Below are 72,089 nucleotides of genomic sequence, written 5' to 3'. Positions count from 1 at the left end.
CTGTATTACTTTGGAAACATTAAAATAAAATAGAAAGAACACAATATCCGGCGGGGAGACTACAATTCGAGATACGGAAATTATTTTATAATACGTTTTGAATTTACTAAGGTGTTCTGCAGAAAAATTTATCAATGCAACTACATAAATATCAACATAGTTCAAACCTAGCTCACCATCATGGTACTTATATATTATTTCGTCGACTGTGATAGTTGGATACGATCGAACCATGAAAGCTGGCGGAGATTTCGCCAGAGTTGCGTCAGTCGTTCCTGCGGAGTTCTAAAGAACTGATCTCTTTATTTATAAACGTCAGAATTCGACCATCTTCGTTTTGGGGCTCCATAAAGAAGCTGTCGTTAATTTCTATTGTTTTATTAAGTAACGATTAAACCAAAAAAAAAAAAAACTGTTTATTAAGAATCAGTCTGGGTTACATCAAACGAAAGCACAGATGATTTGAATGTGCTGTTACGTTACGATTATCCATAACTGGCGCTAAATCACTCTACTTGGCATGAGTTTCGCGGCCGACGAAATAATACATAAGTACCTAAATCATTTAGGTAATTCATCGGATGCAAAATGGATGTTTTGTTTCTTCTAATGCAGGTTACAATTACACATATTTGCAGTGCCGTTCAATAGTATTTGATGTAGTACATCATTAAGCCAACATGTAGTTAACATATTTTTCTTTTCTGTTATTCCCCAAAGCTCTTACCTGTTCTAAAAGTAGATTTATCATCGCAGAAAGTTTAAAAAAAAAAAAAAAAAAAAAAAAGTAATTATTTGCTTTTGCTTTTCGCTTAGATGATTAACTCTTGGCTAAGAGTTTTTGAAAATAATTCAAATTGTTATACACATGTAATGTAAATTTAAAAACGATGCTTTACTGATTCTCCTAAAAAATACCGGTTTTTCTCTCAAATCATGATCATTTCTCAAAAATAAAACTGCTGTTTGTTTCAATGATAGTCGCATTTTAAGGATCAAAGAACTGCAGTTTGGTCATACAAGTCATTTAACAAAATATAGAAACCTAAAAAGTTCCGGAACCCCTTTCCCCCATAAACTGTTTCGTGACTTACTGCGGGGTCTCGAGCCTGTAGTTCTCACACTGCTGGGTCATGACCAATTACTTTGTTAAATAATGACGACACCATCTTGTTTCTTGCTTTGTGTCTTGAGTGAACCTTGTCCGAAGACCTAGATTCCAAAGAATAACTTAACATTCTAGCTTTAACCTTGCTGTGTGTGGTTTAAAGAACTAAAGAAATTTTCTTTTCTTTTTTGTAGGTAAGCTTGTACTTCTAAGAAACATTTGAGAGCGTAACGATTTTCAGCTTACTTAGATTCTTGACGGAAGAGTATTTAGTTGTATTGTAAATCCTTCTACTTTATGCCATTCTTTTATTTTATTTTATTTATTTTTTTTTAAATGTAAGATCAATATTTTTTGCAACATTTAGGCTCAGTTTTCTTGAATAGGAAACCCTAAACAAGGAGTAAAACAAATAAAAGATTGGTATTGTTAAAAAGGACGGACCGCATAGACTTAGTTATCAGAATATCATGGGGCTATAATTAAAGCGCAAGTTTTCGATTAATTCAATAAAAAACTGGATTAGAAATATGATTTTCATCGAAGTCTAGCACACACTGCGATACATCCTCTTTTACCCACTAACAAAACCAAGAAATTTCGTCGTGAAGAGTAGCTTTTATGTTGATATGTTTCTGAAGATGTCAATAAATTCTTAAAGATTTCGTGCAAGCCGGATTGATTGGTATAGTGGCTAACGATTCTGGCTGCCGTATCGCTGGGCCCAGGTTCGAATACTGGAGAAGGTTTGGATGTTTCTAAGGAATACTGAAAGCTGTGTGTCTTTGCGGCATGGACGGCACTTAAAATACATGATGAGCCGAATGTCCTCTCGAATGGTTTATTGGTAAAGTTGTGGTTTGGTAGGAGAAGAGGGGTGAGAGACCCTTGGATTCGTCCCATCGGGGATTTTCCTTCAAAATTAGGATGAGACTGGGCAAAGTCGTACTATCACCTATAAGTTTTCCCAGGTCTATTTGAAAAACAGAAGCAATGCTGCGTTCCTCACCACGCTAAAATTTGTTGACTTGATCCGATCTTACTATTTGCCAAGTGAGAAAAGATGCAACAATAACAATAGATTTCATGCAGAGAGAATCCACCCACGGATCTTTGTATGCGCGAAATCTTTCAGTGTATGTTTATAATTTAATACAGTAAAAATTATTGAGTTTTTAAATACACAAGGTGAATCATTGACAAACTAATGGGATATAGAGTCAGAAATGTGATTTTGATTGAATTGTGACAATTCATCATGGCTAAATACACGCTTCAAGAAAGTTAATTTAAAATAAAAAATTATGTCTCAGATGAAGCTCATTTTTGCTTGATTGGATATGCTAACAAACAAAATTGCCGTGTTTAGTGTGAAAAACAATCCGCGAGAAATGCAAAAAAGGCTCTTGCACTTGGAAAAGGCCACGTATATTGTGGGTTATGGCATAATGGTATCAATGAACCATCCTCCCTCCCCCCCCCAACAAAAAAGGAACGAGGAGATGCATTCGAGGTGGACACTTAAATAATGTTTTATTGAAAATATAATTTCATAAATTGTACTTCAAAATAATTATGAAAAGTGTTGCTGCATCTCAAACTATTTTTTATTTTATTTCATTTTAAAATCATATCATTCGTACTGGAAAACACTTTATTTTTTGCTTGTCTTATAAATATATGAAAGAGAGGTTTTTACTTACGTGGAGCAGAAATAAAGTACAAAAAATGAGTAAATGCTTTTATTGAGATGTGTGAGCTGAGCTTTCATAACCTATATTAGTATTTGAAAACCAAGTTTCCGTTAAGAAAAATCACTTTCTCATTGACGTACCTTTTGTATTCTTTTATAAAAAGAATTTCATATCTGTTTGCTACCCTTTATATTTGTTAAGTTTGTGACCGAATGGAATACTAAAGCATATGCTATGTGCCACTGCATCAAAATGTGACTCACAGAAGCACTTCCATTTATGCAATTAAAAAAAATGACTAAATGTTGCGCGAAGGTTGATGACTATCTTAGTTAATTTGATATTCATTAACCTTTGCCACGAAGTCGTCTCTATATTTGGCTCACAGATAAAGTGCGACGTTACTAATGAAATATTTATTAATTTGAACAATGTGAGTAATTATGCTGTGTGAGACACGCGTCTGTTAAAGTTATCCGTTTATTCTTTTCTGACACATTGTAATAATATAGAGTGGTGGTATATAAAAACATTAGTATGCATTACTATGTTATTTGACTTTCACGGATGCTTAATCTCTTAATCTTTTCTTTAAAAAAAAAAAAGAGAGGAAAAAAGAAAGAAAGAAAAGAAAAACTTTCTGATGATTTATTTAAATCTGAAGAAAGGCTTTAATGGTTGTTTAGATAGGCTTTAACGGTTGTTTACTGTACTTAGCCAATAAAATAATAAAAGGCTTCTCATTACCACAAGTTGTTTTCTAAAACAGAAAAAAATTGCATCCGCCGCTCAGTTCGCAAATGAGTATTGGAAATAAACAGAGGAAGTTCTAACAAGCATATAAATTTGGCAAATTCTAAAATACTTAGCACGAACGGATCAGTAAAGAAAGGAAAAAATTCCTATAAACAACTTTACGATTGAACTTCGCCGCTATTTGCTTCATTTGTATATTTTACTATCTGCAGATGGCCAAAGTTCTGCCAAACACCAAGAGATAACAACACGCTTTTGTAAAAGAAGCGCAACGGATCAGAATCACTAGGGAAATTGGGCTAGAAATAGTTATCCTTGGCTGAGATATTATGAACATCTGTTGGCAAAACATAAAAGAACATTAAATTATGTGACTTAAACATATTTTAAAAATTATAATAGTTTACCCTTTACTATGATATTTTAAACATTTATTGACAAAACATAAAAGGATTGCCAATTATGTAAAATAGCATATTTAAAATTCTGATAGTTAAAAAAAATTATATTTACGAAAAATAATTAATTAAACCATAGTTGTAAAAATAATAAATTAATTTAATTAAATAACAAAAACCAATTAAAAGATAATTAAGTTATTAATTAACCTATGAACCAAAGAAAACTTGATTATAAAATATTCTAGTTATTCCATTGGAAAGAACAAAAAAATCAAAGCGTAATACTCTGAATGCAAATTCTGTAAGTTAAAGGTACATTAATGGAATGAAGGCTAGAAAAAGTATCCCAGAGGGGGAAAAAATTCTCAGGTATTCCCATTTTTATACTGTACAGAGAAATATAATTGAATGTTATGATTATCAAAATACAGCGAACCCTGTCCTAACGTTAAAGTGTAATCACTTTCAACGGATTTGTACTTAGTAGGAAAATTTCTTACAGATCGTGGAGATCGGAAATCTTTTGTCTTAAGGCTTTTATTGCCCCCCTTTTTTTAAGAATATTCACTCTTCTTGAGCAACACATGATATTATACAAGAGGTAAGTAAGTACAGAGTTACAGAGGTAAGTAAGTAAGTAAAATAAATAAACAATGAAATAAAATAAAGTTATAAATTCCTAGATTCACAGACGAAATGTAAGAAATAAATATGTAGAAAGAAGAAAATGCCATTTTATTTTGAACAAACACATGGACCAAGGACCAAGGTGTTTGGTTACGAAGTACCTTTGCAAATTAATTGCAATTACCTCCACATTATAATTAAGAAAAACGAGTTTTAAATAAGAGTCAGCATTAGCTAAATAGTAAAGAAAGAGACCCGTTACGCGTTTAATAGAGTAGCTGAATAAGAGGTCCCTATGGGACAAGAATAAAATATCATCTGCGGTTACCTCAACTGGGGGGAGGCAGGAGAGGAAACACATGGAGAGGGGGTAGGAAAAATAATGTTTAAAGAATTTAACTGGTTCTTTTCTTCCTTATGTAAGCTCTGAACAATAGAACAAGAAATGTTCGATATTTTGCTCTGCCCCAAAGCTACAGAAACACCAATTCCATATGAGATAGTGTGTCTTGACAATTATTTTATGACTTCCTTCTTCCATTCGACCTGCTAATGGGTATATGACTATGAGTATTATGATGGTTTTTGTGAACTTGTTCTCTCTATCTCTTCCTAAGTAAAATTTCATACAGATAAAGGAATAATGTGTCAGTTCCTTCAGATGTACTTGTTTCTAAGTTGTAGTTTTTATTCTAGTTATATTTGATTGGAAGCCAGAATTGAGTTTCGCTGCCAAAAATGGGAGAATAATCCCAGGGCCTTCCTAGCGGGGTTGCAGCGCGTAAAAGTACGCGGGCGTCGAAAATCAGGGGCTGCCGAACTCTTGAGATACCACGTCTAAATATTTTTAATTCATAAAACTCATTGTAAGTATTTGTTATATGTAAGTAATTTTGATGCAATTTGTCATATGTAAGTACTAAGTGAGTATGAAATAAAAATTTTATTAATCACTGAGCATTTTTTTTTTTTTTTTTAATTTGGGGGCAGCAATCTTAGGAAAGTACACGGACAGCCAATGGCCTAAGAACGGCCCTGAATAATCCTCGTTAAGACCGAAAGTTCCCATTCTTCCCCTTTTTTTAACCGTTACTCAGAGAGCTGTCTCAAACGAACCCCAACCCAATCCAACAATTTCTTGAGAAAAGTAAAAAGATTCCAGAAAAAAGGCATTCCGAACGATAGGATTACACCGAAGGTGATTCCACTTCTATTTCCACATGTAACTCTTAGTCTCGTTTCTTTATGAGGAGAAAATCAAGGAAATTTCCTGCTTTACTGCTGCTAAAAATGTAATTCGAAACAAGTGAACTTGCGGCGAGTTGATTATGTAGGTTGTTGCGCGGAAAATAAGTCAAACGGAAAATACGGAAATAAGGGCACCGGAAAATAATAAAAGGAAAGAAGAGCATTAGAAAATAAAAAACTATAGAATTTCGCCAGATAATATCGCCAAACGGAATAAGGGGAAAACAGCCAAATTCTCAGGGTGATGTTAAAAGGATTAAGACGTTGAGCTAGCTGCAGCTGTAGCTGCTACCAATGTTATTTCGAAAGGAGTGTTTCCCAAGATGCCTCTGGGAAAATCGTATATTCTCCTCCACTTGTTTTCAAATAGATTCGTTTCGCCCCATGTTACAATACTGCTTTTATACTAACGCTCAGATGAACTATTATTCAATTATGTTACCGTCAATGTATTACTTACCCGCAGCTTCTGGCTTTACTACATGGGGTGAAAAGGTAGTTACTGATCACCATGCAATGACTCGCTGGACACCTCTGTATTTTTACTGTCGGCCAGGCCAGCAGCTCGCTTATCTTCTTGCCCTCATCGTCAGAAGTTTCCGCTATTCTGAAGTTATGATTGTCATAATGAAACTTTTTCCTCCCAGCTTGGCGACATTTCTAACATGACTTAGTTTTCCCATTGCAAAATAATGGTGACTTATTTTCCGTTTCCTTTTTTTTTTCCCGGAGCCCTTCTTTCCGCTTCGTTTTTCCGGGTGACCTTTTTACTACAGCCATATACATGCCTCAAAAGTGAAACTGCAACACCAAGAAAGAATGCTCATAGCGTCATGCATATTGCAGGATCAAGAGTTGTGAGATGGATATGCAAATGATTAAAAAAACAGACACATAAAATCATTATAAACCAATTTATTGAGTATCTAATGTACCCACCTCGGTCAGCGATACAGGCCGCAATCCGACGAGGCATGCTATCAATGAGTTCATTGATGGTTGCCTGAGGTAGCCTTTGCCAAGCCATATCCACTGCTGGACGCAAATCATCCAGGGTTTGCGGCCGTGGTCCTCAATTAATGTCATGTTCAATGACATCCCACAGGCGTTCGATGTGATTCAGATCTAGAGAGGTTGCCGGCCAGGGCAGGATGTCAAATCCGGTCAGGCTGTTAAGAGTACGCCGTGCGACATGCAGCTTGGCATTGTCTTGCTGGAATACCGTGTTGGCTGCGCCCTTCAATCAGGGCAGAAGAATAGGCTCCAGGAACTTGCGTGATGCAGCAGTCCGCTGTCAAACTGCCGTTCATGTGTACCAAGGGTTTCTTGTTATCAAACTTTATGCCACCCCAAACCATAATGCCCGGTGCAGGACTGGTGGGACGCTCGGCGAAATGAGCTGTTTTATAGCATTCTACGGATCACCGCCGTCATTCCTCCATAGACAGAAACGAAAATCATCCGTGAGCAAAACCCGATGTCATTCGATGGTCCACGCACTATGCCGCTGACATCACACCGGGCGTCTAGTCTTGTATTCAGCAGTCAATGGTACCCCTTTGACTGTTACCTGTGAATGTAAGTGTACTTCATGCAGTTTGTTGCGTATAGTTTGGGTGGACACAGATCCACCTGCTCCTGGAGGCAACCGGCTTCGGATGTCACGTGACGTGGAGAAAGGGTCTACAATAGTTGACCGCCGAACACGTCGGTCTGTGCGCTCTGACGTGCACCTGTGCGCACCACTTCCTCTTTGATAACTCTTCTTCCTCTTACACCTTCCTGAATCCATCGTGTGACACAACGTTGGCTAGTACTCACGTTGTGCCCAACACGAGTGGCTATTGTGCGCAGCGACAAATCAAGTTCATGGAGTTCGATAATACGGCCACGTTCCCCTGTCGTTAACTGATGGTATTGAGCTCGCCAACATCTCAGAGGCAATTTCTATGCTTCTTTCTAAAGTCTCGAATGCCCCGTAAACCCTCAGATTCTGTTTATGAGAAGGAAAAGTGGCTGACCTTCATAGCCCGCATATGCTTACCACGTGATCCTATGCGTGCGAAACTTTTATCATTTGCATATCCACCTCACAACTCTTGCTCCTGAAATTTGCATGACTCTACGCACATTCTTTCTTGGTGTTGCAATTTCACTTTTGAGGAATGTATATATATATATATATATATATATATATATATATATATATATAATATATATATTGTTACGAAAAACCCAGCCGCGGTTAGATAGCTTTCCCGCAAGGCTGGTTTAGGTTTGTGAGAAAATAGCAAGGGAAGGCAGAACCACCAGATTTGTCGCGAAACCGCCCATTTGGCGACAAAATTGGCGATATACCATAGATGAATGGAGAACATTCTAGAACGAATTCTTCCGATTTGGCCTAGAATGTTCTCGAAAGCAGCCTAAAAGCTATATAAACCCTGCTTGTACGCGAAGTAGCAGTATATCGCGTTGTCGAGCGTGTTGAGCTCCGAGAGCGATCTACCGAGTCGGGAGCTGAACTCTAGAGTGCTTTGCTGTGAAGTTGTCTTCACCGTTATAGCCAGATAGCCTGAAAGCTGTGTTGCTGATTGTTTCAGCGTGCTTGTCGTAGTTTTTCGAAGACTGCAAACGTGTTTTAGGTGCTGTCCTGAATAATACTTCCTAATAAATTGTGTTTTTGTAATACATGTTAGCATATTCCTACCGATATCCTCTGTAACAATCCAACAGCCAAACTAGTGATATGCTTTCGTATTCACCTTGCAGGCAGCCGCAGAAAAAGCAGTTAGAAACAGCAGGAAGCTGCGCTTAAGTGGTATTTTTTGAAGATTTATCTAAAGAAGCGTATGGTGCCTCATTATTCCACGGGATATTTATGTTTGAACTGCAGACAATTGCTGCGTCGTTCAAGTTTAAATAAAATGCTTGATAATTACAGTTCACGTGCTTAGTCACTTTTTAGTGACAGCACTGTATACAATATAAATAATTTCCTTTTACATCCTGTTTCCTAAATTAAGAGCAGCCTTATGTTTTGCGGTCAGTGGATGCGTTGTAAATGTTCTGCCATTATCGTGTCTAATTTAGCCATAGTTTCCACTAATTTTAAAAAAATAAATTAGTTAGTGTTATCATTGGCAAATGTTATCTTTAAAGTTACTGTTATCTTTAAAGATTATATTATGAATCTTTGTAGATTCTCAAACATTTATAAACTGTCATTTGGCAAATATGGAATTATGTAACTATTTTGTAACAGATGACAATATTTAATTTTTTTTTAATTCTTTGCTGCGTTGAATCTATAGCACTCAAGAATATTTTTAAGTTTCTTATATTTTAAATCTTAAGTGCATGGAATTTTTCTTCTTACGCATATTGAGCGGGCCATAACCCATGGCATTATCCGCATTAACCCTTTGCGGCACAGTGTTTCCGATCTGGACACACCTAAAAATTTCCTTCTGTACGCACAGAGAAATTGAATGAAAAAGGATTTATAGGTTACTATAGGTTACTCTGAACCTTCTTTATTTATAGTAGATGGCAGCTTAACACAAACCAGTCCATATGTTTTAGCCATGTTTAGTTTTTTAAGACTCTCATTTTTCAAAGAAATCTTCCAGATTTTTTTAGGGTACAAAAGGAATTGTTTGAAAACAAATTTCTATGTTATATTTTTGGTTGTATGCTTATAAGGTATTTCTCCCACTTCCCTAGCGTTCCTTCGTGGTGTAGTGGTTCTGCACACTGAGCCGGTAGTTCAGAGGTCCGTGGTTCAATTCCCGGCGAAGGCGGTTGCATATTTTTCATCTTTGCTGCTTCCAATTAACCTAATGACTCTACAAGTGGCGCCCGAACTGAAAGGGTTGTGGATAGAACTAAAAGGGTTGTGGATAGAAAGAGGGACTTCTATAAAAATTACATTGTCAAGCTAGCAGTTTCATGTTTCATTCTGAGTAGATAACATTCTACACTAGTTAGGAGGATTGATGGTTCCGTGGTTAAGAACAGCCTGAGACGTGCTTATAGGCTCAACCCTCAACTAGAGCAAAGGTCTTTGCAGTACATAATGTTAAGTTACCCTTAAGAACATGAGCTAAGATCTCTGATTAAGCTTTGTTTGCTTTGATGCAATTTGTACTTCCTTGTACGAAGTGAAGAAAGAACTGCAATTGCGAAAAATTTCGAGTATCATATTTCAACGGAAATATCCGTTTGACTGTTCCCGAATCCATTTTGACTTTTTTTTTTTTTTTTTTTTTTTTTTTTTTTTTTTTCATGACGTTTGTAAGCACGGATAGAATGAAGGACTCTAATTTCCAAAATGGATTAAAAAAAATTTTTCCAAATGGTTTTAAAATGGATTTTTCCATGACATCTTTACGTATGTATGTATTTCGCATAACTCAAAAACGATTAACCGTAGAAAGTTGAAATTTTGTATATGGGACTGCTATAACGTGTAGTTGTTCACCTCCCTTTTACATTACAGTCGGCAGTAACAAAAGTGTATATAAAAAACTTTTATACTCTTTATGAAATATAAAACGATAAGAAGTTTGACTCCCATGCGACAAAAATCGACCTGGGTATTTCATTTAAAAATTTTTTTTTTTTATGTCATTTATAACTGGCCTTGTGGTTCACTTAATTAAGTTAGAATAATTCGAGGAAATAAGTTCCAATCAAGCTCAGCAAGAAATGTGTATAATTTAACAGGCCGTACAAGAAAGACCTATGGTGTTCACATTAGATTTTCAGATATAAGTTACCATTATTCCTTTGTTGCAAATTTGAGCTCTGAGCTGCCGCTCCATGACATTCCAAATATGCTGTATCGGGTTAAGATCCGATAAGTTAGGTGTCCAGAACATTAATTGGAATTCATCCTTATGCTCCTCGAACTAGTCCAACACAGTGCGAGCCTTTTGACATGGAGCGCTATTTTGCTCCAAGATTCCATTTCCAACTGGGAAGACAGACAGCATGTAATGGTGCAACTGGACCGCAATTATGTTCAGATAGTCCGGAGCTTTAATGGTCTGTTCTACTACAATTAAGGGTCCCAGAGCCGACCATGAGAACGTCCCCCAAAGCATAATACGCCACCACCAGCCTGTGTATGACCTGCTGTATGGGGGCGGCTATTGTTCGCCTGGAAGGCAACGCACTTTAACACGACCATCGACGTTTTGAATGAGAAATCGTGATTCATCCATGGAGGTAGGAAGTTATTCTTATCTCCATGGATTCATCCGACCAGGCAACTGTCTTTCACTTATTCATGGTCCAGTCTCGATGTTCCTAAGCCCACTGTAAGCGTAGTTAACAATGACTCTTGGTCAACAGAGGCACACGAATGGGACATCTGCTACGTAGTCTTATGTCCAACAGCCTCTGTTGAACTGTGTATTCCGAAACACTTGCACTTGGACCTGCATTGTATTATCTGCCAGCTGAACCACTGCCTAGCGCTGATTTTGCTGTATCAGGCGGGACGGTCTCCGAAGCTCTTTTTCTTTGATGACATTAGTACTTCCAACATCTTGGAGTCTATTGCTGGTTTCATCGTCATTTATCCAATGAATACTAACAAAGACAGATCATAAAAAAACCTATCACTAGTGTAGTTTCGGAGATACTCGTTCCGAGTCTTTTGGCCATTACAATCTGCCCTCTATCAAATTCGCTTAGGTCAGCAGCTTTTCCCATCCCTCGCAAAAGTAAGAGCAAGAATGATTCCTTACCGTATTCATATCCGTATACTTTTCCTAGTGACTGGTTTTCAGTCCTTAAAAGGACTTTTATCAGTACCAGTTACGTACCCTAATTAGGGATCCTTATTGAAAAAATACTCCAGAAGCTAATTGCTTCTTTTGGAGAAAATGCACATCCTGAGTGCTGAGAAAATGTTATCCTGGTAACGTTGAGGTATAATCATAGTAAAGTAGATATCAATTAAGGCAATTATTTGAAGGCATCGCAGGTTGAGATGGAATGAGATGAGAATAGCATAATTTGGATTATCGTGAGGTGCTTGATAAGCAGAAACAGTAAATGGCATAAATTGAAGTTGCTGTAATAGTATTATCATGACAATGATTGGCAAAACTGATTTTAGCATGGTAGTAAGCAAGACAATAATGGCATATGTAATTGGCATAGTAAAATAATGATAAGCTTGTAAGATAAGCAGTGAGATGAAAATGGCGAAAGTGCGTGAGACGAGCGGCGAAAATGAGAAAAGCTAACTTTGTTTTACAGTGTAACGAGCGCGGCTCGAACTCGCAAACTTTTCCTTTGCAATCCAGTATGCTGATCACTCACCTATCTGTAATAGCGATTCCTTACCTTCTCCAGCAACAGTTAAGTACCATTTCCCCTTAATCACGAGCGTTCCACGTCATCCAGATGAGTTCATTGAAAAATGTGGGGATGGTCATAATGTTTTGGTTCGTCAGTCTATATATATACATTTATACTATATCATGCACAGTAGTTTTTCTAAAAGTGTTCGTTGTGACAAAAAGTTAACGAAAAATGGAAAAATAAGGAAAAGGTGTCTAAGGCTGCTATCACACGTCGGTTTGTTTCGAAAGAACAACTGTTTGGAACAATTTTTCTGCTTTGTCACAACAGCCAACCACCACAGATCGCTTTGGGGTTAATACAGGGCAAACTGGTTCTCCATTACAAACAAGCCAACAGCATTCGACACTGATAGCCGATTGGTTGAAAACGAACAACTTGCAACTTTTTACGAAAGGAAGGAAAAAGTCGCACGTCTATCTTTCAATAGTAAACCAGGCAGAAAAATTGTCCGAAACAGTTGTTTATGTGAAACAAACGCCGTGTGATACGGGCTTAAAGGAAAATTTTATAGAACGTCGAATTCTGTAATCGGGTTGTTGAATCATTTATTATATAAAAAAGAGCATGGTATATGTTAATTACTTGATTTATCACGTGGTACTATAAGTATGTATAAAATACCGATTTTGGTGATAATGTGGATTAATTATAACTGGGATAATTGCAAAATGGAAGCCTGCGGCTATTCTGGTACAAGGTATTCTCTCCCTCCTTCCAGCATGCCTTCGTGGTGTAACGGTAGCACACTCGGCGCGTATTCGAGAGATCCAGGTTGGAGTCCAGGCGAGAGCATTGCACATTTTTCACATCTCCTGCTTGAAAACAACCTAATGACTCTGCATTGTAATAAAAATTACCGATGTAAAATTTTTCCTCCTTTTTATACATTCTAGCATCACTTTTGAACCTCTTTCATAATGTGGTGATTTTCGTATTATATACAAATCAAGGAAAAGAACACGTTCACACTTACGCCCCACCAGTGGTCAAGTTCTTAAAACTGCTAAATACTGGTAGTTCGCCGTGGCTTGGATTTGATCCCAGGCGAATTGGCTGATTTCACGAAATAGTTGGTTTTCGTGGTTTTCTCCATGTATAACGTGAATACGAGCCAGTTTCATTTAGAAAGTCGCCCACGAAGGCTTCCCTCCTCTTACGCAGGTAGCCCTCATGGCTTTGTGATATTCAAATAACCTAACAGTTCACACTTACCTTTGTCGTATGCCATTTATTAACCAGTTATAATAGTTTAAATAATGAGAGTGGGTCACTTTATGATCCTCAAAAGTCATAAGATGATACAGTTTTGTAATGTCGTTTTCATGATTTTCAGTACAAATATTTTATTTCAGACTGAGATATGTCACCATTTTGACTTCAGCTTGACACACAGCGGTCATTTCAATATGAATGTTATATTTCAAAATGAAGCTAGGATAACTATTGGACTTGTCTGAGACATTCATTTCAGTATACATATTTCTCAGGCTGAAGCCAGACTGGGAAGAGATAACAGAAACAAATCGTTTTATAATAGATTTTTGTCTGCGCCTTTTAACATTATTTTGATATTAGAAGTGCCTAATTGAAGTGGAATCTTTCTCAAATCTGAGAACATTACATCATGTTATGGTACCAAGCAAGTATCATCCAGGCAAGTACTATCATTGTACCAGACGTGTTAACTTTAAATCTTCTTTCATGCGGACTCACAGATAGCTGTTTCGCAGTTCAGTGAGAGCTTTAATTTTTCAAATTATAACTGTAACTGCTTAACAAACTGCGAGATTTTAAAGCAATAAACCTCTTTCTTGATAGTTTATATTTTATATTTTCATAATGTATCTAACTTTATTTATAATACATTTGCAGTTTATTCAACTGATAATGCTTATGAATATTTATATGATTATCCTAATTAATAATAGATGCTTCTAATAATAGGTTCTTCTAATTCGTTACAGAAATTCTTTTTTAATTTCGAGCATTTGCTCTTTCTTAGGCGAGCGTTCATCTCTTTGCATAAATATGAATAGAAAAATATCAAAATATTTATTCAAAAACATTTTTTATTGCGCTTCCTCTTACCAATATAATTATAATGCGATACTATCGTCTCAGTATCAAAATATCGGAATTGAAGTGCCCCGCTATCCTTCCATAAGCAAAAGGTCTATCATTTGTAGCATCCGTATATTTTCGTAGTTTTTTTTTTTTTTTTTTTTTTCACTTGGTGAAATATGTTTAAGAGAGATTTTTACTGACAGATTTGCCTCGGGTAATACGCAATCTGTGCTCGGATAATAACTGATCTATTGTACTTAATTTTGTTAATGATGAAATAAAAATTAAATTGACCGCAAAACGGTTTAAAAAGAACAGCATTGTGTCGGGATTAAAAAAAATACGCAATCTGTGCTCGGATAATAACTGATCTATTGTACTTAATTTTGTTAATGATGAAATAAAAATTAAATTGACCGCAAAACGGTTTAAAAAGAACAGCATTGTGTCGGGATTAAAAAAAACAAACCTAGATTAAATCCTAGAAGTATCTTTCACTGTATGTAAGTAGTAAAATGTTTTATGGGCAGATTTTCTTTGGCAGTATTTTTCGCTTATTACCCCGCTGTGTCTTGCTGTGAAAAAAGTGCTTTAGAGTGTGAATCACTGTGTTGAGTGGCCATCTAATCTGGACAGCGGTGCAATCGGTTTTCTGATCTTAATAATTTGTATTTCTTTTCGTCTTGCCTGAGACTTGATAAAGACTTCACCGCGCCGTTTTCGTGGCTCATGATTCATCGAGACTGGCGTCTCCAGCTCCATCGCATATTTCACGGTGGCTTTAATTAAGCACTCTTACACTTGACTAGAGTTTTTCCGTTTCATAAATAGATACGGTTCTGGTAGTCTCGATAAACGAAATCGAAGCCGGAAATCAAAGTATTTAATATTATTCATTATCGCCGGCAGCAAGGAGAGACTGTTTTTTCCCCTTAAATTTCTGAGTCGAGAACACAAGAGCGACTTTTTTCTTATCGTTATTAAATCGTGAATTATCGCCTTTCTCAAACACTAAGAGAATTTTTTATTGCTTCATTTCCGGCGAAAAAGGGTTTCTTTTCTTGTTGTGCGTCTTTCGGGGGTATGAAGATGAATTATAAAAATCTGGGACTGTCCGGCAACTTTTTTTTTTCCCCTTAAGACGAATGAACAAAAAAGCACTGTTTTCCAATTGCTTTTTAATAGAGGGCGTTGGCTAAATTTTTTTTTAAACATAGAAATTATTCCAGTTACTGGTTAAATTTTTCATTCAAGAATGAAATAGTATTATTTTCAGTTACTAGTTAGTATTTATTAATTTAGTACAGAATATAACAGACACATCGGCTGTTACATGATTATTCAATGTTACAGTTTATGGGATGGTAAATAAAAAGGCAATCGCTTCGTAGCAAAAGGTAAAGCAGCATCGCTATATTAAGTTTGGAAAGTCTCATGGGTAACAACAGAATGTTTTGATATATTTAGCTGAAATTTCATAACTGAAAGTATTCTATTCATAATAGAGGGATGGAATCCCTCCCCTCCAGCAGATAGGTTTAGTGTGCTTACGTGCAGAACACCCATTAGAAGAATCTACCTACTGAATACCTTTGGGAAGGATTTTTTAAGGCTTGTTTCACCGTACACATAGGAAAATCCATACAATCATCCTTGTAGCCAGCTTATTCGACCAGGACTTGAACCCAGGTCGAATTATCAGTGTTCATTGCTCTTATGGTTTCCATCTTTAATGGACTGTAATTGCATGAGAAAGGAAGAGTTGAGTATGTGATGCGTCTATTTAAATTGCATCTTTATCTGTTTTAATTGTACTGTGAACACCTAAAATTCGAATATGTGTAATGCATGTGCTAGCTGTTAAACCTGGTGGTGTGTAGAAGCCGATAATTTATTTCCAGATGCGAAACGAAGAACTAATAGAAAAACTTGAAGAACTTTTAACAAAGCGATTTATATTATTTACACTATTAATGCAATGCATGTAACACACAACGCATGTAAGTAAATGTCATGCATATACTACGACGCAATAAGAAAATCCTTTATAGACCAACTACATTGCTCAACACTCCTTTTCCTAAAAGTGAAAATTAATAAGCCCACATGAAGATTATATAATCTTGTCAGGAGAATTATAAGTCTATCGCAGGATGTAAAATAAAGGATGCTGTCTAAGAAATGTATACGTACTGTCAGAATCAAGTATTTATTTATTTGTTCTCACAAGTTTGAACTCTTCGTTGTGAAAAAAGCAAGGTCTTAAAATATTCCTAGAGCTCTTTCTGACCCTTATATCTATTTATTTGACCTTCCTTCGAGTTTTCGCAGGATCTTGATCGGCATCTTTATTCAGTTGCGTTCCCACTTAATTTTGATAAGTGTGAGAGTAACAGTACCTTTTTTTTCTCTTTTTGGTTTATGTGCGTCCATTTTTTAAATTTATTTTAATGAAATATATAACGTCACTAAAAGGCTTAGGTGGATAGTCGCTATGTAACCTTGCCTGTTTAGAACATACAAATGTTGCCTGGTAAACTGACTTTTTCGTACTAGTCCTTACGATATTTTTACCGAATTTCCCGTATTTGTTCTGAAAACATTGAGCAATTTTATTCTTTTTAAGAAAACAAAAGTATGTTTTTATTTATGCTCCAGAATTGCCTGTCTCTCTGAAATTATTTGGATCGTATTGTTTAACCTCATCCAAAGTATAAGGGTCTTACAGACCACAACGTTTTCCCACGACCCGATTCAAATAGGCATTCTGTACGCCGCCCTAGGCCCAGAGTCCTTTTAGGGGCCCCTTAGAGCACCTTTTCTTTGTTTTTTAAGAAGGAAAATCTGTATTGCGAGTAATTATGTCATGATTTGGAGTCTTCTTAAAATCCAAGGTCCTACTCTTGGGGCTTGTACGTCTAGGTAATAATCATGGTCTACGTTTTCTTCCTCGTTAAAAGCTTCATATTTGCAAAGAATTGTACAGCATCATGGAGCATTTCAGGCAGGGAAGCATTCGAAGGAGGTGCGAAAAACGAAGTCGGAGTACTTGCTATGAGCTCTGTTTCCGTCCTCACTCTCATAAATAAAATGCATATAAGCGACCTCCTCTTTCGTGTAGTGGTACACAACGTTTGTAATCCGCAAGGAAAGTGACAATTTACGTCAGCAGAGAACTTAGAGAGAATTAATAGTAAAAGTGAATGAATAATACTGAATTTGACCCCTAAAATTTCCTATAGTTTCACAATGAAGGTGAATTAAAACGGCAGAAGAAGCCGCCCAGACGGAAAGGTGGTTAGTGCTTCCAACTGCCGTAGCGGAGAGCCGGGGTTCAAATTCCTGAAAGGGCATGGTTATAAATTGCTTGTTCCCTCATAGGACGCAACGGTGGTTGTCTGTTAGGTGCCTCCATAATAAAATAACCACCGCTTCTGGCCTTAGCACAAAGCCTAAAATGACTAGTGCCTGCCATTAAAAAAAAAAAAAAAAAAAAAAAAAAGCCAGGAGAAATTCTGTATTTTGCATTGTAATTTCAGCGACTTATACCGTGAAAGGAAATTTTAAACTGATTTTTAACATTGAAGGTGTCATTGCGACAATACTGAAATTAGATTCCTATAACGAGAGAAAAAACAGAAAACTTCTGTTATTTCTTTTAGCTCGTTACATATTATATATATTGATTCATGCATTTAAAATAAAAAGTAATTCTATAAAAGATTTGTTCTCTTCCATCAGCGAAAGGCAGTAGAAGATTTGCAATTATTTTTATAAAACATATCGTCTTGATAATTTGCTGTCATTTTCAAACTTCGTTCTCGCTTTTGGAAATATTACTACAATTTTTCTTCGGTTTAGAATCGCAAATAAAAGCGGAATTCAGAGAACTTCAGTCGTTGCTCACTCACTACAGTACTCATTACTCATCTATGAAAGTTACGAAACAATAGTCGACCGCTACACTTTGGTTTCGAGCGGACGATGATTTTACCTGAGTCATAATCAAAATGCATTAAAATGGAGAAGGACAGTTCCCTCTTCCCCTCCTCCCAACAGATTTTTCTTTCATGACGTTTCATTGCTACTGACTTCAAACCGGCTTCTTCCTTTCAGGGTCAAAACGTTGCATGCAGCAAGTATCAACGCTATTTGGCGTGAGTCACTAGAGCTACGTAAATCATACGTGGAATTTCAGCTGCACTATTATTTCACTCAGATATTTTCCTCGCGCAATAAATTCAGGTATCAGACTATTGAGATTAACTGTAAGCTTAAATAAATCATTCACTTATCTCGTTTCGAAGATATTCTTTTGTTGTAAATATGTAATTTAAAGAAAAGTAGCTTTTTTTTTTTTAAAGTTTGAAACTTTGTGTAATTTTTGTTTAAATTTCACTCAGTTTTAGAAGTAATTTTAAAGTAAAAGTTTTTGCATACAAATGAAATGAGAAACTAAGTCATAAATTTAATTCCTAATTTACTTTAATAAGGTAATCATTTTTCAACTCTTTAAAAATATTAATTAAAAAATTTCTCTCTCTTTGTTTATACATATATGCAATACACTAAGTGCCGCAGACATAAATCCGGCACTTTTAACTTCTGGCTGTAGACATGGCTAGGTGGATAAGGCAGGAATGAGACGCTGACAAAACTAATTTCGGCGAATCACAATCTTTACTTTTAGGCACATCAAAAATTATTTCTTTGACAGAAATTACTTTTCGATTATAGTTGAATACAAATAACTTTTACGTATAAAAAGCTATGACGTCATTTCAGGCAGGGAAGCATGAGCGGCGCGGAGTTGTTTGCATGGCAGAAGTCAGGAAAAAAGGGAAGCGTGTCAATGCCAATGATTATAAGTTACGGAGTGCCTATGGTTCAAAAAAGGGAACCGTAGTGTTCGTGACTCAGTATTTATACTTCGTTAGCTGCAGAGAGTATTCTAAGCTATGACTGGTCAATATTAGTTTTTGTTACCTTTTCAAGCGGAGTTATTTAATTTGGAATGATCTCGAATTTGGAAGAACAGATAAATTTAGGGGGGAGAGCATTCCAAATCTGGAATGTTAATTTTGAGGTCGCCAATTATTTTTTAAAGCAGCCATCGTATTTTGTTATATATTACATATATATATATATATATATATATATATATATATATATGACTCTTTTTGACGTATTCTTTGTTGGCTTTGCAGCCCACAATTTGTGGTTTAGAGTGAATTCCTATTCTAAAATTTTATTTTGATATTAACATTGTTTTCATTCTAAAACAGTTAATTTAGCTGAGTAATGCCCCGTATAAATATTTGTATAAAATATTCGACAGTCTCCTATTAGGTTGTACAGAATTCTCATTCAACATAATCATTATATTTTTTCTCAGCTTGAAAAGTCTTTTAAAACCTGTATTGTCTGCATTATTTACTGATTTATTCTTGTTCTTTTTAGTGGCAAATATTGTCCAGGGATTGTACTGCCCGGAACGTGCAGTCCAGCCATATTTACAACTAAGGCAAATCAATGCAATACTTAAACAATTATTGTAATTAATGACATAAAACAAATAAAATGCTAAACCAACAAATAAATGCATAAATTTACAAATTTTTATACAAATACAATTCACATTATGGTGACAAGCCAAATTTAGAGTACTTGAGAGTGCTTGGATGTCGTGCATTTGCTCACATTCCAAAACATAAACGTAAAACTTGGGATACAAAAGTAAAGTACACTGTAGGACTACGTGCTATGGGCATAATAAGGGGTCAGCCTGACGTAATGAACGACTTAAAGCTTAGAATTTGATGACTTACGGATCCGAGCTACGACGTCAATCCGCCTGTTTAGGACTCTATAGGGAACGTCCCAAGGTGATTGTAGTTTAGGAGAGAGTCCTTTCGGTCGAATCAGATTCCATAATCACATCTTGCCACCTTCGTTGAATCGTTGTCCTGTAGCTCTTGTGTTCTATCGGGCCTTCATCTTCTCCGCCGCGAAGTTCACGCGCTCTCGTGCAAAACTGTGCAGCACTTCAAACTGTACCTGGAAATCTTGGATGTACTCCTCTGGCTATGAAGGCTCATCCGCAGAGCGGCTAAGCAAGAAATCACAAGGCAGACGAAGGTCACGACCGAACAGAATCTGGGATGGGAAATAGCCGGCAGTCTCGCAGACAGCACTGCGTTAGGCCAGTAAAAGGGATATCAGGGTCTCCGAAGACACGGAGATTAACGGACTGTTGAGTCATTTAACACAGGTCCCTGGGATACGCTGCAATCACTTTACCTTTCCTAATGATTGTCGCTTTACCAGTTAGGTTGGCAACTCTCACCGAGATAACGGTCCCCTATAGGTCAACGGGTGCCAAGGCTACTAGTATTCGTTGGGGAGGTGTTACTGTTCTTGGGGGATATTACATTACACCGTTACGGAAGCTTCGGTTTTTGGCTATGGATCCAGTAAGTAAAAATTCTGTTCTTGCTGGTACTGTGATATCGTCTTGAGCTATGATTTGGTGGACAGATTTAACTCTTTATTAATTACGATTCTTTATTAATTACGAATTGGGTTAAGTCCTCGCAGTTCTTTATTTTTGAAGTCCAAGGAAAAATTATATTTCCGTAGAAAGTCTAATCCGAGTATGTAAATGTCTGTAATATTAGCTACATATGCCACGTGATGGTAGGTGGCACTTCCAAACGTGATGTTAACGTTTAATTTCCCGCCGATGTCGATCTTCTACCCGGACGCAATCTGGAGAGTAATTCAGAGAGGCGTCCAGATGAATTTACCTTCCAATTGTGGGGCCAAATCTTTTCGAATGATAGTAACATTGGCTCTTGTATCTATGGTCATATTGCAAGGAAGTCAGATTAGTGACATCACATCGCGATGGGTGTTGCATGGAAGCAAGCGAGCTCTTCAGTTTACGCTTTTATATTGTATTTCGAAGTTCATTTGAATTGTGACTGTGTGTTTAGTATAATTTAAGTGATATTTCGTCTGATGTGCGTCTTATGTATTTTTGATTTTGTGTGAAACTAGAAGAATAATTAACGTGTTAGCGCTGCATAATGCTGAACCTAATTAGGCTTAGCGTGTGCTACGCAGCATTTCCGAGCTTGTAGCTTGTACATTTTTGGTGCATCGTGGTCCCAATTTTTAGATCCCGTTGGGTAAAGAATCTCCGCCTGCGTCTGAGCGCATCATTTTCTAGAAGCTTTCTGCCCGCTGGGCAATTTGTGGATTTCGTGCGTTTGAACTTCCTTTCAGTATAATTTTCAAGACATAATCATAAGATCATGCTCTCTCCCTCTTGTTATTAGTGTGCTCTGTTAACAAGAGCTTATGAATACAATTTCAGGTAGGCTTTAGCACCAATTTAACAAACTTATTATTCTATTTATAATATTCAATGTTACGATGTCAGCGACACAGGTCTGTGTGTCACCAGCTAAGCCTGTAGTTTCAACAGCCGCAGCGACTTCCCCGGACATTTTAAATTGCTTTGATGTTAATAATCAAGCTTCTCCACTTCATTTTTCGTCATCATTAAACGAAATTTGTGCAAATTCCTGACTTTGTTAATTGAAAACAGTGCCAAAAGCAAACTGACTAACAAAGAGACAGGAAAGTTTAAAACTTTTGTGAGTGATATAAGAAGTATATTATTGGCAGAAAACTTTACGTAGCCAATCTACCAGGACAATTGCAACACTTGAGGAATGTAACGCAATATTAGAAAAAGGTAACGCAGCATCAAAAGAACGTTGTGCTGCACTCGTGCAACGTAACACCGCATTCGAGGAAGGTCGTGCTGCACTGGAAAGACAAATATCTACCCTAACGGAAGCAACTGACACTGACGCACCTCTTTTTTCAGACGTTCTCAAAGGGAGGAAAAGGAGTAAAGAACAAATAGCAGTCTCGTCTGAAAAGAGCTCTTATCTTAATCAACCTCTTGCTTTCCCACGTAGTGAGGACTGGTAGTTCGGTTCGAGGTTCGAATCCCGCGAACGGGCTGGCTGCATGGATGTTTTCGTGGTTTTCCTCATGAGTAACGCGTATACGAGCCAGTTTCCCTTAGAAAGTCCTCTACGAAGACACCCCTCCCCTTAGGCAGATAGCCCTCGAGGCTTTGCCGTAATTAAATAACCTATCCTAACCTAGCCCACTTAGTGAGCACGTCATCCTTCTGAAGGCAAAGGATCTAGAGTGAACTACTTCACAATTACAGGCACAACTCAAGAGCTACTTAACACCAGCCAAATTAGGCATAATATTCAAGGTACTCGTTTCATGCGCTCTAAGAAATATTAATTAGCTGTGAAAAAAGGGAATCCAACTAAATGTGTGCTTGAAAATACTTGAAAAATGTGAGTTGTCAGTGACTTAGTGGACATAAGAGTTCCAGGTCAAAAGAAACAACGTTATACAATTTTTAGTGTTCTATCATCTGCGAATGCAGAGGACATCAGATTTTCGGTCAATAAGTCCTTTAGTATCTATCCCTTCTCTCAACTTGAATCCAAGAATCCACTCAAGCGTTCGGATACAGCTAATAACTGGACAGTGGATATCTGTCCTTCTCAACAGCTGCTAACTTCCTCTGGGAAACTTTACGTAGGTTTTAATGATTCAATGCAAATTCTGTTTTAAATTTTAGGTTTCTTTTAATTCACATTTTGGTGCAATACATATACTTGATAAACAAATGTATAGCAACTCAATTATACGTATTCAACTCAACTATATTATTCATAAAAATATTTATTTAAGCAGTTTGATACTTAAACCTTATTTTCCATTCAAACTTCTTTATTCGAAACATTACAGTTATTCAGCATAATAAATAGTAACTAGTCCTAAAAATAACTAGTCCTAGTTATGTAATTAATGAAGTTTTGAGCTTTAAGTATTAACTTTAAAAACAATTGCATAATTAGGTTAAACAAGAATTTTATCTAATCATATATTACAAAAATTTCCACAAAATTACTTTCAAAATTTTAAAGTGTTTCAGAATCATCTACAATCTGTACTGCTAACACTTGATGTTCTTACGCTTCTAAAAATTTATACGCATATATAAATAATAAAGAGCAATGTTCTCCCACTGGCGATACGGAAACTGTTTCGGGATGCAATGCCACCAAAGCAGTTTTATGCGATTTGCGAATACATTTCGGTTATATATTTTAAGAGATATAGTACCTATAGTTTTTAGTAAATAAAGATATGAATTGAGCCTGTGTGCTATTGAAGGAAACAGGTAGAGTGGATAGGCTGGGATTTTATTGCTTGTACCCTGGGCCATGCGATTAGGATAAGGTGGAATAATCCCTCCCCCTCCTTGGTACAATCAGTTAATTTAGTTTGCCAACCGACAGCTGGTGCACTTCAGTATTCCCAGATTTCAGGTTAAGGTTAAAAGTACAGTAAGACCCCGCTTAACGCTGTTTCGTTTAGCGCTGTTTCGGTTTAGCGCTCTTTTATTTCAACCCGGGGATTCTCCGAAATTGTGCGCAGCGCTAGGTTTCCAAATAACATATCCGAAACAGTGTAGTTGTGTTTCTTGCTTGGTGGACGCATTTTTATCATTTCAAACATTTGTTGACATTATTGTAAGTTTAAATTTGTATAATACTATAACGATTAATACAGTGACAAATATTATGATCTTTAGTTTTTATCATGGGTGATAATAAAAAACAAGAAATGAAAGCAACCAGAAAAAGCATTTCACTGGAAACTCAAATGCAAGTGATTAGAAGATTAGATTCTGGTGAACGTCAATCTCAAATTAGTGCTGCATTGATTTTGGCAACTTCAACAATAAGGACAATTCTTAAGAATAAAGAAAAAATACTGTCATCGGCAACTGCAACTACGTCAAACTCTGCAACTAGAATTACCCGTTCTAGAAATAACATTATAGAGGAAATGGAAAAACGACTGTCTATATGGATTGACGACGAAATTGAACGCAATATGCCATTAAGCCAATCTATCATAATGCCTTCTTAACAAAAAGGCAGAAAATTGGAAACCCAGAATAGACTGAATGATCTGACTGAGAATTTTATTTATTTTTAAAAGTATATGCGTTTATATTGTTTTTATTTTTGTAAGAAATAAATGTTTGATTTTATTTTTATTAAAAAAAACATTATTAAATTTAATGCCTAACCATTTTTTATCCGTCTTCCCCTAACCCCATTATTTACATGTTAAGATAGCCTCGCTTAGCGCTGTTTCGCATTACGCTCTTCTTCGATGGAACGTATCCCCCGCGTTAAGCGGGGTCTTACTGTATGTTATTTAGTGTTTAATTCAACATATTGGAATTACCTGAAATTAATGCCATTCTGAAAATTAAATATTTAGCTATCAATAAATTTGAAGTACGAAATATAACCAGCAGAAATTTCTCGCGGGTTCCAACTTTTAGACTTCAGAGAGAAAATATATGTAAATGTGAATTGTTTTCTTTGTATTATTATTACTGTTTACTTATGTTTGAATAAATATTCAGGAAGTGAAATTTTAAAATTTAGTTACAATTTTTGTTATTGTTTTGTTTTGTTAAACGTGTTTTTAAATTTTGTTAAAACAAAGTCTTCTGATCCATCAGCTGGTTTCAGATCGTTCATTCGGCCGCTATGCGATTTAAGATGACTGGAACATACTACTGACTTCAAAGACGGGTATTAAAAAGTATTAAAAGAATGATTGCTTTGGATATGTGTTTTGATGATGTATCAGATTCAATATTTTTTTTAAAAATAAATTTTATTATATTGTTAGATTTTAATGTGTAATTGTATTACATTAATAAATTCCCACAATTTCGTGTTTCTCTATTTGAAATAAATAAAACGAATAATTAAAAAGTTCCTTTTTCGATTGCATTAAATAGCATCACCAATTCACTCAGTTTTGCTCTGAACAGAATTGCATCGTCTGAGATTATCTAAATGTAAAGCCTGGAAAATTTGTGAATTTTGATATATTTTAGCCCTTTTGATTTTTATTATCCTTCCTTTTCACAGATGGCTCCACCAGCTACACTGTGAAGTTCAAGGGTTGCAAATTAAATTTTCTCCTTAAGGTATTGGCGCATAAATATTAACTTAATTGTAACTAAATGGATGTACCAGTTGAATATGTCAAATTTGAATCTTGTATGTCAGTGGCCTGATGATAGCACAAGAATTTAAAAAAAAAATGATGAAAATATTGAAGAAGTAGTAAAATAATTATTTGTTCACAACTGATAGCTTTAACAGTGTGTAATAATTTTTTTTTTTAAACAATTTTGTTAATTTTCGGAATTTATTTTCTGTTTTAGTATTTTCTAAATTTGATATGTAACTGTATCATTGACGATATTTATGTGGATGTTTTTAACGAGAAAATTGTAGGAAGCTTTTTTCTCTGGTAGGGAGGCGATGTAATTTCAAACGATGGCCGCGGTATTTTCGCAGAGCTTCTGAAATTTTTAAATGCGTATTCAGAATTTCTCATCGCCTAAATAAGTTTTTTGCTTTTTTCCCCCACTGCAAGCTCTCGCCCGCTCAGCTGAGGGGATTACAGTCTCTGAAAACGTAATCTGCACTTCATCCCTCTTCATCGTGTATGGCATCTACGAAACCGAAACTCAGGACATAACAGCCAGGTAAATATCCATCCCTTCTCTAAACTAAACTAAATCTCTGACTCATTAGTGCTTCCTTAACGCATTTACACAGGGTTATTAGGAAAGAATCATCCTATTTCAAAATTTAGTATTTTCCTTAAAACAAAAAATTATAATTAATATGCCATTAAAGGAAATATATTAAATTTTCAGTTTGTAACATGGTCTTTTCGCGATAGGTGGCAGCACTATTATCATAAGCTGTTTTTGAAATTTGAAGAGAAGTAGAAATGGCGTTTAAGCAGGAGAAGGCTCTTTGTGTGCTTTCCTTTGCAAGCAGTCAGTCAGTAATCACTGTTCAGTGAGAATTTAGGAGAAAGTATCATGAAAATAAAGCATCGATATCTCAGAGTATTAGAAGGTGTTCCAGGAAACTGGAACAGAGTATTAGAAGGTGTTCCAGGAACAACCAGTTCCAGGAAACTGGATGCCTGTGTGAAAGTCAGGGCAGCTAAGTGCTTCAGCAAAGAATGTTGAAAGAGTGGGACAGACGTTTCGAAATTCGAAGACATGGACATTTTTACTAGTTGTGAACTTGGGATACTTCAGTCTACCGTTTGGACTGTGGTGAGAAAAAAATACCATTTTAAGCCTTAAAAATTGCAAAGAAGGCAAGCACTGACTAGTGACAAGTTGCAAAGTCTAAACTACTGCTTTTTCATGGATTAAGCCATGCAAGACGAACATATTTGCAATCAACTGCCATTTATTGCGAAAAGACAATGTTACAAACTGAAAATTAAACATTTTCCTTTATAATGACATATTAATTATAATTTTCTGATTGTCATTATGAGAAATTAATTTTTCAAATCGGATGATTTTTTCCTGATATCTTAGCATATTATTTTCATTAGCTTCTAGCATAAAATAAGAGTTAGCAATTGCTGATAATTATGTATTCCCTCTCTCACAGCTATTCTTAACACACGCTTTTTTCCTTATCATTTGTCGTCAATCAGCTGTTACCCTTCTAAGCCCTATTACGTGCAGTGAGCAATTTCTTGAGAGGGAAAATTTGGATCTTTGGCATTGACAGTTGCATTAGGTTGTGCCATTTGCGCCATCCTTCTCCTTACATTTTTCAATTCGGTTAAAAATTTTTTGTCTTTAAAAATTAAATCTTATTGTAATATTTTTTAACCTTAGCTTTCTCACATGCTGTACTTCGTTTTCGTTATTTGTTTAATATCCAAATGAGAGTTAAGGATTATTCAATATTTCCCTAAAAAAATTTGGTAGAATAATATGTAAGTACAGTGTACCCTAGTTTGCTTAAGTAGTACTAATAAAGTATGTTATTTAAATTAATCAAAAATTCCTATACTCCCTAATACCGTGTTAATATAAGAACATAATTGTCTATCGGTAGTGAGTGGGGATATCCTGAAATATTAAATCCCGTCTCTTATCTACTTTTAATGTGAGGATGTGGCACGAAGAAAATTTCGTTTTCGTTTATTTACTTTGTACAACTTAATTCATAGCCCTATCTCCCTTCTGACCTATCACCCATATTTAACTTTCTAACTTTTATGCTTACCTTTCTCTACAATTACTTTACCCAATTATTTATTTAATAAATCATTTAATTAAAAAAAAAGTATTTTTTATCACGTACAGCCATCGCTCCGCTCCCTTTCCTGCTGCCAAATCTTGCTATTAACTTCCAGCTTTATGCATTCCAGCTCAACATTGTAGACTGTGTTCCATTTTATTCCTATCCACCTGAATTTCATCTCTACGCGTTTCCCCTCTCACCTTTACCTATGAAGGCTGCATTTTGATTGTATTACTTGTCATGTGCTTTTATCTGCATTAATCTGTTTTAATATTTACTTCAGCCGAGCTTGCAGCTTTCCACACTCTTCCTGTAAAATCCGTCCCACCTCCTTATCTATCCTCCTACAAACTCCGCCCCATTTTAAATTCCGCCTACGCTTTCTACATTAACTGTGCGACCCTTTTGTTCTTCTGTGTTTGCATTTTCCTCTTCTGTTTGCTACTATTCTCCAATAACTGTATTATTTTTACCGTAATACCGAAATATTTCTTGTGAATCGTGAATCCTTTGTGGTGTTTAAATATACAACTTCAGTGAGCTTTGACCTATCATTGGGTTTGCTCCTTAGGGGATGTCAAAGCGCCCTGTAAAAAAATTATGCGAAAACAAAATTCGTATCAAAACACAAGATGAAAATTGCACGAAAACAAGCCGTCGAGCTGGCGATGGAAACCACGGGTAGAAACGTAGGAAGTGCAGTGGTGCTCCTGGCGCCGTCTTGGTAAGCAGGTGATGAATAGTAATATAGAGGAAATATACGAAGTTTTCAAGTACAAAAAGCAATTATATGGCAAATAAAGGTCTAAAGAGGAGGAATATGTAAAAGTTCAGTTTCGCGCTTCGAACTCGCAATCTTTTTACCGCTCAGCTATGCTTGCGTGTTCCGAAGCTTTCTAAAATAGTAGACTTTAATGAAGCGAAGCGTTGAAACTTTCCAAATGAAATTGAGTTCTAAAATAAATCATAAATTTTAATATGCTGCATTGTGATGAATCGTGCGAGGTCTCTTGTATGGTTAAGTAATCATTCATCATAATTTGCAATCTGAGCAATATGAGGGTAGCTTCAATTTAAAATAGAAGTAAAGAAATTAACTTCTACGTACAAAGCTACTTCAAACACGCGGCATAAATTTCGAACTAACTCTCCTGCTACAGGTCTTAAAACCGCCGCTTAAATACTATTTTCCACTCATTTAGATTTGCATACACGTCATTCATGAAAACTTAATTCTGGCAGGAAACTGAAATCAGAAGGGAAAGGATAGCTTCTGAAACTAAAAATAATTGGTTAGCATAAAATAAGGTTTTTACACTACCTTCTAAAGATTTCTGTTCGAGGTGTTCCGAGGGCTAGATTTCTGTTTCCTTTACCTGGGTGATGTTTTAATTGCTTCATTATTTGAAGACGAGCATAAAACATATCTGTACTTAGTCTTTTACAGTCTTAATAAATATAACTTGTGCATAAATGTATCAAGTGTGTTTGATGTTAAAACAATGAATTTTTGGGTATATTAGTGTGCCATCTGGTTTACAACTCCTGCCTGACAAAATCAAAACTATTCTTGATTATGAACTACCATCTACTCTTTATGGACTCAGAACGTTTTTAGGCATGGTAAATTTTTATAGGAAGTACCTGAAGGATACTGCTCAAACCCAGGCCATTCGACATAAAATACTTAAGGACGCAAAGGAAAAAAACGCAAAACTAAAATACATTGGACCAAAGAAAGCATAAAAAGTATGAGAAATGCAATACTGTCCTCTTAAGTTATCCGAAGCCTGAATATCCACTATCTCTGTGCACAGAATATATCTGTGTCAGACGCATTATTTTCCCTAATAATGATTAAGACATTACTTTCCTCAGAACTTATGAAACCGCAATAACACTTAGTTATATAAATACAACCACTGTATTCATTTTTTCCCATTACTTATTTACTATAATGAAAGAGAATTATTCTTCTACATAAAAACTGAGCCATTATGATTTGTGGATGATTCATTTTCCTCCAGACTCCTCTGAATGAAAAATGACTATTTGCGGTTGACGTTAACTGACATTTTATACAGCTTCGTAAAATAAACTTTACTTTTTGTTTTCTTGATAACCGATTTCACCATTTCCTTTAAATCAAAAACTGCTGCAGAATTTCACCGCATATCCAAATGCGCTACGTTTACTTCGGATAAATATAGTGGGTCTTCTTATGGCTTATCTCCTGAATACGACCACCTTTCAAAGTGACCAGCCTTTTAAGAACATAAAGAAACATCAATATTGATCATAACCTCCCTAAGGTGAGCATTTCTACGGAAGATTAAAATAATCTAGAACGTGGGAACCCTCTTAGAAAGGATCGACTGCATTTATAAATTTCCGAAGTTTTTGTCTTAGAAAAACAATGCATAATATACAAATTAATAAATGAGTCATTTCGATAGAATGTTATAATCATGAAGTCATTTCGATAGAATGTTATAATATATGAACATTACTTAGCCTTAAATTGGTAATTCGAGTCAAGGGCGCAGCTAGACCTTTTCCCGCTTCTCAAAATATACAAACAAATAACATAATAATAATAATAATAATAATAATAATAATAATAATAATAATGTAATATAGGAAATAAATTAAAACTATATGTTTATTTTTGAAAAAGTTTTTAAACTCCAAACATTTTAAAATTATGCTATTACTTTTTTATATTTTATCAAATTTATTTTTTGAATTTATTATTTTTTACTTAAATTTTTTTCTATCCCCAAACCATGGATGGCATCGTAGGTATCTACTTGATTTCTCCAGTTGCTGTTAAGTAGACAGTAAAGAAAGATTTCTTAAATGCAAAATAAACATTTATAGTTCTAGTAAAATACTTTCTACATGATTTTTATTTCTACATGATTATTATTGAATTATTGCTTTCTAATTCGAATTGCATTATGCTTTTAGATCAGAAATTTGACTGTAGTTTGCATTCTAGTAACATATATTTAGAAAGTTTACATAAATCTAGTAAATATTGTTATTTAGAAGACAAAGAATAAAAAAATATTAATTTTGGTACTTTTAAAACCAATATGTCATGTATTGATTAACGATAATGTTTTACACAGAAATTAAATTATTGAATGAATTTGAACTCTTATAAAAATATTACGATTAAACCATTAATTAAACCTGCTAGGTTAATAAAATTATGTAAAGAAATGTTTATTACAAGATTAACATAGCGATAAAATAATAGAGACAAAAAAGTATCAAAATCTTGGTTGCAAGCTTTTCGGCTGATGGAAATAATGCGCTAAATAAATTGGTTAAGGAAAATCTTAGGCATGTTATGCAAGCAATTATTCTTATCAAGAATTAAAAAAAAAAAAAAAAAAAAAAAATTGTTTCCAGTACATGATTTCAGATGTATGAATGCCTTTCCTCAGATTATATTATGCTTTTCGGTATATATATATATATATATATATATAAGCTTGTGAAAATTTTAAGAAACTTTAATGACAAAAATAAATTTCATAATACCGCAATAGAACAGTAGGTAAGAGAATAAAACATAGTTGTGCAACGCTTTTATGTTTATAAGAAATATTCTATGGCAATCATTAAACACGTTCAGATATTAATATTGTAGAGCCGTTAAGATTTTTGAAGTAAGAGACTTGAAAAATGTGCGATGCCCTTGTCGGGACTCGAACCTGGACCTCTCGAATACGCGCCGAGTTTGCTACCGTTACACCCCGAAGGCATGCAGGAAGAAGGGAGAAAATACTCTCCCTTTTAAAGAGCGACTGGGGACCTTTTAAAGACCGAATTGCCAATGCTGGTGGTGAAGAATGATCATCCACCACCTTTTTAGTTCGGGCGTCACTGTAGACTCATGAAGTTGTCATACTGTTGAAGCAGGAGACATAAAAAATATGCGATGCCTTCACCGGAACTCGAACCTAGAGCTCTCGAATACGCGCTGAGTGTGCTATCGTTACACCACGAAGGCATGCAGGAAGGAGGGAGAAAATACCTTATAATATGCAGTCTGAATTCTACGATATTCATGTGATATAGGTTTTTGCCCATAATATGGGATTGCTGGCTGAGTGGGAGTTCATTACTCTCCTACTTCAAGGGTTCAGGGATTCAGTTCGTATTCGCTAAAGTGGACAATGTCAAAAGGAGATTCGACTGTAAATTTGTTCAATAATACTGCAAACGTTTTTACAATTAAAGAAAGAAATTTTCTCTTATTATTTCTGGAAAAAAGAAAAAAAAGACCAGTAGTTGTTAAAATTTTGTAAATAGAGATGAATCTTTTTTCTAAAATGTCTACAGTGGTAGATTTAATTTTTTGTGCGTAAATCAGTAAAAATGTTAAATTTCATTAAAATTTAAACATGACAGTACAAGAAGCATTGGAACAGTCATAACTCAGACCTCTTCTCTGTCTACAATGCAGTGTTTAACAAAACAAGCTAAATAAATTTTAGAAAATGAAGAATGGTTTACAGCAATTTATAAGCAGTGCATTTGCTTTTACGGCGCTATTATTTACCCAGCGCATTGTTTTATTTTTATTAGTCATGCTGAATGCGAAAGGGAAATAATTATTGTTGAATCTTGAATAAAGAATCTATTGTAAACTGAAATATGTTGAATGATACTTACGTTTTTATCTGAATTTTAAATTTTAGTAAGATAATTATATGTTTGAAGCAAACACTGCATCACTGCATTTTATTTGTATATGCCTATAGAGAAGCACTGCTGTTACAACTAGCAGAACTGATGTAGTGCATATGCAAAATCGCCAGAAGGAATCGTGAAAGTTAAACAGCACTTATAGCTGACGTAATTTACTGCAATCGGAAATACCTTGAATATCTAATACATATAGCATTACGGAAGCTCAGAAGTTCTTGGGGAGTTTCTGTTCTCTTTTCTTTTTTTCTCTGGGAAGAGGCTGTACTATTTGTATGGTGCTAGTGTTTTCCAGCGGTTGAATGTGAAACATATTCGTCACTCCTGCTGACCGTGCAATAGTGATCGGAAAACTTTTAGCTTTAAAATTCGTAAAATGTCTGCTTTGTCTGTATTGGCATCATCCTCTTCGAAAAGAAGGGAATCACTTGTTTACATATTCATTTATTACATAAAATATAGTCTTGTGTGGTACTATATATTAAATATTGAAATATCAAATAATTATAGAAATGAATTACGAATAGGACAAACTCAGATACAAGTAAAAATATTTACAGTAAAATATATTCATTATTAAGAGAGTTTCTTTAAAATTACTTTTCGTATAACACAGAAGAAAAAGAACAAAAATATAGTTAAACAGAAGGAAAAGTATAGTTATGCACAAATTAAAAATGCGAAAGGAAAAAATTTAATTAAAATATGTGGTATATGATAAAGGATATGACTTTTATATTATATTGTGAACTAAAAATTATATGCAACAATAAACTGAATTGGAAAGGGAATATCGAAATACATTATCTTTGATTTGATTAATAACACAGATTTTTTTCTCTTTTTTGCGTGTTGAAATTCATTGGATGCGTTTGAAACTGAAGGCTATGGGCACTTGAAACCCGAACAAAAGTAACATTAATTTAACCTTCAATACGTTCTTACTATACATTTTAATGCCATTTAAAGCTGACAATCAGGTATCACATAAAGACTCATAGGGAAAAAATTAAGAAGAGACATCTAGAATGTTAAAGGTGATAAAATCTGTTGAAATAACGCATAATAATAATAATAATAATAATAAAATAATGTACTGATTTAATTCCAATGAGATTTTTGAAGGATGCCCGAAAGTCCAAAGTATCCCGAAAGTTATGATGCCATCATTGACTTACAAAATGCAAAATTGTAAGATTTCGGCGTTAAGATGGAAAATAACCGCAAATATTTATTTTTATTTCAAAAGTTAACAATTTTTTTTTTTTTTTTTTTTGAGGGGAGAAAAAACAAACTAAAGTAATTTTGTAAGAAATAGTTTAAATTATGTACACTAGATGGTACCACATGCAATAAAATATTTTTCTCCAGAGGAAGAATCTGCTGCTGGAGAAAGAAGCAATGCAATAAAAACGAGTAAATTTTTGAAAAAAGGAAAATTGCTCGTGCCGCCATCTAGGAACGGACATCTAGGACTGAACTAATCAATATGCTTTTAAAATCGTCTAGATATCATCAAAGAAATCACAGGTGTTAATCTCGCCTTTAGGAATTTCTTTAGGATTGCCTTTTATTTTCGTATCATTAACTTGATTTTGTTCTGTGATATAACATTTAGCTTCAAAATTATAAAAAGAGAAATTTTTCAAATGTACTTTTACGTGCAATGTCATTCGTGTCATCATCAGCCATGAAAAAGTTCGCATTTCCGAAAGCCCTTTCTTCCTTGAAAGAAAGTAATTTATGATATTGGAGAATTTTGGGCTAAATCGATGAATTAAATGCTCTTTTTGCAATGCATTTTAGGCTATTGACAATTAACACTTTTCAGTTTATCCTGTTTCACAAGCAGAGACATGCCTAGAAATTAATTTTGGGGAATGACCTTTTAATGATTGAATTTAATTTTTGTGACCGTCTAAATGCCAAAATTACGGTTGCGAAATTTTTCTTATTTATAATTTTGCCATTCAAAAGTTGAATTTCATCTAAAAATCATATATCTTCAATTATAACAGGTTATTTAAGTACAGTACATGTATTCACTCAATTTGATTTGTATTATTACGTCATTAATGGTAAGTTAAATAAAATAAAAATCAGTTGTACAAAATCACTAACATTATTATTATTATTTTTTTTACTTTACAAAAAATTATACATTAAAATGTTCGTTCTGCGTTCCCCCCTGCCCCCCTTTTTTTTAGAATTTTTTTTCTTTACGGGTACACTTTTATATACGTAACAAAGGTAATCCATTTAAACGCGTTTCATAAATTATGTAAACAATTTTTTAAAATCTTTTTAACCTAAAAAAACTATTTTTCCGTAGTACGCGTGGTAACTGGTAATGTTATTAAGATTTTCAAAAGTTTGTAAATATTAAGAGAAACATCTCCTTATGATAGGCCTCCAAATTTTGTTATTAAAATATTAAAAGAATTTCAATATCTCTTTACTTTTAATAACACATTTTTTAAACAGCAAGATCACATCCTACAAGAAATACTAGTTAAATATTGATGTTCAGAAAGAGGATTCATTTAAAACATATTAAAACTATATGTTTGCTCTTTTGCTTGCCAATTGTGGAAGAGAAATTTTAACTTCTGCATTTATTTACTTCGGAATTATGGCTGACTTTGAATAAACTGCATTGAAAATTTTCTCTCGATTTTCAAGAATTTCGTGCTTTCTTAAAATATAATCACGTAATTCAACTGCTGCAGTGAGATCGACTAAAAAGTAATACTTAACGGCAAAGTATATGACAATATTTTTTGCAACTGAAAATAATGCAGTCACAAAAACAGAACATTTCAATGAATTCAAGAGCATATAAACTTCGGAAAAATGTTGCTTATCATGGTAGTTCTCCATTATTTCTAGTGCATGAACGAAATTTTATATTCAAATGGTATTTTAATAGAAAAGCTTAGATTTTAATTAATTTACCTGATATGAAGTAAATACATCTAAAAACTTTTGTAAATATTCAGTAATAAGGTCAAGAGAAAATGTAAAAGACAATAAAATACTTTAAAAATCAAATTTCATAAATAATGTAGTGCAGTTTGGAAATGAATCAGAAATACAGCAAAGCAAAAGTATAGATTTTCTTCAATATAAGTTTCCTTTGTTCCTTTTGAAGTTTCCTTTGTTCCGAATGTTTCCTTTTGAATAGTCGTATATGCTTAGTTTTAGAGCTTATATTAAGGATCTTCAAATCTTGTTTATATAGCTTCAAATCCTGTTTATGGAGACATTAATTTTTTTTCTTCCGAGCAGGAACGCAAAAGACAGCTAAGACCTCCCATGGATCTTCCAGTTTCCAGCTGTATGGGTTACCACTTACATCCCGAGAACACGTAAGGAGAAATGCCTTAATTCCTCCTATTCTTACCACTTAAAGAGTGTGTGGGGAGAGGCACCGGATCCAGTTGGCAAAATTTAGTTTGTGATGAAGCATTGCCGAAACATTCTATTTACGACTCCAAAGTAGAAACATTATGTTTTTCTCGTAGACGAAAACAGGAAAATTCAGGTTATTTTTAATTGCATCTTTCTTGATATGTAATCAATCTTGTTGCTTAAATGGCGTTTCCTAATTTTTATCTAAAATTATTTGTGATAAGATGAAAAAAAAAAAAAAAAAAAAAAAAACTATTCAAAACATCCTTCTATCTTTTCCAAAAAATAAAATAAATTATACAATTATTCTAAGCTTCCCCCTCGCGCCTATACACACGTGGAGGGAAAGCAATTTAAAATTTTTGTTACGTTTGACTTTGTCATTTACTACTAACTTCAAAGAGGGTCATGCGCATGCGTTAAAGCCAATAAACATCTTTGCATTCAATAATTTTTGCTTAAGCATATTAACCCCATTGAGGTAACTGCAGTTATATAAATCGTCTAAATTTATGCCAAAAGTTCTACAACTAATCTCTCATTTAAGATGAGTTCTTATTATTTATAAATTACAACAGCCTAACATTGGAATTTTTAGATTATTAAATAATAAATCGAAAAACCATGCCTAACACCTGCCTAAGCCCACAAGATCCACTCCCTACGTCTTAGGAGGATACAAATCTTCTTGTAATTCGGCATGACTCAGCTTTTGTCTGATAAAAAATGCGTGGAACGTGATCTGTTTCGGCCTTAGAAAAATCTTGTGCCAAGGTTTCTATGCTAATAAAGGGCCTGATTGACAATAATTGACATTTGTTCTGAATGACATTAAATAATGCCTAAGATGTCTTGCGCATTACTCTGACGCTGGTTACAATGAGATACAAAACCTTACCTCCAAAAATCTTTTAATATCCATCTTTCTTATATTTATAGCGCCAAAAAGCTATTATGTATATACGCTAAACTATTATGAATCAGAAAAGCTGATCTTAGATCGAATGATTAAAGTTTGAAAAACAAAAGCAAAGAGCACCAACTTCAACTAAATTTTCTGTGCACAGAAAGTGATAGAATATGCAAGGGTGAAAAACGTGAGTACAAATATAGGAAGGGAATGAATGATTTGCATGGCACATATGATCCTCTTTTTTTTAAAAAAAAATCTTCAATTCCGTTTTTTGAACAGATTAAATGAATTACTCTATTTTACAAGGTTTGTTTTTTAAAGTTTTTAAGACTATGCACTTTTCCTAACTTAAAACACCATAAGGACTTGAATTAGGAATCAGGCCGCAACATTTTTCTTTCCCTTGTGATCTGAGATTTTTAACCCTTTGCACTCGTGGCGTTTTTCGCGCGGCCCACGAGCAGCCTGAGACGTTTCGTAGCCTTTTTGACGCATTTCTTACTAGTAACTTAAAATCATCTGACATCCACACCTTCCTTTTTTATGAACTATTCGGCAATGTCAAATTTTGGCATTGCTTTCAATTAATCCGTATTCAAACTTAGAGATTACTGCAATCATTTTCAAATACAACACAGGGCTCATGGATAGAGATAATTGAGTTGTCTTTCTGTCTTTTCCTTGTAAGCCAAATATCTATTTAATGCGCGAAACGTGATAGAATGTCCATTTTTTTTTTCGTCTAACAATTTTATTTCAAGTAAAAATTATACAGTTAAAAATAAATGTTTTTATTGTTGTACAAAATATACAAAACATCTTTTTTTTAATAAAATTAAACTTGAAAATTGTTTTTTATTTGCTCAACGATTTTTATTCACGTAATGTAAAGCAAAGAAACAAACTCCTTTTCCAAGTAGGCTTTAAAACTGAATATATAATGTTATTTATATTTTTACTGTGTTAATCCCATCAAATTTAGCTGTTACTGTACTTTATTTAAAACTGTATTCTGTTTGTCGTGGAGCCAGTTTGAATTGATTTCTTGATAAATGATTGGTTGCGTACAGTTTGTTATTACTTGGGCTGTTGCCTAACATTTAAATTACCTTTAACGCAATGAACTCTAGGAAATTAATTCAATGAACTTTTTAAACGAATAGTGTAAATAATAAAAAATAGCTGTAAAACTCAATAAAGGTTTAAAAGCTTGAAATTTATTTTAACAAAATATTTTAAATATTATTTTACAAATTCTTTATAAAATCAACCTACAAGAGTACAATGCTTATTTTGAGTATCATTTGTAAACCAGCTTTTTAATTAATTTTTTTTTATATACAATTCAATGATAAAAATTGCTTATGTGTTTAATAATGTTCTTAAGATTTCTGCATGAAATGATGGAATTTCTAAATGATCTAAGGGCATTAAAAACAGTAAACGTTGTTTTCTTTTTTAAAACTTTATATTTAGTCGAGCGATAAACAGCACGAATTTCATTCTGTTTTCTTAAGTTAAATCTTAAAAGCTAAGAAATTAAGCTCTTCTTAAACGCTATTAAGAAATGCTGTCTACGAGCTTCAGGACAACTTGGGCAGCTGGTACTTATTCAACAGATCTGCTACTGCTTTTGCAACTCCATCTTCCATCGCATTTATGATCTTAGATCTGGATTTCTTCGCTACACCGTTGGCTATAAGTTTCAGCAACCAATTCAGGACAACGCTCATTCCTGTAATTTTCTTAATCTTATAGTTACCAAGATGAACTACTCTGAATGATTCCAACTTTCCTCGTCCGTCTTTGCCAGTTATGATCATTTTCACTGCTAAGTCATCTACAGCTACTGTAGCATGCCCTGAAATATTAAAATTAGCCTTAGGTATAAGTTAATTTAAAACGAATTAAAGGAACGATTAATTCTCACATAGTTTCATACATAGGTAGAGATATGTAGGAGGATTTCATGCATAGGATATTATATATATATATATATATATATATATTTTATATCTTTCATATTATATTTATATATTCTTTCATATTTTATATCTAGTGTATATATATATATATATACACTAGATATAAAATATGAAAGAAAGCTGTTAACTTTAATTTAGCAATAGTCCTTTTAATTCCTCATTTTAATTTGGCTACGTCCCCTTCCTGGAATCTACGCTATTTGAAAAGTAATCCGCATTAGGCCGTCTTATTAATCTTGCAATGCGGTAAGCTCTGGTCCAGTCGCAGTCCAAAATGCTGAATGTCCCTCTTGCTGAAATGCATATTAACGTTTGATTTAGGCTTAATTACGACAATTTTGGTGTTGTGTAAGCTAGTGATAACTAGATTCTTGTTATTTGAATTTCAGTAATGAACTCGTATTTGTATGACGTATATTTATCAGCTCTGATACTTTATCCTCAATTAAGTGGTTTTTGTGAAATTTACTAAAATTTATCGTGCCTGCTTTCGATATGATGCTGCAATGCGCAGAATTTCACATTGCCAGGATTGAGGAGCTCTGTCGCAAGGAGGAATCTTAGACGAGAAAGATAACCTGAAAGATGAAGAATTGAAAGGCAAGAAGGGCCCCGCTCCACTTTGGTAGATTTTGTGCTCATGGGTCTTTTTTGATAAAAAAAAAGCCATTCTTTGCATTGGAGTAAAAATCCATTGAGTAGCCGCAAAAAACCATTTCTACTAGCACTTTTAATGCGGACAAACGTTTAGAACATAAGGTAAAAAATGAATTTTTGAAATTTTTCTTTTAATTTTCCGAAAATTTAAAAATGTGGATCTGGGCCCTTCAAATCTTAACCGTGAGAGAGTTCTTCCAGCTGAAAAAGACCTAAAAAATCAAGCTACCGCTCGACAAGATGTTCCCGACAAATCTGAATCCATTCATCAGCTTGATATGGAATGGAACACTGTGCGGAAAAAGAGACCTTTCAGCCCACTTTCTATTAAGTCTACAGCTCTTGGACTTTCAGCAAATGCATTTGCTTCCCTGGATGAAGACTTCGATGATCGAGAAAAACCAATGATGAAAGAAGGCCAAGTTCCGAAAATGGTTCAGTCAGCTCTCCTGCTAAATTGGAGGAAAAACCCCATCGGATGTTCCTGCCATGACGCCACGTGTCCCAAACCTCACAGCCGTTGAAACCACGGCGGGTCAAATGTCGTTCAATCCGATTGCTTCAACCAGCGCCATCCACAAAGTTTCTCAGGGCTTGAATTCGAACGATTTTCAGTATCCAAAACGAAGATCTAAGCTTCCTTCTACAATGATTAAAAATGCATCGATCACTTGGAAGCAATTTACTGATATATTAGAGGATTTTAAATTTACAAACCAAGATCAAAGCGGATCGGAAATTTGTGGTGAAAGCTATCGTGCCAGCCATCCATCGCAAAATCACAGCTTTCCTTGACAGTAAGGAGACACCTTATCCCTCGCACATGCTTCCCGAAGACAGACATATTAAAATTGTAATGAAAAGAAACCTTCCATTATCTACAAAGATTGACGACATTGCTGACAAACTAGTTGAACTAGGATACCCCGTGATAAAAATATATTGACTGACCAGAAGAAGAGGGCCGGATATCACCAAACTCAGTCTTTTCCTGATTACTCTGCAGAAGACTGAGCAAGCAAGGACAATTTATAATTTACAGTACCTAACGGATTTGAGGATTTGGAACGGATCCTCAAATCCGTTAGGTACTGTAAATTATAAATAAATCTCCGGCCTCTGTAGGATTAGGCCGGAGATAAACCATTTAGTGTTTTCGCTGTCAATCTTTTCACGCCTAGTTTGCCTGTTGATACCCACCACGTTGCGGGAAATATGGGCAGGAACACGAAACGCCCCTACTTTTGGCAATTTTCAAGGCCCTAAAACTGCCAATTACCGTGGGAGTAAATTCTTCCCTAAGTATTTAGGGCGCACCCACCCAACTGCCCGGACTTACGCTAACAATGTCATCACCAGCAAAACATGGATCCGTACCACCGGCAGGACGTGCTATGTGATCAAAATCTTTGAGGTAAAGGAACTTTCAAGAGCTTTGATTTTCCTCCTTTCTATGCTCAAAGATTTGGACATTCGGAGTCTAGCCCAAAACCTAGAACAAAATTATGAAAAATCTAATGCATCAGCCAGCCTAAACCAACATCATGAATAAAACTCCACATGCAAATCTATCATCCACGATCATGCTAAGGAATGCATATAACCTGTATACAAAATTAGTAAAGTGCTATAATTTTATGGTCCATAAGGCACATAGATATCGCAATCATCTCTGAAACCCATGTTAAGAAATCCATCTCTGAAATCCATGTTTCTAAAACTCATAACCATAACAACATAAGCACAACCTGTGGCTTGAAAATTACTGTACATACAGATGTGATAGACTAAGGCATCGTGGAGGAGGAATTGTTACATATAATTATATATATATATATATAAAATAGTAGGTAGAAACATTGCAGCGATCTTGCTAAAGAGTTACCAGGAGCTGTAGCTCTACGAAATAGTTCAACGCTGTATTACTAAAATATGAACCAAGAAGAATTTTTTAAAAAAAACTTATCTGGAAAAACTGGAAAAAAACTGTAAACACGCGAAAAAAACCGTTAAAATTAATGTTGGAAGACATGCGAATGCACGAAAAAATATCTGACCGTTGTGATATGTTAAAAGTTAATACACATAAAAAATAGATTGACGGAAAAAATATATGAAACGTTAATACACATAAAATATAGATTGATGGAAAAAAATATACTAAAACATAAAATGCAAAAATTATAATGAAAACACAAATTGCTAAAATACAAAAATACAATAATTACAAAGCGGAAAATGGTAAATTAACCCACTCGTACCCTCTGCCAGGCTTTTCAAGCGAAAAATGACTGATTGTACGAACTAGGCTAAATACCATTACACGTTTCGCCGAAACAGACCATTGAAGCTCTTGTTTGATGCGCAAAAAATTTTTTTATAAAACATGAATAGTCCCGAATAAATCTTTTTTGGAGCTTCACTGCTCTGTTCCTTTTTCCCGACGCGTCCGCTGAAAAACACATTAGGGTGTTAAGAATGTAATTGCAACTCCGAGCAATGTAAAATTAAAATCAAAATAAAATAAATAGCGGTCTGCTATTAGTCAAAAAATTACAACAACGTATATATATATATATATATATATATATATATATGTAAATGTTATACTGCCAAACGTTCTTTTAACTCGTGCTTACTCAGTACAGATAATACGAAAGTGCACGAAATAGTGAAAGTGTGTGTGTGAATCCTCCAAAGTATGAATAATTTTTATGGACTTTATAAACTGTCGAATAATGTGTGATAATGTGTTATCCGACGCCATTCTCAGCTCCGCTAGTACCCCCACTTACCTCTGTACCACATGTACCCACTTACGTCGGCGGGGACTTTAACGGAAAACACGTGAATTGGGGTCCAAAACACGAACAAAAATAGCGGTATTATTCACATCTTCACTCTAAATAATCCTATTTTTCTCAACGTTTCAAACACAACTTATGGGCCAAATATCGTCTACTGTAGCCATAACAGCCTGGATATTAAGTATCGTCAACATTCCAATGGCCATAGACGTGACAGATCATCCGATCATGCACCAGTCCAGTAATCACTCAGTTGGGTACCACCTAGCCGAAAAATTAAAAAAGGTCACTGATTAGGATCTATTCTGGAATTTAGCCTACACCACTCTATTAAAAATTAACAGCCTGAGAACAACGAGTGACATCGATAGTGAAATCAACAGCTTAACTAACAATGTTCAAGATTTCCTGAAGCACTCCACGGGAATTATCAAGATTAATAATAGTCATGGAAAAATTCCCGCTCGCATAAGAAATCTTATCCAGCAAGGAAATACTTTAATTGGATTTGGGATCTTGACACGATGTCTAAAATAACAGACTCAACAGAAAAATTAAAACCCTCATTAGCCAGAATAAATAAAAAAATCTAGCAACATAAAATGGATAACCTCAGTCTTGAAGACGATTTTTTCTGGAACTACATTAACAAACTAAAACGAACAGATAGTATAGACAGCGAATCAGAGAAGTCAATAACATGGCCTGTGCTAACCAGGAGGGAACTAATGTTTTCGCCGAATACCTTAAAATGTAGCTGCCTAACGAATTCTCGAGAAACAAGGAAGCTAAGAGCTTCGACCCGGTGGATAAAATGCCTCATCACTCTTCTTACGTTTATGGAACTACTCTTGAGAGTGGAAATAAGGACTCATCACTTTCGTCACTCCCCGCTCTAGGACTATATGAGGTTACAGAAAAGAGCTACCTAAGCTAACTGATGTCTGTACAATAACTGAATATCCGGATATGCGTTTAACCTGACCATACTCTGAGTTCACTTGAATATTGAAACTTTTCGGTGTTGAGACTTGGGAAAAAAAGACCTCACGTGTTACTCAAGGCTGTGATACGGCATGTTTCATTGCAACATTTTTAATAACTAAAACACTCTCTTAAAAACAAATTTACCTTTAATCCAAAAAAAGAGAGCCTTTGCTCGGTATTTCACATCAACTGTTACATCTCTGACAGCAACTTGAACTGTAACTGTGACAATTTCATCATCATAAGCTAGCGTACAGTCTCCATGTCTGTATAAACTGCCGAGACCTCTTACTTTTCCATTTGAAATCTCAAAATTTTTATCTTTAACTTCTGGTATATCAAGAGGGTCTAACTTAGATTTAATCCATGGTTCTTCTCTCAGATTTTTCAGGACTTCATCGATGTAATCATTGGCATTGCCTACTGAGTCGTCTAAAAGAGAGAAATCACATAATAATTAGGAGAAAAATACAGATACTCACACACAAGTGTGTTACTAAAAGTGTGTTGCTTTTGATATACTACTGTAAACTCCAAATCTTAGCATTCAATTTTGGTTAGGGTTAATATTGTGATAAATAAGTATTTTGGGTAATTGCTTATATTCAGTAGTGTTTATAAAGGAGTATTTTTTTATTAACGTTCTTTGCTTAAAATCGTAACGCACCAGCTGCAGGAAATATAAATAAAGGGGGTCTTATTAATGTGCAAACTGCACGAGAGCAATGAACAATAACCATATTTTCCATTTCCCCACCTTAATAAGCGGAGATTAAAACCAACAAAGAAATTGTTAAAAATCCCTTGCACTTCACGACTTTGTTTTAGCTTCCCTTCTTTTCTAAGAACTTAAATTCCAAGCAGAATATGTTTTCTACAAAAATCCATTCAAATTTACCAGGTTTACCATGTAAATAGTTCTTATTTAATTTTTAAATATCAGTTTATTAAATTTAAAATTTTGGTTTGTTAAACAGTTCGGAATTAACAATTGCAATAAATGTCTTATTAAGCTATATTTGCCTTTCCAGTTTTTAATTATTGAAGCTATTTTAAATTTATTTAACTTTCTTACAGAGTTTGTAATTTGATATTAGGAACGTTTAAATGTTTATTTGTTTTTACAATTACTTCCCTTATAAATTATTTTCTTCCTTTTCTCAGCGTTCTTTCGTGGTGTAACTGAAGCACATCCGACACGTAATCGAGAGGTCCAGTGTTTGAATCCCGGCGAGGGCACTGAAGATTTCTTGTTTCCTGGCATTGAAAAATTCTAAAAGATAGTAAAATGGCTCTCGAATTAAAAGGTGATGGACGGTAATTCGTCGCCATCAGGATTTGACGACTAAGTCACCTTATCCCCAGTCGCTTTTTAAAAGAGAAAGTATATTTATTGGTATTTTCTTCTTCCTTTCCGTATGCCTTCGTGTTGTAACTGAATAGCCTGTCCGACGCGCAGAGGGCATTGCAATTTTTTCACGTCTCTTGCACGATATGCGTCTTATGCGATATGCGTCTTATGCGTCCTACCAGATAATTTGAAACACATTTCGAGATATTTAATTTACTGGTCATCCATTTCTTTATAAACTCAAACCATACATTTGATTTATTGCATATATTAGAATTTATTTCGCTTTTGTTAGAATTTGTATGTTGTTGTATTGTATTCGTGCAATTTATTTTTCAATGATAATTTTTAGAAAATTTTGCATCAAAACTCTAGTGAGCAGAAGATGATTTTTATGTTTAGGCACTGGTTAATCTTTAGTACGCAGCTTGTCTTCTGGTCTTTCAGGCTTCAATTAAATTATTTGTATAGAGAGATGACCGCTAAATCATCTGATAATATTGCTAACTGTTATAATAAAAATTCACGTGATTTAGATTATACCTCAATTTTAATTTTTATAAAAATTTTCAACAATATCAGTATTAATAGAATATACTCCTAATGCTATTTAGATTAAAACTGTTTGACTTATATTTCCTTTTTCATTGATATATTAATGTTATAATTATAATGTTTCATAACAGTATACAGGTTTAACTGATTTGTCAAATTTGAAACTGATTTGTCAGTTTAACTGATTTGTAATATGCAAATCTTATTATTCAGCATACTTTTGTGTTTACTAATACCATATGATCTATTTTCTTTAATATATTGCTCAACATATGGCATTACATTTCATTAATTTAAAGACTTCCGTCCATCTCTGACCAAGTGACATTGGCAGTTCGAGCCATCTCAAATCCCGATAAACGGGCTGGCTTCATGAGAGTTTTCGAGGTTTTCTTCATGCGAATATTAGCCAATTTCCCTTAGAAATTCCTCCACGAAGGCAACATCTTTGGTGTGCTTTGCCATACCATTAGCATTTTGCCCTACTATCGTAGAATGTTATATATGCAGTATACGAGGTGTGTTCAAAAGAAACCGAACTTTTTCCATAACATTTTTATTGCTTATTACACAACATTTAAAATACTCTCCCCATCAAAGTAGTCCACTCTAATGGCAATACACGGTTCCCATCGTTTCTTACATATCTAGAAAGCCTCCTGAAATGCACTTTCTTGGATAGCTCTCAGGTCTCTTGTTGCATTGTCCTAATCTCCTCTATAGTTTGGAAACAACATCTTCTCATCGTGGTTTCCAGTTTTGGGAAACAGGAAAAAGTCTGCTGAGGTTAGGTCAGGAGAAAACGGTAGATGGGGCACAACTGGAGTGTGATGTTTTGCTAGATTGGCTGTGGGCAAAGAGCGACGCGTGAGCCAGCGCATTGTCATGCATCAACATCTAAATCTCGTTTTATCCTAATTCAGGCCTCTTCCTGCGCACAGCATCCCTTAGACGCGCTAGAATTTCCTGGTACCTTTCCTTTTAGTTCCCGAGGGGCTCATGCAATCCTCCCCATATGCTTGGCTAAGCAAATGGAATGACTTTGCAAAAGTTTTGCGAAGTTTGTTGCAAAATTTCACACATACACACCATTGTTCTGCAAGCTCTTGTCACTTAAGTCCTAATCATATTATGTTTCGGCTACGGGGGACTGGACGTCGAAAGGGACGATTCTCAGAACCCGCACATTTCCAGGAAACCTACGTAGCTAGGTTACCATTTTCACTTACTACAAATACTTGAACGCCAAACAGTAATCGATTATCGCTCAGATTGGGATCCCGTGATCCTTCAGAAGCAGAACTTCCGTCTGATTGGTTTATCTCTACACGGGATAGATGTTCAGCCGAGACATTTTTGGTGAGGTTTGAAAAAATCTCGCGTAGCCGCAACATTGTTTCCGTAGCTAGGCGGAACTTCGCTTCCAGCGGGGCTCCATTTTCTAGGAATCCTCCCGTTTAAACCAGTGATACCAGAATCTCGTTTCTCAGAAAAGTACCGTTTAGCAGGGAATGTTGTTAGAAGTGATAACCTCTTTAGGCACAAATCCGACGAACATCTTGTGCATGTGCTCACTTCAACAGCTGTAGCTCGGCATCTGAAGGTCGGAGGGAAATGCGCCAAATGGCGATTTGTTGTTTAAATCTGCCGCCACGTGCGTTTAATAGCGTCAGCACATTTTCTTTTTCATTTGGCATTCTATTTCAAAAGTTCGATTTTGTTTAATACACCTTCTATAATATGTTACTAATGCTATTTACTATTTTTTTTTCTTCGCTAGTTTCTCGGTTTAGCACTGATATTCCAATTATTAGTCTGATCATTTATTGCGTCACTTCTACTTTCTTTACTTATTCTTATGTTTGATAATTTTGTTTCTCCTTTTTCTCTTTTCCTATATTACGCCCTTAGGCTCTTATTTAGCTTTGAAAAGTAGAATTTAGTAGCAACCGCTTAACTTTATGAAAAGGGGAAGCTTAGATTTCTTTTCCAAATGGTGTGAAGATAACTGTGGTGTTTGAGGGGAAGGGAGGAAAACCTTTTTTGAGCAGTTTGCTTTAAGAGGTCATAAAGTTCATCGTGGAGATGAATCATTTTTTACCCCTGTCTCGGGTAGTCGGGTTATACCGCTTAAAATATAAATGAATTGTTAGTTCCTTATCTAAAATTACGGCGTTTTCAGATGACATGGGAAAATGTTTCCTCTTTAAATGTCTTCTTTTAAAAAAAGGCTCCATAGGGTAATTTAGCTGTCCTAGCATTCTGATTTCTTTTGTGCGTGAAACTAATTGGAAAAAATATTAATTATTCTTAATTCTTAGTTAAAATAAACTATTTATTGGTTATTACAAAAGGCTCGTGAACAACAGCGACAGGAAACCTTAAATATTGGTAATTTTAGACTGGTAGTCGGTTCTTGAAGGAAATGAATGATTTCATTCAAGATTTTGTGATTTCCATCATAACGCGTTACCAGTCTGTCGTAAAAAATTAAAGTGCCATAATTATTTCCTTGGAAGTAACATAACGTATTCTCAGTTCCTCGAAAAAAATTGTCTTGTGTAGATGGTAGTCTGGAGTTCTTTCTTACAATTATTAATTATTAATACTACATGAAGAGAAGCAGCAACAAGGACAAACATGAGATCCATTGTTAAACAACTGACTTAATTCTCTTGCTCAATGTTACAGTGGATCATATATAACTGAACGCAAGAAACTAAATTTCCATGTGTTACCAGAACCCTCTCTAAGTAAACCCTGAGGATAGGAGTGCCGATTTTGCAACAGAAGAATGGCTGCATTGCGGCTCTCTGGCATTCTTATCTTTTCCAGTACTCGTTTATTCTCTCATCTCTCGTTTATTTCATATGACCCTTTGAATACTGCCTATTTGCGTTCTCCCGCTTTTCCTCCCCCCCTCAGATGGTATCAAATTCAGTATTAAGAGGGATTTGAAGGCTTAGCATCGTTTCGTCTTTCCCGATTCCTCCTCAGTTCAAAATAGTGCCCATTTGTACTTTACCCCATCGATTCTCACTTCATTCAGTTTCATCCGCTCCTCAAAAAGTCACTTTCTGATACCATAAACACTTGCTTTCATTGATTAAAACAGTTTAGACAAGGTGGCCCATACTGCTTTGACTTGGCTTAATTTTCGACTCTAGCATTTATTAAATATTTCCTTAACAATTTTCCTATTACGCAACTTATTCTAAGCAGGATAATGAATTTCAACCATGTTCAAAATACGTACATCTGAATCTATCTGATTTTGTCATATAATGCCCATTTGTTTAGTTTCATGTACATTTAAACCAATAGAATTACAATTACTGTACTTTCTCATAGAACATATATACACTGACGGAAAAATAAATACAGGTGCCGGATGTCAGTCTGTGGGATGGAATTCCATGCCTGTTGCACTTGGTCGGTCAATACAGGGACGGTTAAGTCTGGTTGTGGATGATGTTGGAATTGTCGTCCAATGATGTCCGATACGGGCTCCACTGGAGAACGATCTGGGGATCTAGCAGGCCAAGGGAAAATATTGACACTTTATGGAGCATGTTGGAATACAAGAGAGGTAAGAGGTCTAGCGTATCCTGTTGAAAAACGCCCCTTTGAATGCTGTTCATGAATGGCAGCAGAACAGGTTGAATCACCAGATTGATGTACAAATTTTCAGTCAGGGTGTGTGGAGTAACCACGAGAGTGCTCCTGCTGTCATAGGAATTTACTTTTCGATGAACAATATGTCTTCTGTGCAAAGTTTCAGCTGCTGGCTCATTTATGCATCCATATGTTTCGTATTACAGCGTGTAACTTAAAATTACATTTCATTGGCTTCTAAAACTTATGAAGACGAGCAGTAAAGTACAAAGATTCCTTTTGAAGTTATCTTATTATTAATCGGGGATTTCTCTAACACTTTCCTTTATTTGTAAAGAAGTCAGTTAAGAAAAATTATAGTAAAATCGTAAGTGCGCAGTATAAAAAATAAAAAGGAAAATGTGAAAGTCACTATGCTCAATGATGTTTTGCATTCGTAATGCAAAAGATTTTAGTGATGTCGAGTCTGAGAAATGAAGAAGCTAAGAAGAATTCTGCTAAATGCTTGCAAAAGCTAAGCATTAAATTGGAGGGGGGGGCAAATCCAGGATTTGATCCTATGGCGATGTGTAAGCTATCATTGCGTTCTCTAAGTCCTAATATCTACTTGAATGTTCATTGACAGATTAATCTCGCACAATTAAGCGGTACGAAAACATAAAATGTAAATATTACAACTTTATGGATTAAACGATATGACTAAATTTAAAAAGGGAAAAGATTTTCAAGCATTTGGGGGTTGTAACTCTAAACAATGTACAAAATAAAACAAAAAGATTAAAGTCACAAGGTAATTCAACAAACTCTTAGTCAATGTGATATAAGAATATCAATAAAACAGTATTGTTCATATCACTTTCAACATATTTAACAGATTAATTTTTATATACTTTTACTTTATGCTTACCATCAGCATAAGCAGGTTTGCAAAACAGGCTGATAATTACTAGAAGAAGGTATCTAGTTGCAATTCGCTTACGCCTTAAGTCTGAGGGGAAGGTTTCTCGTTTATAATGCATGCTACTCTGAAATGATAAAAGTAAATTGAATGAATCTTCTGTACTTACCTCTTAAATAGTTAAGTAAAAATGAAATCAGATGTAATCAAAATGAGATCTGCAATATTAATGGGAATGGGAATACTATAATTTGTACAGAAACGTAAGTATTTATCTACCTAATCATAAGAAACAAGAAATGAAAATTTAAACAATATTTATATTAAATGTAAAATAACAGTTAATGATAAGTCTTTTGAAGAATTAGGATACTTATTCGTCGAGATGTGAATACCATTCACTCTGAAGTTACTATACTCTTGCTATGGAGACTTACATTTTACTCTGAATATCTGAAGATACAAAAAGGAAAATTTGTCTAAATTTTAGTATCGTAAATTAACATATGAAAAATTACAGCAGTTAAAATGATTATTATTATTAATTTTCAATATTCGTATTTAATGAAATTATCTCTGATTGGCACTGGTTGAAGAAGATTTTAACGATGCTTTTAGTAAACAAATTGGCAGCATTTATGCGTCGAGAGAAATTTTGATGTTATATGGTGATAGTCTGGTATTTTGAAACAACCAGATGACGGCTACGAATTTTATTATAGCTATGAAACAAGGATTACACTTATCATTGGCTTATGTCTTGGTCACTTAATATGTCACAACACGAATTTACTGAGCTCTGACAAAGAATTTACAGAGAATCGAATCCGAAGATTTCGTACCCCTACCACGTTCTCTCGAGAACTTTCGACTCGTCAATGTTCTATGTGCCCCGTACTGTAAAGCCATTATGCATTTACATTCGTTCCTTCCCCAGAATTCAAGCTCGAGACCATAGTTATGGCAGCCCTCTTCCCTATCAATACGCGGTGGCGTAAATAAGGGTATGCAAGGAATGCCGTCGCATAGGGACCGGAAGGCTTAGGGGCCCTTGAATGTCCTGCTGAACTACATTTATATGTTTAAAAGAAAACGGATGCACTAAATAATAGAATCCGTTTTCTTTTAAGTTTTTAAGAGTCCCATACCTGCCTCATATATATAAGAATTCGTATTCTACATAAAAGGATTTATTGAAATTTATTAATTATGAATTTAAATTTTTGGTCTTTGTGAAAAAAATTAGTTCTAAATTTCTATCTTTATATATATATAAAGATATAAGATAAACGTGATACTTGGTCTTTGCGAAAAAAATTAGTTTAAATTTCTATCTTTATATATATATAAAGATATAAGATAAACGTGATACTTAATAAATAAACTTAACACATAAAAATGAAAAAAATAATGTAAAAAAAAGAAAAAAAAGAAAACAAAAAATCGTTAGCCGTCTTACTGAGAAACCTAAATATTGATATAGTGAACTGGGGAAAACTGAAAAAAATATATAAATGCATACCAAAGCTAAACACTGCATCGGGAGGTTCTAAACATATACTGTTATTCAGATTTGAAAAATTTTGTGTTTTTGGTGTTTAGCTGTATTTGGCGTAATTGCGAAGAAATCGATGCTGAATAATAAAGCTAAAGAGGTAAAAAATATGCGGCTGACAAGAGTGAATGCAACAACAGACTGGTAGACTGCGTGTTCAGAGAGAGCGTAAGAAACCTTAGCAAATCCTTTTGGGTGGCCGTTAAAATCTAAAAAAAACCTTTCAGATCTTTTCTTTCCCTCCTTTTTTTTTTAGTACTGTAAATTTTTGGGAACTTTTGGCATAGGGGCCCAAACGTTCTAGTAGCGTCATTGTCAATTTGCCATTACGACGGCGAAATAATTCAAGTAATTAACTGGCCTGAAGTAAAATCAGATTAATTCTAAAATATTGAAACTAATTATTTTTTAGTCTCGTTAAAGTATTGAAAAAAAAACTGGGTTCAGAATTTTAGAATTAGTCTGATTATTTCTAATATAATAATGAATTGAAAAACACTTGATTAAGTATTTAAATTTAATAGAAGGTATCGGAAGAAAATTTTCGGAAAGAGGAACAAATTTCAAACTGTTTGTAATTAAGGAACAGAGGAATCAGCAAACAAACTAATTCAGATGGAAGTTATATGTTTTTCTCAATTTTAATACTATGTGATTAACATAAAATTTTCCATATGTGAGAGTAAATATATAAGTCGGATATGTCATTTCCTAAAATATCATTATCAGTGCAAAAAAACAAAGGTTTTTTAATATCAGTTGCAGTTGCGATGAAGTATTGTATTGATTATGTGGGTGACTGAGTAATGTTAATACTGATTCGCACTTATATAAGAAGATATGTTAATACTCAATAGTACAGAAAAAAAAAAAAAAAAAAAAAAAAAAAAAAAAAAAAAAAAACAATAAAAAATAAAAAAAAATTCACACGAATGATTTAAAGCATTTTAGGTATGAAAATGCTTTAACTAATGTTTGTCTGTATTACATAGATACAAATTTTCAAATGGTTAAAAATATTTGTAAGATATTTAACACTTTCTATCACATTTTATCAGTCATTTTTTACATTAATCTATTCCTTTGAATAAATATTATATTACATAAAGTGCCTAATGATGTTAATTAACGAATACAGTAAGTAGGAATGTAGTTCTCAACTAAATTAAACTGTAATCTTTTTATTTAACAAGAATATTGATACAAGATACTACATCGGTACAACAGGAAAAAAAGAGCCTTAAAATAATTTGTACTAAAACTACTTCTTTTTCCAAAGTACCATTGAGTAAATATTTAGTATTATAAAACTGTCATAATGTTTCTTCTTGGAAAAAAGGCTCAGTGTTCAAATGAACGAAAACGAAACAATTTTTATTGCTCGATAAAAAGAAACTCATTATTGCAAAATAATGTGTTCTGTTTCATTGTCATTACAATAAGCTTCGAAGCTATTTTTGCTCTAAATTAATAGAAACTGGAATCATTTTATGGCCATCTTGGAATATTTTCATGTTATTTTATTCACGTTACGAATGGGACAAAAAGCAGACTTACCTCGTGCTCAGACCTGAAAAAAATAAAATCACTAACAGGCAATCACATCAAGTTTTACATTTGACGTCAACTGAAAGAACATATGTTGCTTCCCGTTTAACAGTAATCACAGATTTGATAACAAGATTGCGTTACATAGACTTATCTGCATTATCAGGAAATTTATGAATATTTGCAACTAATTGTGTCGAGAAAAACAAAAATAAGAGCCGAACAGATTGAATTGATTTAATGTGAGTTATTTTATACAAATTGTAAAAAATTTGCTGCGGGATAGTTTGGATTGAAATGATATAATCTTTACCTGAGCTACAGATAAGTATATTTTCTTAAGCGACATGGGAACGCAGAAATAAGTGGAATCTGTGAATTAACATTTTAGTTGTAAATATCAGGATGTTTTGTGTATGTGGTTACAGGTTTTCAAATAATCACAAATCAGAGGAATTTAACCTAAAGGGATAGGCAATTAAGCAATTTCTTACATGCTTTTCTCAAAAAGATTTTGATATCTCAGTAATTTCGTGTAAATGCTGTTTTATCAAGTTTTCCTTTCCAAAACTTTGTATCTTTCTCCCAACCACCTTATATTAATTCTCACCTAATCAACACAGCACTCTCTATCGAAAGTAACTATTTCGTTCCTAAAAATCTCTAAAAAGAATTCAGTGTCAGAAGCAATCACATTATTCTATTTGGACAACTTGCGCTAGGTATTTTAAATTGATTATAACAATGAATTTAAAGTACTGTGGGATAATCGCACAGTTAACTATAATGTATCAACAAACATTAAACTAAATTAATCGAGAATAAAATAATAAAAATAACAACAATGAATTAGGTTTACTAATTCTTTGCAATAAGTAGTACTTATGTAGATGGTTAATTAGACTGGGCATTTATTCATTCACTGGTCAGAGTTAAGATTGGTAGTTGCATTGTTGAGATGCCTTTCGAATGTAAAAATCGAATTTAGAGCAAGCAAAGCTCGATTTTAAACTCAAAAAATAATTTGGCATCCTCGTAACCTGAAACTATGATACTGAAGTCGGTGAAAGGTGATGAACCAGCAAAATTACCCCCTCCCAGCCATGTCTGATCTTAGTTCTAACATTTGTAGAGTCATTAGATTTATTTTGTAGGATGAGAAGCGAAAAATGTGCAATGTCATCGCCGGGACTCGAACCTGGACCTCTCGAATACGCGCCTAGTGTGCTAGCCATTACACAACGGAGGTATGTAGAAAGGAAGGAGAAAATACCTTTTTACTCCCCCTTTTAAAGGGCGACTGGGGATTAGGGGACCCAATCGCCAAACCCTGGTGGTGAAGAATCATCGTTCATTACCTTTTAGTTCGGGCGCCACTGTAGAGACATTAGAGTTTTTCTGAAACAGAAATTGAAAAAATGTGCAATGTCCTCGCAGTAACTCTAACCTGGACCTCTCGAATACGCGCCGAGTGTGCTAACCATTACACTATGAAGGCATGCAAAAAGGAATGAGAAAAAAAGAGAAATAGACGTATACACTGACGGGTCGGGACAGGACGGTCAATTTGGTGCAGCTTTTGTAATTTACGTTTTTGGTGTTGAAATTGTAAATAAAATGTACAAGTTGAATAGTTACAATTCTGTTTTTCAAGCGGAATGTTGTGCGCTCCTTAAGGCTTTACAATGGATTAAGAGTAATTTGACCTGTGTAAATACTGTACATATTTACTCTGATTGTATGTCTATGCTGCAGTCTCTATCCTGGGCCCGTACAGCCAATGTTCTAATTTTTGAAATTAAGTGCTTGTTAAAATTGTTGAAACAACGCATGGATGTTTATTTACATTGGGTAAAGGCCCATGTTGATTTTACCGGAAATGAAAGAGCCGACGTGCTGGCAAAACAAGCCATTTATGATGAAGGAGTTGAATTCTTTGAGACGTCCGGTTCGAGAAGCTATGCCATTAGAAATATGAAAAATTTTTATTTGAATATCTGGACATTGCGATGAAAGGAGTCTGAGAGGTGCGCGGGCTTATTGCAGCATATTAAAATTAAAAACGAAATGAAGCCGATTAGCGACATAGATCTGAATCAGTTCTTGACTGGACATGGCCGTTTCCCCGCTTACCTCTCTAGGTTTGGTTTGCAAAATACAGATTTATGTGGCGTTTATCATGTAGTTGGGAACGCAGAGCATTTCCTCAATCCCTGTTCTTTGTTAAAGGATTTGAGAATCGAATGCTTTAGTGATAAACCATTAAGTATTGAAACTTTAAAAATATTCTCTAGATATGCAATGTCTTATATAAACAATAATAGAGTGACATTTGGTGTATTAGTTTAAATTATGTCTTTAAATATTTCAATTATTTTGTCTAATTTTTTTTCCTTTATGTATTAGGTCATGTGTATGTATTGTATTGAGTATTGTCTGTTTTTTTTTAAATTTAAACATATGTTTACAGCACATATTTACAGTTTAGGCACTCTGTAATAACATCATAGATTATTATCTAGATGTTTTAATTGAATTTTAGGCTTTTAAATTATTTTATATGTTTTTAAGATAATTTTATCAACTTAACAATAATTTGTGAGCTGAGGAATTTATTTTACTTGTAGTAGTTGTATATTATTTTACTTGTATTTTATTTTACTTGTTGATGTAGTTATTTTGTTCTGCTCTAACCGGGGCTTTAAGTAGAAAAGTTAATATTAATATTGCTGTCAGATTATAATTATTTTCTATTGCATTTTTAATTATAGAACACCTTATTACGTGCGGCCTTGGTGTGACCTTCTGCAGGTTCTTTTCCTTTTGGGAATTCCCTAATGGACCTTTGAGGTGCTTAGTTATTTATATTGTTTTATGGTTTGAAGCGAGTTTTATTATGTGACAGAAACTGCCTCTCTGTGAGTGTTTTTGTCTGTGATTGTTTGATTGCGTAAATGTTTGTTTGTGTTTTGTCATTTTCTTATCTTTAGTTTTTCTACTAACCCTTCTTTATTTTTGGTTAGTTATTTTATGTTTTTTGTGATGTTTTATCAGTAAGAATTTTAGAGTAAGTGAGAGTTGGAATGCTGATTGTGTATTTTTAAGTCCTTTTTGGTTTCTTTATACTAATTTTTGTGTACTCGGGACTCGGGCTTTGGGGACCCGGTTTTAATGTGATGTTTGGTTGGCTTTTAAATTAATTTTTTGTTTTGCTCAGCTAATGAAAGGAAGAACCGCGGGTCTCTGGTTGCCATCGTTTTGGTTTGGAGGAGGGTTGACCTATTTATAACCATATGGTCCCGCTGGGACAAGGCGGATTGGGTCTCCCTCGAATAGTTCACGAATAGTTCATTTAATTATACATTAAAATAGAATTTGCTATCGTCGAAAACTTATAAATGACCTTAAAAGGATTTTCTGTTAATTACATGGGCTTAAATCTGTCTTCATGATTGAATTCAGTTTTGCTGGCAACCTAAAAACGAATCGCCGACGTCTTCGAAATCCTGAATGGAGAATATCTAGCCCTGAACTTTTTTTTTTTGGGGGGGGGGGGTCATTTGTTGAAAGGCAGTTTTTCCAAAACAGGCTAATTTTCTACCTAATAGAATACATGAATTAAATTCAAACCTTTGCAAAAAATCAAAAATTCTTTTTAGCTTTAATTGACTAAATTTAATTTAAATTGATTTAAATTGAGTTAGAGGTTGTGTTTTTTTCAGTTTTATAGTTTAATGCCTTGTAATACTATATAGGCATAATCTGTTTTTATATAAGTGTTTCAATTATTTATACATCCTTCGAACTAATATCCTGATGCTGGCATTCTGAAAGCAGGGTATAAGCATCGCACATGCAAACATGTTGTATGATTTTAGTGTCATGTGTAATACTTTCTAAATGCTTTAGGATTACACAAAAATTAAACGCTTAATTATAAATCTTGAAGAAAATTTAAGTAACTATGAAAAGCTGTAATTCTCAGAAATTTAAAACATACAAAGGCTGTTCACACATTTTTTAGACGATGTATGTTGTATTCACAAAACTAAATTACATAAAATTCTTGTGTTTTAAATGTTCTATTTGACATCCCTTATTCTGAATTATCTTTCGACACCGCAATTTCCAGGATAATAATGCCTTTTGAAGTGGCAGAAGAGATATTCTATCCCATTCCTCCCGAACAGCTTTCCAGAGTCCTGTTAGGGTTTTGGGACAACGTTTGGATAATGCAGTTTTTAAAAGTCCGAAAGCACAAAAATCCCTAGGTGACACATCAGGAGATTTAGTAGGGATATCAGTGAAGGGTTATGGCATTGATACCAGTTTTTTGTTCCATTTCTTTTAGGAAATTTACAGTGGATTTTGATGTGTGACTGCTAGCTTTGTCCTGATGGAGTCTCACAGATTGATGGCAGTGTGGGTAAAGCCCTGGGGTAAAGCGATGGTACTTGTTTGGATACTTGTTCGGAATTTTTGTCCCACTTGAGGCTCCAATTTGACGTTTTTTTCCTTTCTTGTTGATGATATTACCTATCGACGCTTCTTTTTCTAATTTTTAGATAAGATCATGCAATTACCAATCTTTCTTTTTCTAAATTTTTTATAGAATATTTTTAATGAAAACCTACCATAACAACTTCATGAAGGATATTGATTAAAGAATTACTTTTAATAGTAAAGTACGTAAATTTAAAATTTTATCAACTGTTACATGTAGGATTAATTTTCTACTGCTTTTCAATTTTTGAATGGAAGAAGGAAACTAAAAGTTTAGCAAGAAGAAATTTAGAATAAAAATATTTAATATAGCAAAAAATTATTAATTAATCCAAAAATATAAAATATGGAGATAAAAATATTCTTCATTCTTTCTTTGCTCTCACAAATCATTATGCGAATATGCATTTACAGCTTTCAAAACCTGAACAGCACATGCCTGTGATATTATTGTCATGCGATCATTTGTAGGTGCTTTAATTTTTACCACGATAATTTCTATGGTGTGGTATGGCTTATCGCGGTTTTAAGACACTTAAAACCGCGATGTTTTTTAACAGCTTTATTTTCGACGATTAGATGATATTTTATATCACGATGTTTTAGAACTGCGATTTTTATTCCTCGCTTTTTTTTTCTCTCACAATGTTTTATATGACGATGTTTTTGCTTTACGTTTTTTTCCGAGACGTTTCTGTTCGAGATGTTTTCTGTTTTCGCTTGTAACCAGCTGTATTTAGTTTGAGTTCAGATACAAATTTTATGTGAATTTTCCTTCAGAGTTTTCAGCTGTATTAAAAATTTCTTTCCAACAACATATTAATTTTTGCGCATGAATGATAATGACATGTACAAGAAATAAAGCACTCGCACCTCTCCTTAATTTCATGTCCATATTTGAATAGAAATTTATAGCTGTTTTTCAAGACAAAAAACCATGCAGAATAGAAACAATTATTCATCGCTTAATTACAATACACTTAAATACTACGCATCAGAATATATAAAAGAATATTTTCTTGCTTTTAGTACAATTATACAGTGTGTTTCAAAAAGAATATACGTATTTCGAATGCATATATTTATTAAATTGTATGACATACGAATATGAAACTTTACACACATATGTGCGAACCTCTCAAGTTCAGATTACAGATGTTACAGATGTTCAATATGTCCTCCATCAGCGACACGAACAACATCACATCGATACTCAAATTCGTCCCATTCTCGGGCAAGCATGTCCGTCATCACTGATGTTATGACAGTACGGATCCGGTTCTTCACCTCTTCCAGGTTCTGTGGGAGTAGTTGTACATAAACGTTGTCTTTAATGAAACCCCACAAGAAGTCACAGGGTTTCAAACCCGGTGACCGTGGAGGCCAGCTGAGACATGCTAAATCGCCAGCTCCTTGACGACCAATCCAACGGTTCGGCAGAGTTTCATTCAGATAATCACGCACTTGGCGACACTAGTGACGGGGTGCGCCGTCTTGTTGAAAAATGAAGTTGTCTTGTTGAAAAATGAAGTTGTCTTGTTGAAAAATGAAGTTGTCTGGTTGAAAAATGAAGTTCAGCCTCGGAAACAACCAGTTTTGTAACATAGCGAGATACTGTTGACCGTTAACCGTGTATCCATCAAAGAAGATTGGGCCGTAAACAGATGATCGGGATATCACACAAAACATATCGATCTTGGGCGAATCTCGTACATGTTCAATGGCTGCATGTGGATTCTGTAGGCCCCAAATTCGAACATTGTGTTCATTTAACGAACTACCATGAAAAGTCGCTTCATCACTGAACACGATGCGTTGTGCGAAAGTGTTATCATTGTCAATAGCATCAATAATCTCGTTACAAAATGCCACACGTTTGCGTTTGTCATCAGGACGCAGAGCCTGTAAAATGTAACTTATACTGCTTCATAACCAACCGACGTCTCAAAACACGCCAAATTGTTGTTGTAGGCAATTGTGACTCCCGACTGGCTCTGGAAGTTGATTTTAAAGGACTACGTTGGAAAGCAATTTGAACTCGTGCAACATTTTCGTCGGGAACACGAGGCGGCCAGGACTCTTTCCTTTAGATACACATCCTGTACTTACAAACTGTCGATACCATCTGAGAATGTTCCACCCATTCGGAGGATCACTTTTGGTACCTCAACTTGCAACGTCTTTGCACTGTAATCACGGAATTGCACTTCGCAAACTCGAGAATACAAAATGATTTCTCCTGCGGAGTAGCCATTTTAAACATGTAACGGTTACCACTCAAAACAGAAGACAACTGACATCTAGCGGCTATTAATATAAACTAGATTATGTATTCGTTTCGCCAATAGACGAGCCGAGGTGCAAGGATCGTTAGTTTGGGCAAAATAACACTTTGTAATACGTATATTCTTTTTGAAACATGGTGCACTATGTACTGATATCTGTCTTTTTATTGTAAATTAATGTTCAGTAATGATAAAAAGAAACACACGTAAACCTAAGCGATGTTTTAACTTTACGATCCTTTTTCTGAGGGATCTCTTAACCAATGTTTTAAAATTCTGTGACATAAAGGCAGGTGCTTGATAGAATTTTGAAAATTTCAAGGAATTATAACTATTTAAAAAATTTGGTCAAAGAAGGTAGAGAAAATAAACTTAAGTATTTAAAAGAAAATTTTCTTTAAATAAAATTCAAGCTGCTGCAATAATTTAAACTTTCATTATTTGTTTAATCAATAACCAACTTTTTATACATTTACTATGTTTATTAATATAACGGAAATCGAAAGACGATTTAATGCAAAAAGAGGAAATAACCAGAGCTTATATCAAATATGACTCCCCTGTCACTTCTAAAATATTCTTTTAAACTGGAAAATGGTCAGATTAAATTTCCAAATACTAAATTTTCAAGACAAAGAGGAAGAAAAAGAGATGTTTGGGTCCCCTAGGAGTTATGAAGGTTATAGTGGACTAAATAAAAAGATGTACCCCTCAACTCTGTTTTTTTTTTTTTTTTTTTTTTTTTTCTGGCCGCATAGGATTGATAACTTATTTGGTCTTAGCTATTTACTCGCTTCGCTCCTTTTAGATTTTATACCTAAGAACAAATATGCTGAGTTTTATATGAAATCCTTACTAATCAGTTGAAACTGTGCTAAAACTGGAATATTTTCTCCGACTAATGAAAAAGTTTAGAAACTATTTTTGATAAAAAAAAATTATAATTCTTACGCATCAGATTTTTTTAAATTGCTTGATTTTTTGCCATATTTTGGGGACGCTGGGGGATGGGTGCTCCGGCATTCAATGCATCCTCCCTGGCTAAAGTAGTGCTTCTTTGGTACTTTGAGATTTTCTAAAGGCTTGTTTCAGTGCGAATTATTTTTGCCCTATTACATGCACTTCAGATAACCCCGGTTAGGGTAAACCGCGTATACAAAACCTAATTAGAAAGTTCCACTACGGAAAGTCCAATGAGTGGCAGATTGAGGCCCTCTCCTTAAAGGAGGGGCTAATATCAGTCCAGCCAACCAGCAGTATCACATGTCACTTTGCGGACATAAGAAAGAGCTTCTAAATTTATCATTCAGAACAGAATACAGAAATTACTGAGAAATTTCTATACGTGAAATTAAATCAATGATCTTAAATGCTAAATGCAATTTATTATTATTGGAGGCTTTTCCGCAGATCTCAGCAAGACTGAGAAGTTCTCTAAGAACGGTACAGGTCAGTTCGACGCCAACGTTTCGACGCCAACGGTTCGACGCCAGCGTTTCGACGCATGGTCAATTCGACGCGAGGTCAGTTCGACACCATACTTTTTTTGATTTTGTTTGACGCCATACTTTTCGTATTTTTATTTTTTTAGAATAAGTTTGCATCATCATTCAAATAAATTTGGTGTCATCATCATTTGGTGTTTCACATCCCACATTATGGGAACTCATAGATGGTCTCACGTGTGTTCAAAAATGAATTGATCAATGTTATGAACAATTTGTACGTGGAGATGAACCGCGCCACAAGCGGAATCTGCGATCTGATATGAGAATTAAAGTAATAGTTGAAGATTTTGAAAATCGAGAAATAATGGAATACCTGAAAGGTGTGGGGCATAACTTTGCAATGGATTAGTATAATAACAGTTCTGTGATGTAATCTTATTTATCTCTAATCTTATTTATGTGTAATCTTATTTACCTGTAATCTTATTTATCTGTAATTATATTTGCCTGCAATATAATATAACTACTTCGTAACCATATGTTTATTTACCATTTGTGTATTTTGTCTTTTTGAGGCTGTTTTGTGAAATAAATAAATAAATAAAGCCCTCCCTCATGTCCCGGGGCCTTGACGCTGGCAAGGGGGCTTCTTACTAATCTGGGACACAAACAAAAATCTAGAACACTTTCACACATATATTTATTTCAAATATGCATGTAAACAATCGCTAATTCAATAAATAAAAATCAGTCATATTACTTATTTATATTACTTCATATTTATTCTAAAAATAAATAAAAATACTAAAAAATATGGCATCGAAACATGCGGCGCCGAACTGCCCCGGGGTCGAAACGTTGGCGTCGAACCGTTGGCGTCGAAACGACCTGCTTCGCTCTGAGAAAGGAACGAGTGTTGGAATCCATAATGCTTCGAAAGATGTCCACTGAAAACAAGGATCATCAGAGGAGTTTTCCCGTGTTTTGCAGAGCTTTCATAGCTTGAAGGCGTGGAAATTTCTCGTGTTTAATGATTTGTTAGACTTTTTCAGAGGTCGATGACTTGAAATTCATTTCCTTTTTGTTGAGCTTTAGGGATATTCACCAATTTAGGCAGTTTCGCATAATCACGATAAGTCGCGAGGTATGATTAATTGGCATGACAAATAAGTAGGTTTCTCTTCTTTCTTCCACTCACGTGTGTAAGTGAAAGGATTTGAAGCACCTTCGAGTGCTGATCGATTCGAGTTGTGATCCAAGCTGTCTGTGGCTCCAGTTATATGCGGACACCTGGCTTTCAACCATTTAAAGATAGGGTTACGCTTCTTCTTAGAAGTTATACTGATTTTAATTAAAACCTTTTTTCATTTACTGTTCACAAAACCGTAGAGCTTTAAAAATACCGACAAGAATAAATTGCTATTTTTCTACAGAAATAATCCCAAGGCTTGGATGAGAGTTCTGTTGAAGATGTGTTCTGATATTGTTTTATTCCATAAGTACGTGCCTAATATTATAAAATGGAATGGGTTTATCCCACTGTTCCTAAAAGACTCCTCCTTTTAAAATTTTGTTGTTGCTTGGTTATTTTGTTGCAAGGCTTTGAAAGGCTTTGAATGTTTTAGAGAAAGAGCTCTTGGCAACGACACCTGCAATTTATGTTCTATCACCCAATTCTGCTGTCTATATTCCGGCTTCAACCTTTTTGCTAGTCGATGCTAATACGCGCCATTACAGTTTTGAGTCTGCTTAAGTAGGCCAGTTTGTGTTGTCTCTGATTACGATAGCTTTAATTTGAAATTTCAGCTTTTGTTCGCAAGTGGCGGAATTTATTTGTATGCATAAGTTGTATTTTCTCTTCATTTGAATAGTTAACAAAAGGGTTATATAAAACCATTTTAAGACAGTTATAATATTTCAGACGAAGAGATAATTCGCTTGTCAGTGCAATAGGTATGAAGGACTTTGAGTTAATACTGCACAAATAGAATATCATGTAGCTTATCAAAGCATTTCACTTCTTCCTACTTAAAGTTTTAGGTAAACGTTAACACGTAGCTTTCAGAATTACAGCTGAAGAAACTCATTAGCGATTATAGTAGTTTACTTTAAAATCTGTCGATTATCATTTTTTCAGTCTCATATTGTTACGTTCGCACGGGGTTCCTGTAGATTTGAAGTAAAAAATTCCTTGTTCCTGTAGATTTGGATGAAGTATCGACATACATATTATTTAGCCGGTATTATCAGGACAGCTCCAAAACACGTGTTTACAGTCGTCGAAGATCTACTATAAACTCGCTGGAACAATCAGCGACACAGCCTTCACACTGTCAGGCTATCACGGAGGAGACCGCTTCACTGCAAAGCGCCAGAATACAGGTCCTGACTCTGCTTGGTCGTTCTCAGAACTACACGTACTCTCGAGACTCTCCACGCTACAACTCACGATGCACTCGACGACACACAGAGCACAGCTCCCGACTCTTCGGTTCAGCCGTTCTCGGATCTCAAAACGCTCTCTCAACGATGCACTAACCGCGATACACTAAGAGACTCTTCGATGCACTCGACGACTCACTCGGCACTTGCAGGCCGGCTGTCAACTCGATCGTCTCCGCACGGACTAACTAGATGAGACACACTAACTATCTCGCACTCTAGACGAGGCACACTCTCACTGGCTGTGGACCAGCAGGGTTTATATAGTTTTTGGCTTGTGTTCGAGAACATTCTGGGTAAACCAGTAAGAATTCGTTCCAGAAAGTTCTCCATCCGTCCATGGCATATCGCCAATTTTGCCGCCAAATGGGCGAATTCTCTCCAAATGTGGCAATCCTGCCTTCCTTGCTATTTTATGGCAACTCTCAAACTGCTTTGCGGGGAAGTCATCTTACCGGCCTGTACATTTCGTAACAATATTGTTGTACTCGAAATGATTTATTTGCCATTTTATTATATTTTTTTATAATTACAAACGAATTAAAAAAGAAATGCACATTTTTAAGATTTTGCAGTTTATATAAAAAGCACTAACACTAATGTACGATACATACGCTGTTTTAATTTGAATTTAAAAACCCGCTACATATAAATGTGACATTAATTAAGAATTTCTTTCGAGTTATAAATTTTAAAGTTTATGCGATATTAACAGTTCATTAAAAAAGTTGCGTCACTTCTTTTTCAGCAATTCACGTGCAAGTAAGTAGAGATTTTTTATTATCCAAGAATAACTATCCTGGCAAGGATGTCTTTGTTTTTTTCCCGAAGGTTGCGTCTAGAAGCCTTTAGTTAAAAATAGTGCTAAGAGAAACGCTTTTCTCGGAAAAGGTTTTTCGTTGTTTTGAGCATCAGGAAATCTGATAAAACCATAAAAATCGGGAGACGAAGAAAATACAATGCAGCCAGTCTTTCAACTGGCTGGAAACGAGCTGGTGCGAAATATTAGTTTTCAGTGTAACGGAGTAAGAGGGTATTTAACATCTGAGGGCTCATTCCAATCTTTTAGGCTAGCTAGAAGAAAATTTCATAAACATAAAATGACTAGTTGCTATTTACACTTAATATTGTTTCTAATTCTATAAAAATAAAGGATATTATTTACAGTTTTATGCTACTTATTATACATTTTTGGCTTCTATGAATATGAGAGAAAATAATAAAGGCAGAATAATTAACTGCTAAAACAAAGGTGACTGAAATTGTTAACATGTTATATAAACGTTGCGTTGTCTCATATGCTAACTTGTATTTGCCTTCCAAAGTTTGTGTCCGAATGTTTTCCCCCTTTCATTTCTCAGTGCATACAGATTTAGACCCACTCCAAAAAAGCATGAATAACAAGCGAATATTGTTGTCAGTATAGAGCAAAGTTAAAGAAATTTTTAAAATTTAATACCTCAAATAGCATATTTTTTTTACAATGAATTACTTAACGTTACGCTCGAGATATTGTAAAAAACACACACGCGCAAATCTGAGCTCGGAGAAAGATTTTTTTCTTAATATAGGAATCGGAGATTATCTAATTATGAAGAAAGAAAGGTAATAACTGAAGTTACTATACAGCATATTATTATTTTATTTTTAAAAGCATTTTAGCAAACAACTTCAGTTGTATACCAACAAGTTTTAAATGTAAAATTCTTCGAAAATGTTGATCGTGAAAATCGAGGAATGGTTCGATAGCTGCTCGAATGAGCCGTACTTTCAATGCTTGAGCGATGCGGATATCGTTTCAAATGTCACAAGAAGAGAAGAGGCAGAGCGTGATACTGGAAATACAAATGAAAAGGATCTTCACAATTCATTGCATCAGTTCCGAGACAGCAATGGCTTATGTTGAAACCCCCAATGTATTACACTATTGGACTTCGTCGATGAGAGGGGATTCGAATAAAATAATAGTGCTTCGAAAAATACGAAGTGAAATCTCCCAGATAGTTAAGCTTTCTGAAAAACAAAGTAATTACTGAATTTTTAAATATATAAATGCATACAATATATATGAAAATCCATAACTTGGATTATCCGTGTTTTTCAGCTATGCGTGACCTGCTTCCCGGATAATCGAGCTCGGATAATCGAGATTATACTGTATTTCATACCTACGCATTGCAGTGAAATGTGATGGAAGAAAAGTACTAATTGAGTGATTAGAAAGCAAAAACTATATCGTATCTTTCTTACAAACGAAAACCTGTTGAAATACAAGAAAAACATACGAATAATATATCATTGTTAGTAAATTTATCTGTGTATATAAATATAAAATGAAAAGAAATAGACGACAGTTTCGTTAAAATGTTTCGCTAATACGTTTCGATATGTAATAAAGATGGAAAGGGATTAAAAGTTCAATGAAAATTAAATATTAAATACGCATTACTCACATAAATTCCGGATAATTTAACTTCACGGCTAAAAGCGTTAAAACTTTATTCTTGATAAATTCTTCTTATAGAGTAGAGGTTATATTCTCTAAGCAGATGTTCTATTACTTTTCCTCTATTTTACCTGAAGTTTTCAACATTTGGCATATTTACCCGATGCGATATGTCAAAAACGAGTTACTGGTACGCGAAATGTGAATAAAATGCCATTCCGTTTCAGCGCATGAGCATAAAACTGCATATTTAAGGCGAGATTTATTTTATCTTTCCTAGACTTCTGTGAGTATATATATGTCAGAAACATTGACAATGTCGAGAAAAGGGTAGATGAGCCAAGTGTCTATTTCAAGTGAATATCTAGGAAGGTTCCCAAACTATCTACTTAAAAAATATAATTAAAGTATTATTTAAATATGAAATTAATTAATTTACTTTATCATCTTCCTTTACATATATTATATCGAGTTGCAGTGACATTTAGTATATGATTTCTTTGTTATGTTGTTGCACATAAATCCCTAGAAGATGATTAAGGGGAATTCAATGTGTTAAACAATACCAACTCAATGAATAACTATCAAATTAATAGCATTAATTCATTCTTAAAAATGCTGAGACTTATTTTCACAGGATTATAGGCACGGTTTTTTAACACGAAGCACGTATGCACATTCGTGAAGTATTTTATCGGAGTTAGTTAGGTAATGAAGTAACAAATATTTTTTATTGAAGTCTAGTTTTGTTCTATGTTTTGTAGAACTTTCACCAGAAATGTTTAGATTTGAAAATTATACAGTTTCATTATTTCTAAAATTAGAAACAGCGACACCAGAAATGTTTAGATTTGAAAATTATACAGTTTCATTATTTCTAAAATTAGAAACAGCGACACGTTTAAAGATTAATTGTGAATAATATTTCGATCTATGATATTTGAATTTGCATGCTACCTTGATAATATTTTTGCGCTATCATTTACTATAGCTGTAGGTAAAAGAAACTTCAGAAAACTTAAAATAACAATTATAATACCCGAGATTTTTCCTTCATCAAGAAAAACTGTCAAACGTAAGCTATCTTTTGAATAAAAATTAAGGAATTAAGTTGATTACAAATACTGGTGATTTGGTTTCCTTAAAGGTAAAAATATGTTTATTATTAAATAATAAAACAAGTAAAAAGTTAAGGCCAAATGTTTGTTGTACTATATCTATGCAAAGTATTATTTTAATTGAAATTTGAATAATTTTTTATCACTTTTAAAATATAAAACCTTTTATGTAGTATTTTCATGAAATTTAAAAATTAGTGTTAAAATTATTACAAAACATTTTAAAATTCATTAAATAAAATCGAGACGTTATACTATAGTATAGATAATCTATACATTTGCTTTTGCATTGTATATATGGAGTCACACATGGATATTTTTGCCTCTGATGAAGAAATGTGTTGCCCAGGAGATGTGTAATAGTTCTTTTAACGTTTTAATAAATTTATGTTTCGTGTAAAGCCAATAGAATATATGACTGCCTGAATATTTTATTTTCAGTTTATTTTACCTTAAATTTTAATTATCAATTATTTATCAAACGAGGTTTTTACATGCTGTTGAACATTTTATTAAATTTGATACTATTAGAATTACATAACTGAAATTCGCAGATGACGGTATATTAGTTGTATCTCAGCTAAGTACTTAAAGAGTTTGCCTCTGCCTATATTGCATAACGCAGAGACAAAAAGATCTACAGCTGTGAAATTCAAAGCACAGTTTCCCAGGGAGGTCTGCGCAAAACTCGAAGCAAATTTTTTTTTTTTACATTTGATTTCGGTTTTTGCTTTTAAGGTAGATGCGATTTCCTACGTATCATTTTTTAATGATCAAAGTAAGTTTGCAGAATTTCAGTCTTTGCACCAACTGATAGATCCGAAAATAATCTTCCAAATGAAACTTATTTCGAATCAACAACTTCATTTACCGATATTTTTTATTTGTCAAACTTTTCAAAATCTTTTTTTTTTTTTTTCTAATGTAATACCAAAATTTTCAAATTAGGAAATCATCGGAAACACTTTGGGCACAGTCTTAAAATTTTGACAAATTATCAGAGCGCCTCTTCAGCCTCTTTAAAAATAAATAAATAAATAAATAAATAAATAAATAAAATAAATAAAATAAAAAATACTAATTTGGCAATTTTTTACAATTTTTTTTAATATACAATTTCAGTTTCAAAACTTACGGGAAGTACGGGCTTTGTCGTGAGTCTTATCGAATATTTCCTTTTAATAGAAAACAGAAGTTTTCTTTCTTTTTCATCATTAATCCCCTCCCTGACATCTAGAGATTTTCCCAACATATTATATAACGTTGTCCTCTAAAAATAGTTTTCTCTTTGTGTTCAAATTTTTGTTGAATGCATTTCCATATACGTAAAGCCTAAATTTTGAATAATGAAAGACAAAATATACTTTTGATGTGAATTGAAGAGGATAATGACGGAATTTCCGTTACTTTAATGAACTTATTATTCTGGCGAAAATAAGCCAAAATACCAGTTAGTTTACTTATATGGTGATCATGTTGAAGGTGAAATAAAAGCAAATAAATAAGAAAAAGAAAACTAACTATTAGAAAATCTCAAAACTATAATATGCAGTAGAATCCCATTTATCACAACCTTTCTATTTCGGGATCCAATCCGGATAATCAAAAGGTCCGATTACTGAACAGCAAGTATAAGACTTATTTCAGGTCGGCAGTGCATAATTTCAATGGCTTCTCTGAAGAATATTTTTCTCCCTTCACATTTTAAATTATATAACAGTTTTGTTAAACTGCAAATCTGAATTTATTATATTGCTTTGTCACGAATGAAAGTCTAATTTTTTTTGGGCTTTGTGCGTGTGTGTGTCGGGAGGGGGAGATAATATTTACATGAGACAGTATAAGTCTAAATAGATCAGATTCTCTTGTAGGTCCAACGATTTTATAGCTACGTTATTCAAATGTTTCGGAAGTGATTGTTATAACCTATTAAAATTAATTAATGCAGTTTAGCTTTTTATTTATGGAACACTAAGCGCACCTTTATAAAAGCATAAATTATTTATATTTGAAACTTTTTATTCAGGGGGCTCGCACAGCTTAAAGCCTTTAAAATCTTCAAATATGTGACTGTTGCAAGAATTGGTATAACTTATTTACACTCATGTCCATAAATTAAGGATAATTCGGAGTCACGCGGAAATCGAACTCTAAAATAAATATATCACCTGTAAAATCACTACACACATCTTCAAGAATCATATGCAAATTTCAGGAAGTAACCAGATGACACCGATGGTACGTCACAATGACGAGAGCGTAAGAGAGTGATATATAAAGAATACAGGCAAAGAAGTAAAATTGTTCGCAGGCGCTTTATAAGCATTCGGTGCAATAACGAAACACAAAGGACGCATTTGGATGATTTTTTACGTGGCAGAATTATTGGCCTTCTGGAATGTGGGCGTACCAACTGGAAGTTTCAAACGAACTTGGAATTGCCCAGAGTGTCATCTCCAGGCTTTGGCAACGATTGCAAGATGATGGTAATGTGAGTAGACGTTACAGCACAGGTCGCCCCAGAGTTACAACGCCGAATAAGGACCGGTATTTGGCAGTTACTGCCAATAGAAACAGGCAGAGCACAGCCTCAGACCTGTCTCGTCAGCTCTCTTCAGCCACTGGTACGACAATTTCAAGGCAGACCGTGTACAGACGCTTAGGGCAGATTGGTCTATATGCTCGTAGACCTGTGAGATGCGTTCCACTTACTGCAACTCACTGTCGCCTGCGGTTAGCCTGGAGTAGAGAGCATGCATTGTGGACACTGCAACAGTGGGCTTGTGTGATGTTTTCCGACGAGTCCAGATTTAGCTTGCAGTCTGATTCTCGCCAGACTTTCATATGGAGAGCTCCAGGTACCCGTTACCACCAACAAAACATCATTGAACGACACTGCTACGGTGGTGCAGGAGTGCTCGTTTGGGGTGGAATTATTCTGGGTTCCAGAACTGACCTGCATGTTCAAATTGGAACCATGACAAGGCAAATCTATCGGGACGTCATTCTGGAACAACATGTACGTTTGTTTCGGGGCGCCATGGGCGCACAATTTGCGTTTATGGATGACAACGCCCGCCCTCACCGTGCAAACATGCTTGGCCGACGAGTTGCAGTCCGTCAACCTCCTCCTACATGTCTACCGGAACTTTGGAGAGCATTGCGTTTTGAGTGGTGTAATATCCCCCAAGATCAGATCGATAATTTGATACTCAGATAGTATGGGAGACATACAATGTATTAACAACCATACCAACCATGTAATATTGGTTTTTTTGTAAATAGGTTTTTTTTTTTGTACAAAACGGATATATCCATTTCTGCAGTAAACCAGTTAACCGCTACAGTGGCATAACATGAAATATTAAAAATAACTGTAAATAAAAATTAATTTTAAACGATAGAAAAAGAAGTTTTTCCTCAGATACGCTTCATCTGTACGTTTTTCAAGAGCTACAGAGGCAATGAAAACCGAACATGGGTAAAAGTTTTAATTCATGTGATAAAAATGCCTAAACTTTATCAGGTTTTTCTACAGAATTATGATATAAGGTGCAATAGCATAGATCGTGCAAGTTCATGTTTAAGTATACAATGTTGGTACATGCACTATATTTAAGCTTGGAAAAAAAATTGTTTTTCAACTCATCGATAAAGTAAAATCCTTATTGTCTTCAATCTGTAGTTATGAGTTGAGTCATAAGCCAGAAATTCAAAACGAGACTAGCTGAGTACAACCCATTCCGTTATCCGAATATCCGTTTCTCTCTGCCAATTTCTCACTGTAAGGGCACTTTGCTGCTGAAAATGAAAGTGATATGCTTTTATAGGTTATATTACAGAAGCAATAGGAAAGGGAGTTTAACTCAAAATTTAACTTTTAATAAAATTAACATAATCCTCACAACAAAGAGGTTCTTCATGGCTGGCTTACTTTGTATTTTGGTGGTTACGGGGAATACCCGTTATCAGGTTCAATGTTCCGTCTTACTTTCTTCGGGAACATGCAAGGACCTGACTCAGAACAGAGAGCTTACTAAAGCTATGTTCAATAACTGTGGGAAGTAGACAGGATACACAAGAAGGGTATACAAAACCCTTTATTTTTCTCTATTTACAATAACTTCCGTACTTCGGAATACAAAGACCCACTACTTGTGGTCTAAACGTAAAAATATAAAAATAAAACTAAACTCTAATTTGACTTTAAAATAATAAACGTGGAAGATTGGCCTTATATTAACAGGAAGCCGTATGTAGTACAGAGAACTGTGAACACTACAATACGTTTAAAGTTATCAAGAGGATTAAACCTCTGGCCTGGAAGGCAACCAGCAACTGAGTAAAACTTCTAAGGTAAGCGGCCTGCTTCGACTAACTGCTTCCTCTCTTTCGCTTGGCAAAAAGCCACAACTTAAGTACTTGGCGTTCGCCAGACAAACTTTGCATAAATACGTTAACGCTTATAATTCTGGCCGGAAGTAGAAAATAAGAAGTGGTAGTAAAGATTTAAAATAAAATAAACGTTAGTAAAACTTAAGATCCTTACACCGTATTTTATTATCACTTTTTCTTTTATCTCGTTGTACCTCAACTTGAACACAGCATTTCGTTATTCAGTGTTAAAGTGTTCAGTTCGTAGGATGCAATAAATAATTTCAATAAAGTTCTAAAAGTTGATGTTCAAATTAAAGTTTTTTTAATTAGATGATGAGATTTCCAGTATAATTTGTATTGATGGTAATTGTAATTTTTGATTACTAAATAGATAAGATAGTGTTCAATTTTTTCGGTTTAGAAAATTTCTAGTACTCTTATTAATAAAAGGCCTAAACAACCACAAAATATTCTGAAGAGACAAGCAGTTTCGTCAGAAACTAAAATAAAAATCTTAGACTGTCTAAAGAGAGGCGAAGGTACCACATCTATAGGAAAAACTTTTAGTTTAAACGAAGTGACTGTAAGAACAATTCGAAAAAAGAGAGAAGTCCATCCGACAATCAATAATTTCTGTATCGAAACTCAGTTCCAAAACATCTTATAGTCGAAATCTTATTTTAGAGAAAACGGGGAAACACATGGTATATTGGATAAAGATCTACTGAGGAAAAGGCTGCTGGTATAACTGTTTCTTTTTCTACTGAGGAAAAAGGATATCTATTGATGGGAAAATTATGAAAGAGAAAGCACTTAGAATATACAACCAACTTCAGGTATTGGAACCATCAACAAATCTTCAAGCAATGAAGAAACTGGAATGTAATGCAAGTGAGGGATGGTTGACAGGTTT

General features: G+C 34.5%; 1 protein-coding gene across 2 annotated transcripts; it reads right to left on the bottom strand.

The window, feature by feature from the left end:
* Window positions 1-37,794: 37,794 nt before the first annotated feature.
* LOC118187072 (uncharacterized) lies at window positions 37,795-65,839 on the bottom strand. Of its 2 annotated transcripts, none has more exons than XM_035357253.2 (4): window positions 65,689-65,839; window positions 49,464-49,581; window positions 43,180-43,467; window positions 37,795-38,460 (listed from the first exon to the last, which is right to left on the bottom strand). In XM_035357253.2, exons 2-4 carry the CDS (start codon window positions 49,573-49,575, stop codon window positions 38,183-38,185), a joined length of 678 nt encoding a protein of 225 aa, XP_035213144.1. In that variant the 5' UTR covers window positions 49,576-49,581; window positions 65,689-65,839; the 3' UTR covers window positions 37,795-38,182. The 2 variants fall into 2 exon arrangements, with proteins under 2 accessions (XP_035213144.1, XP_035213153.1); XM_035357262.2 differs by lacking the exon at window positions 65,689-65,839 and adding an exon at window positions 52,567-52,707.
* Window positions 65,840-72,089: the final 6,250 nt, after the last annotated feature.

Source organism: Stegodyphus dumicola, chromosome X2 (genome assembly GCF_044657685.1).
Source record: "Stegodyphus dumicola isolate Sdum_Otavi_A_Nest chromosome X2, ASM4465768v1".
NCBI classification, from domain to species: domain Eukaryota; kingdom Metazoa; phylum Arthropoda; class Arachnida; order Araneae; family Eresidae; genus Stegodyphus; species Stegodyphus dumicola.
Note: the sequence above shows the minus strand (reverse complement) of the source record. Positions and strands in the feature narration are given on the sequence as shown.

Bases quoted from the DNA above. Each gene is read 5' to 3' on its own strand.
- LOC118187072 (XM_035357253.2), bottom strand. From the start codon at position 49,575: ATGCATTATAAACGAGAAACCTTCCCCTCAGACTTAAGGCGTAAGCGA. The intron at 43,468-49,463 runs GTAAGCATAAAG...TCTCTCTTTTAG, and splicing joins CAAACCTGCTTATGCTGATG to ACGACTCAGTAGGCAATGCC. The intron at 38,461-43,179 runs GTAAATTTGTTT...TTAATATTTCAG, and splicing joins TCTCTTTTTTTGGATTAAAG to GGCATGCTACAGTAGCTGTA.